Source organism: Populus trichocarpa, chromosome 3 (genome assembly GCF_000002775.5).
Source record: "Populus trichocarpa isolate Nisqually-1 chromosome 3, P.trichocarpa_v4.1, whole genome shotgun sequence".
Taxonomy (NCBI): Eukaryota; Viridiplantae; Streptophyta; class Magnoliopsida; order Malpighiales; family Salicaceae; genus Populus; species Populus trichocarpa.
The window spans coordinates 19,664,416-19,732,865 of NC_037287.2; the positions used below are offsets into that span (position 1 = coordinate 19,664,416).

Below are 68,450 nucleotides of genomic sequence, written 5' to 3' on the forward strand. Positions count from 1 at the left end.
TTATTCCAGCAACAAGCAGAGCTGAATTCTCTGGGTTACCAAAGACAACAGAGTAAAAGAAGTCATTCTCCATGAGTAATTAAAGTGGATGTATTCATCAACAAGAAATGAAAGAACCTAGTCAGTGATATTATTGATATACGGCAAAGAAAAGGAAAAAAAGAAAAGAAAAGATGTATTTCTAAATCCAAATCAACGAAGTCATACAACGCGAAGGGTTAAATTGTGCATATGCATGTATACCTACGATAAACCCCTATCTTCATCCAAGTCACAAGTATAGGCAACAGAACTTGAAGCAAAAGCGCTAGGGTCTTTGATAGTTGAAGACTTTCCAAAGCTTTAGTATAAGCCATGAATATTATTATGGGAAAATTATGAAAAAGACATGGTCAATCATTGATTAAAAGTTAACAAAAAGATGGAAAATCTCACCTCTGCCGGTGCCCAATCCTTTTGCTCTGAGTTGCATGGATTAAAGTGTGAAGCAGCAACTTCATCTTTCTCCCAACTAGCTGATGGAGAAAACGCATGTGTTTTGAGATACTTTGAGCTTCCCATGCCACGTGCATCATTCAAAATACTTTGCAAATCTAAAATCTTGTCAGTCAAGCGATTATCAGCGGATATCATGGCACATTCTGCTTCAGGAGAAAAGCAAAACGAGCCATGAAGATTTTCATTCGTAGGTTGGTCTTCGAGTAAGGAACTGCAACGAAGAGAAATGAGAACAGATGAGTACTGATTAACAAGGAAGCATCACCGTTATAAACAACTACATGTAGGGAGATATTGGGCACCCCATGGATATTGAATGGCTCTATTATGTCACAGGTAGCGCTGCAGGTTCAAGAGATGGCCATGTAATGAAGGTGGCACAAAGACAGGTGCCATCACCACAATAACTGGAGTAATCCACTTGTAGTAGCTATGAATTCTAACCATTTTGTCATGAAGGATAATAGTCTAACACGCAAGAATAAGGGAGCATTCTATTTCCATGGGGTGTCCGAGCATGCTGATAATCAATATGACAAGCTAAAGCACATCTGACTCTACATGATTTCCTACTGCCATTAAATTTAGCCCAGAAGTTACGCTTGTACAAGAAAATTTCATCCAATTGTTCGATTCCTGCAAGATCATCAAGCTGGTAATCTGACTGGTCGCATGACAGGGCATTCTGGGGAAAGGAGTCTTCAGAAAATCCTCTACTTGTTCTTGAACCACTAGACTGATCTTCACCATTGTAGAAACTTTCAACCTCATTGTTTAAAATTTCACCATTGAATTTGAGTTCTTCCTCAGTCAATTTTGAATCCATAGGAAGACTTTGGTTAGAAAACTCATGACTTTCTGATGCATCCGTACACCATTTCGACCAACTCTCTGGTGATGGAAGCCTATCATATACTTCTTGATCCTTGGGAACCTCAAAATCATCAATACAATCGTCAGAATACCATTCCATGTCTGCGGAGACAAAAGAAAATCCCTATTTAGCAAGAAACAATATCATAAAGATCAAGAAACATCTAGTAGATGTAGAAAAGCCAAGCAAAAACAATCCATATTTAATTCACAGGAAACACCTTATTCTATTACAAGTAGCTGAGGCAGCCAAGATCTTGAACAAAATGAAAATTGCCAAAAGCTTGATATATCATACAACACAAGCCTGAATCTTTTTAACTTCATCATCAGTTAAATGGAGCTACAGGATCCACTTTAAAAGTATGGATAAACAAGTAAAACTGCAATTGATGGTTTTGACTATTTCAGTTCCTTTTCCTTTCTCGCCAACCAAAAACTCATCAAGCAGAACAACGCAAAGACCTCGAAAAATAATCATATATCCACCAACAAATTGAAGAGGCTAGCTTAAAGTTATTATACAAAAGAATTCCAAGTTTCAAATCATGGTATAAGAACCATCTAAACACAATCAAACCGCAATCACACACATATTCATCATAACATATCATATCTCACAAGCCAAAGATTCAAACTTTAACACTACCTAAAACCCAGCAAAATAAACACAATAAGCATCAACGAATAAAGAAGAAAAAAGACCTTCTGGTGGGTGGGTTTGATTAAGAGAATGGACAAGACCCCGTTGCTAATATAGAGAAATGAAGCTACCAAGATGACAAGAATTGCAGAGAACTGATAAAAAAGTTGCGAACTTTGATGAAGGTTTTGTTACTTTGTAAGAAGTGCGATGCTATAGCTGTAAACTGGAGGCGGCCCTGGTTTCCTTTATAGTAATATAGTCGATTCTTGATAGGGTGGAGAGAAAGGGAGAGGCAGGTGTCAAAGTGGAACAACTAGTGCAGTGAGAGAAAGTGATTTGTGGCTAAGAATTGAGATCGAGATTAGTGGTTGACAACCTCCATCAAAATCTGCATCCCCATTGGTCCAGGTGCTAGAATCTGGACCCACAAAATTAGAATTCATGGCCCTGATTTTGCTTATGGTGCCCATGGAAGTCAAGCCAGCAAGCTCATGACTTTTTCCATTCCTAAACAAGTAGCATGTACCGACAATGGTGCACGTGGCTAATTTGGTCATTTTGCTGGACAGGAGGGCTGTTCAAGGGGCCACGTATTACTTGTCTGCATATGGGGTGGCGAGATTACACACGACGGCAAGCAACGTTTGTTAGACTAACACGTGGCTTTCAGACAGGGAATCTAGGACAGTGTTAGTTGCCAGATCAAGGGCAAGCAAGGGAAGTAGCCAAAAAAGTAGCCATTTGGTTTCCTTGGGGTTATACCGTATAGTTAAAGCTGCCTTTGCTACCCGTTTCAGCACAGGTAGATGAGAACCACGTAGTTTCTGCCGTTTACGGTGGAAAAATTGAGATAGATTTTTGGACATGCTTGTCTACGGCGTGTTTGGTATATTGTTTGTTTTAAGAGTATTTTTTATTTAAAAATATATTAAAATAATATTATTATATTTAAATTATTGAAAGTTATGAAAAAAAATATTAATGTAATATATTTTTAAATGAAATGCATTTTCACAACACTTCAAAAAACAATATATATAACCATCTAGGTGGTGATCCAGTGGTAAGAGCTTGGGACCAAGAGATTTGCTCCCTCTGTGATCTCAGGTTCGAGCCCTGTGGTTGCTCATATGATGGCCACTAGAGGCTTACATGGTCGTTAACTTCAGAGGCTCCGTGGGATTAGTCGAGGTGCGCGCAAGCTGGCCCGGACACCCACGTTAAACTAAAAAAAAAAACAATATATATAATTGACATTACCAAATTGAGAGGTTATCATTCCTGGATTGGGATTAAAAAGGGAGTTGGAAATTTATTTTCCATTTACATTGCCAAATTGTACTTTTATTTCATAGTTAATGATTTTATTTATATAAAATTTAATAGTTTTCGTTAAATAATTCTAACAGAAGCATAATTGAAATATCTAAACAATTTAAAAATAAAGGTTGATATAGAATTTAAAATTAATACCACCCTCCCAGTAATTTGAGGATATACATAATATTTTTCTTTTATATTAATTCTGGTTTGCCATACTTACTCGGTATAAATTCTAACTCCATCTATCTCGCAAGGACAAGGGGGGGAAATCTTATTCGTCGAGAAATATTGCTGTGCTTGTAAAAATAAAAGAAGAGGAAACGTGGCAGTTTAATTCTTTTTATATTAATTTGGTAGGGTGCTACATAGTATTTTTTTAAAGTAATTCTTTTAAAAATATATCAAAATAATTTTTTAGTTTTTAATATTGACATATTAAAACCATTAATAAAACAATAAAAACTTAAATTTTATGTTTTTTAAATGAAATATATTTTTAAAACGCGCTAGAAAACATAAGCTCCTGCACTTACTCTTTAACTTTTTAATACGGGGGTTTTGGAGAGCGTTTCAATCGGAGTTTTGTCATTTTTTTTATATTATTTTAATATAATAATATCAAAAATAAATTTTAAAAGATACAAAAAATATTATTTTAATATATTTCTAAACAATAAAATCATTTTAAAAAACAAATAACCATCATCACCGTTAGCGTACAAGATACCCGCCTAATTTAATTAGCTGCGAGTTGTAAATCAAGATCAACATCCAGCTTTTTCCGATAAGCCATGCAGCGAAGAGAAAAAAATCATATCGACAGAATCATCTCCAATCCCTATGGACTATGGTGGAAGAATTCAAAGGCTTTAAAAAAGTGACAGTGATTGATTTGTCTTTATCTAGAAATTAAAACCATATCCCAAATCTGGAGAGAAAAACACAGAGATGAGCATCACGTCCTCTTCGTTGCTGAGGTAGTGCTGTTTGCTTCCTTTTTTAGTGAATGTCTGAGGACATTTTTTTCTTCCTTATCAGGCAATGTTTGGCAGCACGGGTAGCCTTTTTTTTAACGTGTTTTAAAAATGTATTTTATTAATAAAATATTAAATCAATAGTTTTTTATAGTTTTAATATAATAATATTAAAAATCAAATAATTATTTTGACGTGTTATCAAACAAAAAAAATACCTAACACTACTATACAAAGACACAATAAATGATACACAGTAGAAAAAAATATAAAGAAGGCGACCATAGTTTTTAGACCCGGCCCGGTTCAAGACCCGGGTTCCAGGTTTTGACAGGATCGCCTAGGTCATTCTTTTTAAAAAAATCAAAACGACGTCGTTTTAGTTAAAAAAATCAACGGGTTGTAACCGGGTTTTTGAAATGGTCTTCCCGGATTAACCCGCCGGGTCACACCGGGTTTTTTCTTCAACCCGGCCCGTTCCAGCCCCAGGTCGGCCGGGTCCCGGGTCTACCCACTGGGCTGGGCCGGATTTTAAAACTATGATGGCGACAATAAAAACAAGGGTAGGTCTTTCTTTTTTTTTTTTGGTTATAAAAGTATAAAAAACTTATCTTAAAACTATTATAAAGAGATTTTATTTTATATCTGTGTTTTGTTTTTTTTTCTTTATATTTATCATGTTGGTTTTAAAACTCTGACCAGACATGAGCTTAAAGTCCACTTCAAACAAGAAAAAATAAATAAAAATTAATGGATGGTTGTGTTGCCTTTTTTGTCCTTAATGTGAAAGCGGATGCAATTTTGAGCCAGACAAATCATCGTAAACTGTGAGCTGGACTTGCGTGATAATCTCTCAAGCAAGCTCTTATTTCTTGAACCCACTTGGAATTTAAGTTTATTTTTTTCCGGTAAATTTAAAAACATAATATTGAAACTTTCAGGGGAGAAAGACAAAAGTACTTTTAATCCTGTCACCAAAACACATACAAGTACTTTACATCTGTATTATCTTGAAATATAAAAGATTAAAAAATAATGAGGAAATAGACTTGTTTTTATGATATTTTTGAGACGAATCTCTATTCTCTTAAAATAAAAGGTGGAAGGAGATATATATTCTCTTTGTATCCATTATCCTCATTTTTTTATTATTTTGAAACCATAATTAAGCACTATGATTATAAAATTTAATATAAATTAAAAAGAACAAGTCTTCGAGGGCCTGCATAATCTATTGGGCCGAATAACAGTCCATTTCTTAAGGCCTTCAGGCTTCACCTAAACCCATATCGGGCCCATAGATGGATCTCTACACAGAACCCAAAGTTAGCACACCACAACAACGACAATACATTAATCGAGACAAAGTGAGGGGAAAAAAAAAGTTTCCCCAGAATCCTCAAAGGTCGAGTCTTCCAGAGAAGCAAAGGACCTGGAATTTCTTTTCCCGCGGCAAAATAATTTTCTCGAGAAACAAACTGGCTGGTACCTTCTTATGTCTTTTATTTCATGATCATCCAACTCTAGGGCAGCTAAATTTTCCTGGGTTTTGAGTTACTTTTATTGTATTAATGGTCTTTAAAACTTAAAAAGTGGTGGGGTTTCTTGTTTTTTGAAAACAAAATAAACCCACTTCTCGTTCTTGCTTTGTGTCATTATTGTTAGCAAGATACTAACTTTATGAGTTATTATTAATGGGTTTTAGTTGGTTTTGATATTCCATTGCAGGTTGAGTTTGTTTAGTGATCTGTTGAAGATGTTTAAAAACACGTTTCAGTCTGGATTTTTGTCGATCCTATACAGTCTTGGGTATGTTGTAGATTTTGGTTTTAAGCATTTTGTTGTTATATGTCTGATTGACTGTTGGATTTGTGGATATGGATATTGATGTTATGTATTGATTCTCTGTGTTGATTGGATTTTTGTAGGAGCAAACCTTTGCAGATATGGGATAAAGAAGGTGAGTGGCAGGATTTATTGGTGATAGTGTTGTGAATTTCTCTTAATTAGCTACTTTTGATTTTGGTTCTAGTAAAAGATAGAACTCATTCAGCAATTTTGCTTTCTTTGTTCTGGAAGGTCATCACTTATAGCTCATTCTATTGTTTGAAATTATAAGTGATCTTTGCTTCTGATATGGACCCTGAAAGACTATGGTTGTCTATTGTATATATAAATTATCGTACCAAAGCCTGAAACAAATATATATTCTCTGTTGCTTTATATTCCAAGGGCAAGCTGGGGTATATATTATGGTAGCGGGAGACATTTCTTTATAGCAACTCTTCTGAGATTTTTCTTCTTATGCTGGGGATATGTTACAAATCACTGGCAATCTTATTTCTCAATCCACTGATAGATTTTTTTATTTTTTGTTGAAAATGCATATGACTGATGTCAATATGTATAGGAGGCATATATACCTTTTATTTTCTGTGAGGCACCAAAATGCATGCAGGTGATGTCAAAAGGATATGAGGCATGTTTAGGTTGTGCTCCGACTACAAGTATGAGAGGTTATATATACATGATATATCTCTTGTTTTTTTCCCATTTCGGTCTTTTGTGTAGAACTTAAACCGTAATACTGTGAAGAATGAGATGCGATTATGAAACCACCAGTCGCAAAATGATTGGGCTTCTTAAATCCTGTTGATATTTTTAAGTAACATTTACGATATTGAGAAGCAAATGTTGAAAGAGATGATGTTAAAATCTGTATTCAACATGGCTAATGGAGATAATTATTGAAAACTTTCTTGAATTCTCAGTTCAATGTGTTAGCAAGCATCTTAGAATTGCTGATCCTAGAGACAAGGGAAAATGTCTGATGGTGTTTTTTCAAGCATAGTTGCTCTCACTATGAAGCAATTCTAGTTACCACTTCAAATTCCATGTGATAGATGCAAACATTATGTATTCATTTATATGGTGTAGTTGTTATTCTGAAATTGATTTCTTCATTTAACATGATGACAGCATTACAGTTTAGTTCTCCAGAATCGAGTGTGCTGGCTCTAACTTCTTTTTTGAGTCTTTAACAGTTTCCAATGGCCATATAAAACGACTGCATGATGAAGACATACAATCCAATGTGCTTGAAATTGTTGGATCGAATATCCAGTCCACATATATCACATGCCCTGCTGACCCTGGAGCGACTCTTGGTATAAAACTTCCATTTTTGGTTATGATTGTGAAGAATGTGAAGAAATATTTCACATTTGAGATTCAGGTGCTGGATGATAAGAATGTCAGGCGGCGCTTCCGAGCTTCCAACTTTCAAGTGTGTAAGTTTGCCCTTATTTGTGATGTTTGTCATTTTCCTGACCTCTTTTCTTATTTTCTTGTTTCTTTTCCCAGAGAAGTTGTGGGTTATGTATTACAGGTCTATTTAGTTCATTGTTGTGATAAAAGAAACTACATATTGAATTTTTCATCAAGTCAAAGGAATAATAAGGAAATTTGATCCGAATTCAAAAACCTACTGCTCGTTATATGATCTGCTGGCATTGTGGGGTTTATAAATATGGCTGCTAGATCTTGCACTTGACCATGTGGCTACAGTTTCAGTCTAATAAATCATTGAACTGGTGAAGGAATTGTGTAGCTGTGTGTCTGGATGAGTGGTTCACTTTTCGAGAGAGAGATGGGGTGTGGTGGGGGTCTTTCTCTGTTACAGATTTTAGTTTTCTAGAGGAAATTATTGGTCTTACAAGTTGGTATCAGAGTGATGCCAAACTTAGGGTTAAGTTGAAATTGACAATCGATTCAGCTGTCATAAGATGGTTGGATGATTAATGGAAAACTGGATAGTGACTATTAAAATTTCAAATTGTACATTTTAAGTTTTCATGTAAGATTGTCGTTTGAGTTGAATTATTTTGAAAAGGTATGCTTGCTTTAGGATAAATTGATGTAGTTCGATAGTCCTTGTACCTCAAGTGGTTTGATTTTTGGATTGGACATGCAAGCTTATTGATGCACAGTACCCTTTTTTGTAATGAATTATAGACATTAAATTTGATATGATTCTTTGAATCTTGCAGACTGTCACTAGGGTGAAACCATACATCTGCACCATGCCACTGAAGTTGGATGAAGGCTGGAATCAAATCCAATTGAATCTCGCTGATTTTACTAGGAGGGCGTATGGAACCAACTATGTTGAGACTTTAAGAGTTCAGGTTCATGCAAACTGCCGTCTGAGAAGGATATATTTCTCTGATCGCCTATACTCAGAAGAGGAACTTCCACCAGAATTTAAACTCTACCTTCCAGTACAGCAGGTAAGGATACCATGCACCGCACCCTTAGTGCTAGCTTCAAGCTGGCTTCTCTATCTTGGTGTTTGCTTCTCACTTTTCATTTGATATATTAATTGCAGAAAGCATGAGAAGGTCGTGGCTTCGGAATTACTGCTGCTCAATGAGGATTTCTTGATCCTTTGTCATTCTTCAACATCCACTCAGTTTTATCGTTTTTTTTTTTTTTTGCTTTGTTATAATACTAGTGGAAAGCTACCAGAACTTTAGAACATATTTGCCAGGTGATCTGTGACATTTAAGTGGCTTGGCTTGGCTTGGCTACGCGAGCTTTTGCCAGGTGATCACGTCCAAAAGTAGCGTGCTAGAACAGAAGCTATTTTCACTCTTTAGGTCAACATTTGTTTATCTTTAGCAGCTTCTCATCTGCAGTGCTAGAATACGAATGTTATGAGTGAGTTGCAATCAAAATTATGAAACCCAACTAGCGAAGCAAGGGTTAGGCCCGATTGAGTGTGGTTAACTTGGATCAATTTATTTTATTTAAAGAAAAAACTAAAACAATGTGGTTTTGAACAAAAAACAAAAAAAAACTGGTATCATTCAGATTTCAGATCAACTCACTAAAACCAATCAATGTTGTTCTGATAAATAATAATGTCCTCCATTTAGAAAGCTTGTGAAGTGAAAAAAGAAAGGCGAAATGGAAGTTACCTCCACAGGCTTCAGAAACATTAATATTTGATTAATTCACTGGGAAAATATAAAATGAAAAGAAAAAAACAACAAACGAGAGGACTCGGCCTTTTTGGACGTCTCATATAAAATTTATAATATAACTAATCCCATCCTTCTCATTTCCAGAAAGAAAAGGAAGCTCAAGAGGAATAAAAGAGAGCTGTAGCATACTGATAGGCAATAGAGGGTAATGATCTAACATTCATAAAATGCCCACTGTATTTTAATCGAAGTCTAGTGATACATTCTTTTGCACAAGCAACTTAGACGCCCAGCATCAGGGGTATGAAAAGTGGTTCCAAAATCAGCCAACTGCTTCTAAATCTACCTCCGCATCAGTCTCTCCGTCTATCATCCCTGCCTCTGCTTCAGCGTCTGCTTCTATGTGGCCTGCCTCTTGACCACCATCTGTGTCGGGGCTCTGCTTTTGATGTTCATCTGGTGTAGGAGTGCTGCTCTGTGAAATATTGCTGGTCGTGGCCATGGCATCAGAGTCCATTGGTGTAACAGAGGCTTCAAGATCAGTTCTGATTCCTTCACCATCAATCTCGCTTGCAGGTGTTGCAATCTAGCAAAACACATTTACTTGAGACCAGAAAACAGTGTCCTAAAGCATCTGTAAAGATTACCAATATATAAAGCACCTAGCATCCTAATACACCAAATCTCAAGAGTTGACATCGATTGGTCATCCTTTACATCATGAACATCTCAGGGTTTGATCAAAATGCGAAAAACAATTGATGAGTGAGACTGCCAGTATCTTTCTGCATATATTGGACCTTCTACTGTCCTGGCTGTTGCAAAAACCTCATCTCGTTTGCACCAAGAATAGGCTAAGTAGCAGAACTTGATTTAGATTTCCTTGCAAGATGAAACATCTACTGTAATAGTAAGCATATTAAAAACTACAACAGTCAACCCATTTCTGTCAATCACCACATGTTCGATGTCCATGGTAATTTATGAACGAATCGTATTTTTAATCAGATGAAAAATATCGAGCTGGTCCAGTTTCCAGAAAGTCAGCCTATTGACGTTAACTAGAAATCTGTAATTTCATCAGGAAGCTGCAAATTTTTACATGGACAAACACTCAAAGCTTCAAGCAGTTAAAAAAATCTATTCAGAACCCCTACAAATAATTAAAATTAATTCTCTTCAAACAATAACAGGAACAAAAAATCCCCTTTTATTTCTAATAAGGGCATCAGGTTCAAATAAATCATTAGAAATTCAAATTACCACATGGAACTAGAGAGCTTATGTTAATACAGATACCTGATTATCTTCCACTTGATGTGAAGCACCCTTTGGCTCATCCTTTTTGGCACGTTTAGACCTGTCATTGGGTTTAGCTTGGTGTTTGGACCGGACATCTGGTGGCAATAGTTCTAAAGGAACAACTCCTTCAATACCATGGTCAGTAAACTGCAACAAAATCCCCATAGATTCTGTTAGCCAGCAGATATCATGAAAAAAAAAATGATGAATATATTGGCTGTAATCATACTCGAGAGAAACCATCCAAATCCTGCCTAGCAGAGACACGGAGACCTTTCCAGCAATAAACCTGGGAAAACAGAGGTAATTATAACTTTTGCAGCCAGCAATCCACATGACTTATCATAACAATTCAACTTTCAGCAACAAAGCTCACCTTCAGAGCTAAAATGAGGAGTCACCTGTGTGCTTATTGACTAGCAGATCACATTAAGTTCATACTTTGACACAGCATTCAACCCATCACAACTTTGTGCGAATATAAGAATTTGGGGTCATTCATTACCTTATCCTATCATCCCAGTCCCTATCTCAAGAAATAGAGATCATATGATTCATTAATGTGGTTTGCCTTTAATATCTAGGGAGCCACATGCAACTCTACTCACCATAAAACTAAGAGCAGATGTAGATGATCCAATCATGCAGAATCCACGCAAAACCAAGTGAATGTCCTAACCATTATTAAAGCTGGATGATTGATACCAATAAAACAGTTCACTTCATTAGATTATTGGGACATTTATACTTGAGTCCATGTATTCACTTATTAACTTTGACGAGGAACTAAAAGACATGTTAGTCACAAGAACATGCGTGTTAGCATATCCTGATAGTCAGGTGTAACAAACCAGACATTGATCATAATATCACCCATTAGATCTACAAAATTGTCCTTAGTACCATGGGAAAATGTCCCTCCAAGATCTGAATTAACTAACCATAATCAGATTAGGTTCAAGCAATACATTGCAATGCTTTTATACAAGACATGCCTCTTTTCCCCCCTGTTTTTTAATCCATGATACACCTCTCTAGCTACCCATTATTTTCTTCTAGTTTAGGTGGTCAGTATTCCTCAAAGAACATCCCTCTAACATCCTGATACCCTTATTTATATCCATTATGCAATTTATGTTTGTGTTTTTCATGTTCCCAAACATTTATAGAATAGTGTGTTTTTGAAGTGTTTCCAAAATTCTAAACTTACACATCGATTACCTTATCTTCAACAAATATAATCTTTTAGCCCCAACAACAATATATTCCAGAATTAATTACCACATTAGAAATGATATCAGATAGTAATATCTAATATTATTACTTGTAGTTAACTGAAATGGTAGAAAAGTAAATGATTCAATAGCACCATAACCATGGAATATAAAGTCATGTTTTAACCAAAAATGAAATGTGATGTTCGAACATCAATTTTAATAACTAAAACTTACCCGGTTATTCTTGTGGTGATAATCAGCTTCTATGCTAGCTGATGGATCCATCTATAAATTCAGTAAATAAAGGAACTTATTCAGATAGCTAACACATCAAGATAAGTACAAAAAAAAAAAAACACAAATATAAAGAAATTTATTTGACTTGGACGAGCATATTAGGGTGGGTGCTTACATCTTCTGCCAATGGTTTCCAGTAATCTGTGATGGCAGGAGTTCGAACACGTTGAGGATCAGTCAAGGCATTCTGGACATGTAAATAAAATCATTCGTACTAGCTTGATGAGCTAGAAGTATTAAACTAACACGACATGAAACAACTTCACAAATGAACAACAGGAAAGAAAAACCATAGATTGCTTGGGCTATCACACTATTATGAGCTTCTTTTGGCATTTTGACTGCATATATCCTTATAATTTAAGTTACCATGCCTCAAAGATGCCATGAATAAAAATATTCAGCAATGCAAAATAACAAGAACACAAAGGAATAAGATTTGCTGTTGAATGAAAAATGAAAAGACAAGGAGAATATGACTTGTATGCATATTGTAATCATCAACTCAATTGGTGAATTAGACCAACCGGATTCTGATCTGCCCACTTCCACAATTGTGAGAGCTCTTTATTTCCTAGCCTCCACCTTGGCCTACTGGAGGATTAAGAAGAGAGCACATATTTCAGAAGAATAGATGAAAACTTTAAACAGAAATGTGAAATAGTCAAATAGCCATCAGTGGTAAAAATGTATGCAAAATATATATATAAAAAAAAAGATAACAAAAAGATGCCTAAATATGATTTGCAGATAATGAGTTGGAGGGCCATCGATGTAATTGATCCAGTTGCAAGGATCAATGTAATTGACCATGAATAGTTTTCCACTAATTTTCTTGGTCAAAAGACAAACTTTTGGTTGAGATTATTAGGCATTTAAAAACCATATCTTCCATTGTTTTTTTTTTTTTTTCAAAAAGGACACTGTAGTCTGCAAAAGAAAGCTGGGTGTAAATAAGAAAGTGGGATAGAGGTGTTTTCAACTTCATCATCTACACAAAACTTCAATGTAGACCACTAACTTTCATATTGAACCACATACCAGAGCTTGTGAAATCATATTAGCTGTTAAGTTTTCAAAGCTATAAGCTTCAGCAACTTATTTCACTATTGATGCAAACATGGTTTTATGAACTATTATCTGTATCCAGTAAAAAAGAACCCATTATATATAACCACTGAATATTCTGAAGGGCAGCAAAATCAAATCAAGTGATGCTATCCTACTATCTCCAACATCATTCTCAAAGCACATATTCCTAAAAGGGTATAGTGTCATGAATGTAAGCATGAAAGGAAAACATGAAGCAATCAACTTGCATACCGTTTTTTACCCCCATCTTGGACTGTCTTGTTCTCTATTGGCTGCTTTTCAAATGGAGGGCAACCATCACGTTTCCACCACAGCTAAAAGCATGAAAACTGGGAACTTATTATTCTATAAAAAGGTCATCTCATGACACAGGCTATAGACATGCATATCTACTATCAATAGAGAGAGAGGGCAAGCATATTCTTACCCAATTCTTTTCACGTTCTAGTATATGCTCAACCTTGTGAAGAAAATCTTTTCCTTTAGGTGGAGTCATTTCAAGCAACTTCTTTACATGCTCCTCGCGAGATTTTATTTCTTCTTTCTAGAGTAAAGAGAAAGTATACTGTCATAGCAAATCATGTCAGTATATCCATCACATATATGCATAATTCACACGTCAACAAGAATATATAATCCAAGTCAAGCAGACAAGATTACGAATGAAATAACATTGTACAGGAGGGATGGTGTTCTTGACAAAGCAGTTTCTTTTTTCCCAAAGGGGAAATAGAGGGCGAAAGGTGAAGTGGGACAGAAAGCAGGATGCTCTTACAGTCAGGCTGCAGACCAATGAGATTGTCACAATAAGATTGTTACGGTCACACCAATCATTCTTTTTGTTTGGTCCTGAATGTCCAAGCAATGCACTTGGAGGGGATGTGTGTTTTTTATGCAGATTTCAATCTATCAAAGTGCATAATGGACGTAAAGAAACACACAAGCAGGAATTTAACGCTGATAATATCCTTTTGCTTCTCTAAGAAAAGGTTGAAAGAAAGACATTCACATTTCACCTTAAGTCTCCCTAACTGCCTGTTTTATCAATATAGTAGACTAGTACATAAATGTTGCAATACCTTCGCACATCTAGATTGTGCCATGTGTAAAATCTTCAAACTTCACAAAAGTAAAGGTAAAGAATAACTAGATACTTTCCGCAATTTCATCCTTGTCCACCAGTTCAAACATTTGCCATGAGAAAAGTAACACATTCGTGAGGTCTCAATATTTCAATTTTTTCAGATGTTGATGCTAGAAATCTCAAGAGAATTTCATGAAATACAGCATCAAATTCATTGCTTTCAGAATGTTCTGGCAACAAAATATTCAGAAACATGAGCATATATCAGAACTCCAATGATGAAAAGAAATAGTAGGTGTGCACAAGCATGAATCAATTTTGCATGTGTGAGCCCCAAGTGTCCAATCCATGTGCATGTGTGCAAATAATTTGCAGATTGTAATATAACTTACAAAATCAATAATGGAACAGCACTAACCATGCTTTCAGATGTTAAATCTTTGTCATTCTTTCCTGGAGCCTGCAAAAAAATCCATAGAGTCAATCAATTACGACAGACCAAAAGAGATGTAGAACAAGAAGACAACAAAATAAATAAAGAAATGAGAAGCACACAAAAGGCTTTAATTTGAAAATTCAGCAATCATTACCTTAAGGTAGTCAAACAGTATGAGACACTGCACAAGAACATGGCGTCGAAAACTTGGATCTTTTAACTGGAAAATTTAAAAACAAAAAAATTTATAAGCTAAACATTAGATCAAGATGTTCTTCCTATATTGTTCAACAACAGTTTCAAACACCAGTCACCTCTAAACCCATCAGTTTACTGCTTGTGAGATACTTTATGTTAAATGATGCCGCCTCTTCCTCCAAATTGTTAGCACTTCCTTCTTCCTCACTCAAAGGCTGAGCTTCAAAGGCATTCAAGATGACCTATATATCTCAAAAAAAATTTAAAAAAAATGTCATTATAATGATAACATAGAAGTACAACAAAAACATGGTAGAATAAAATACAAAGAAAATTTTAATTTAATATCAAGTAAAAAGATATAAAACTTATTTAATACAAAGATAAATGTTCACCATCAAACTCAATGAGAATTTTTGCCACTTGATTGGAGAAAGAGTAAGGGAAGGGTCACAAAAGTACTCCTGAAAAAGCAAGCAAACAAGTTTGTCAGAGTACATACAGCAAGTAGCTGCAAAACAGAAGAAAACATCCCTTAGAAAGTTAAGAGAAAGTATACTCTAGGCAGCAACTCTCAAACTAAACCAAAATACTGAACAATTCCACTATCAAAGTCCTACAGATAACATAGAATAAGTGATCCTCTTACGGGCACCAAAATCCTAATAGTGCTAAGCAAGAGAAGAAAAAGAAAGCCAAAATAAGAAAAGCAAAACACACATAGTAGAGAACTCCTAATTAATTTCCTAGTTTCCTCAATATACCATGTCTTTAATAGTATTAAGATTCCTAGGTAAGAAAATTCTTAAATAGATTAGGTTTATAAGAAAAACTAAGATATACGGAATATAAAGTCAAAATAAAATAATTTGAAGTTATCTTTTTTCCTTGCATCTTTTATTTCTTTCACCATAAGAAGATGGAACTAAATGCATGATTGTGCTTCCTCTTTGAATCGATTACCATGGATATGTAGTTTCTCACGTAACTAACCCCAGGTTAGTTAAGAGAGAGTTTTTGTCAGAGTATGATAAGCACATGTTTGGGTAAAGAGAATGGAATCCTTATCTAAACTAACAGTGATTGTAGAGGCAAGGTTTACCTGTAAACTCCACATGGTTTTATAGAAGTTGAAGTCAAGAGAAATGGCTGAAAAGAAGCGACAAAGATCAGCACATACAATCCCGCAATAAAGTTAAGTGGTACTAGACAAGTCAATACAAAGTTTACTGAAGTTTTCTGTAGCTAAGACGAACCAGCTGGTGGCTCTTTCTCATATTTAGTCTCATTTGATGTGTTGAAAACTCCTTTAATGTTTACAGCTGCAGCCATTAAGCAAAACAAAGTGACATATTAATCCAATGACAGCACTCGCTGTCGAAATACAAGAGCTGAAAATAAATACATACCTGAGCGTTCAGATAGTGGAAAAAAGTGTGCTAGAAACATCAGAATTCGTCCGCAAAACACGACATCATTTGCCTGTAAAGTTAAAATATTAGAGCCAATGGTTAAGGAAACAGGAGGTAGTAGCCCCTCATATGTTGGAACCAAAGGTTAAGGAAAAAAATAAACAGTAGGGAGTAGCCCCTGTCAAATTTTCCTTTATTTTGGAAACAAAAGAAAAGAGAAGAGGAGAAGGTAAAGCAATTAAAAGGAGTTATAACTGTATTATTGTACTTCAAACAAAAGCAAATCTGACTTTGTTGTTCTGATTGCCGCAGATGAGCACTCTTATATTTTATTCATTATAAAATCACAATCTAAAAAGATCATTGAATGCCAAAGATAAAGAACTAATTAACTAAATCAAGAGCTATATCCACATTCAGCATTACCCAGAAATCACTGTTGGACAGATTCTTCCTAACAAGAGAAAGAGGAGACAAGTCATAGGTCTTCATTCAAGACTCATAAAGTTCCATCATAATAAAGAGCTTTTACTCCCTAATGTGAAATAGTCAAGACAAAGCAAATACAAATTCTTTTGTTGACACAGGTTAGCATACAAGAAATTATGCTTATGTATGCACCACATATATCAATACATTAAACTACCTTTGAAAGGCGTCGGAGAAGTTGATTACATGTTCTCAACATCACAAGTTTTCCACGAGCAAAAAGTTCTTGCTGTATGAAAAGCAATCATCAAAATAAACACAGTGGTTAGTTGCAATTGAATATGCAGGACTGGTGTTGGAGAGTCTAATCAAAATCATGAACATGGATAAAAATATAAACAAAAAACTTGGAACAACCTGAAAGCATGTACCTTTCCAAGTATATCTTGCTTACTCTCTATGTAACCAAAAATATCCTTGCAATTTCTCATTGTAGACATTTCTGTCAAATCTTCCAACAACTGGAATATCATACCACCCTCAACAAAATCTCTCTCACAGAGATACAGAACAACATCTGGTAGCCCAAAAAGTAGTTAAAAATTTGAAAAGCAATGATAAAATAATAAGATATATGCAAAAAATAAACTTGGTGCTGCCAAAAGATCCAGTAAAAAGTAATGAAACAGCCCTTGAGATTGATGTTATAATATAAAATCATAAATAAGAAGAATAAGACATCGCCAAGCATGCTAATTGGTCACTCGCTACAAAAATATCAGTTAGAAAATTCAGACAACTTCTAGGAGTCTTGTCAAGTCTTGTCCCAGAGAAAGAACAGTTTGCTAAAGAGGGGTTTTCAACAGTATTTATACTTCTGGAATCTATAGCTCTTGCACCAACCCCTCAACAATCCATGCAATAATTAGAGCACTGCATGACACAAGCAAATTTAACTCAAAGTTGAAATGAACATCACAAAGATGACAGTTCCAAGGATTTGCGGAACTCTTTCAAGCTCCATCCACCAGAACATAGTGCGTGGGAGCACTTTAGGTCTAGTTTTGTCTGAACAAATTACATTTTAAAATCATTAAATTTCTGTAAAGAAAAGGCAAAAAAATGTCCGTGAACCACCACTTCTATAGTTTCACACATTTGTATACTGTGTCAATAAGTATTAAAATATAGTCTACTCTTGTTTGGTTTAGCTGTTAAAAAATAAACCAAGATGAAACACAAAATTTGTAATCCATCTGGACATTAATCATTTTTTTCCGTAGACCCAATTCACAATTTATCGCAAGCCTGTGTGGAAAAGAACTGGTAAAAGTAAATAGCCTCTTGCAAAACTAAGCAATTCTATTTTGCATGGATTCTCTCGATCATAAAAACCAGATGAAGCCAACACAATAAACCAGCTCTCACAGAACCAATTTGCAGGTCCTATTTTATGCAACATTCTGCATCTATAGGGGAATGCTTAAATCAAACCAACTCAAAAATATTTTTCACTAGTCACTAATGAAAAAATTAAAACCAAACGAAGAAATCAAATTATATCACTTTTTATTTATTTAATCTTGTAGAACACTACATCACAATTTAACACAACTTAATTCAGAATCCTGGGCACGAGCACAGGAACTAAATAACAATTACAAGCATATACCTAGCAGACGAGGAATTTGACCCTGTGAGTCTTCACCATCCTCAATGGACTTCCCATACAACATTATTTCCTCCCTCGACTGAGCAGAAGATGACTGCATACAAAACAAATGTAAAATCTCTCAGCTCACACAAAATGAACAAGAAAAGAAAATCCACAATTATCCATATTAACTATAACATAAAATGCTCCTTCAATATGCACCACAAAAAAAAAAAAAAAACATACCACGAGCTCCTGAAGCAATGTCCGGAGCATATTTTCCAACAATTGATTCTCATCTTGCACTAATTTAGTTTGCTTCTGTGATCATCATTCAATTATACAGCAGCAAATCAGCAAGCACTCCATGCGCAAAAAAAATTGAATAAAGAAAAAAAATTAATCACCTGAGGTTTAATAAATTCTTGAACGGTCTGGAGAGCAAAAGATTCAATTGGACCAGACTGCAATATAGCCCTCCTGAATTCTTCCTGAAAAAAAAAAAAACCAACATAAATAAATTATTATTCAAATAAAAAGTAAAAATGAAATGGAAGCATGTAATTTATTAAGAATCACCAGATATGCAAAAAAAAAAAACCTATAATTAAAACTAACACCAAAAATAAAAATTAGGTTAGCAATTAATCTCTATTTGACCATTTAAATTGCGATAAATAGGTGATTAAATTCAAAATAAAATAAAAAAACAAATGTGCAAATAAAACCTCAAAAATCCGAAAATGAAAACCTGTGACTAAAATTAACAACTAAAATCACAATTAGGTTAGCAATTATTCTCTGCTTGCCCATTTAAATTGCAATAAATAGACGATTAAAATTCAAAAAATTATTAAGCTGAAACCCAACAAAAATTTCGAAAACTTCACCGAAACAGCAAAAATTAAAACTGTAGAAAATTGAGCTGTAGGGGAAAAAAAGGAATCGTTACCATGTTGAAGAATTTAACTACACTGCAAGCCTAAAACTCACGACCCGCACTGTACTTGTTAGTACTGTTAAGTGATTATGGTGCTGTTAGCGCAGTTGAAGGAAAGAGAGGGAAGCAGCTGTGTAAAGGGAGCTGCAGCCCGAGAGCAAAGAAGATGGAATTCTCCTGATTTTTTTTAACAAAAAAGTTCGTAGAAAGAGAGGCATGCTCGTAACTAGAGGTTTTCGAGCATGGGCTTGAAATTGTCCTCTAAGCCCGGCCCGTGTTTTTGTACTTACCCGTTAAGCATAGTTTGCAAGATCGATAAGGACAGGCCTGGGTCATAAAACGAGAAAATTGACTTTTCAATTTCTTTTAAAAAGTTTAAAATAATATTTTTTTAATAAAACAAAATCGGTAAGTTGATAGTCGAGTTTTTAGCCACGTTTTTTTTTTCCTTTTATTGAAATTGGTTTAGATCTGAGTTGATTTGATTTTGATTTTAAGTTTAAGTTTATTTGTCATTCAAAAATAATGTTGTTAAGTAATGTTAGTTTTTTATAATATATTATATATTTTTTATGTATGTTTTGGTTCTTTGTTTTTTAAAAAAACTTTGTCTTCAAATTTGTATTTTTTTTCCAAGATAAGTCCTTGATGAAGTTTTTTTTATTTCTTTTATTTTATAATAAAATATACACAGATAAAGAGTGAAGTACAGGTGAGCAAAAAACTGATTAAACCGAGAAAACCAGAAAAAAAATAATCGAAAAACCGAACTGTGAAAAAAAACTGATTAAAATTTTGAAAAAATCAACCAGTTCGGTTTCGATTTTATAACCCTGAAACCGAAAAAACCGAACCCAAACGGAAAAAAACCGAGCCAAACCAAAAAAACCAAACCAAACCGAAAAAAACTGAGCCAAACCGATTTGAACTAGTTTTTGTTCTAAAAAACCGAACCGAACCGAAACCAGTTGGCTTGAACCGGTTTTGGTTTTTTTAAAAAAAATTAGTTTAGATAAAATTTGAACCGAACCGAAAATAATCACCCATGAAGTGAAGTGTCAAAAGCAATCCATGAAAACTCCACATTTATGCCTTCTTGATGATTTAGGGCAAGTTATTGACTCTCTCTCCTTAGACTTTCGTTTTACCGCAAGCTTGGTATAACAACAACAAAAATAATTTATTTATTTATAAAAGATTTTGTTTTCTATAATATCATATTAATATCACAAGAATATTTTTCCATATTTTATTTTTATAACTTATTTTCTTATGTTTTATCTTGATTTTTTAAGTTAAGATTTTGTTTTCTAAGATATCATATATCTACTTTTACAATTTTGACCAACATTAAGATTTGACATGTAGAGATTGAATTAAAAAAAATTACTAAGGTATAAATTGTATTTATTGTAAAATATAAGGACTAAAAAAACTTCAATTAAGAACTTACTCGTAAGAAAAATAAAATACAGGGACCAAATTAAATTTTTAAAAAGAATCAAAATATATATTAGCGAGATACTTTATATTTTTAGCGGCTGATAGATGTCAGATATATTCTCAAATCTTATGTCAGATATATTCTCAAATCTTATTTAGTGTTGTGTTTCATGTTGAGATAATGATTATTTTTTAAAGTAATTTTTGTTTGAAAATAATTAAAATAATATTACAATAAAATTACTTTTAACATATGCATATAAAAAACAATCTAAAAATATAAAATTTTAATTTAAAACAAATTAAAATTAAAATAAAAAAAAGGGGGTAGACTGCGAAAACAAATAACCATTACATCATGTAAATCATGTAAAGAAATACAAAGACTCTTATATAGTCTTCAGTAGACGCAGCTTCGACTAGATTTCCAATTGACAAGAAGTGGCTCCTGACCAGATTGGAAGGTGTCTGGATCAAGAACCAGAACAAAAGGAAGTTCATAGACAATAGGATAAATCCTGAAATGGACAGCCAATCCATACCAAAACGCAGCTCGGACAACATTACCTGCACGGCAGAATATAGCCACTGTAGCAAAAGAATGTGTTCAGAACATGGAAAGTCTTGCGTGCTTGCCATGGATGCTTAATTTGAAGGGCAATAATCATCAATGAGTTATCAGAGCTGAGATTTGAACATGGCTCTCCTTTCCTAATTTGGTAAAGTCACATGAGAAAGTTTATCCAAATACACCCTTAATTTGGACACCTGAAAGTAGTTAAATACTGAGCACCTGGTGAAAAGTTATATTACCCTAATCGACTCCATTAAGTAGACTGGTCAGTTTCCTGATTGTATAGTTGAGGGCCTTGAGGCCCTTTACCTCTCCTGAAGCTGTAAACCTAGTGAAGGGTTTACAAACTCAGTCGCATGACATTGTATGAAATCCTGTGTGAATGGAAACTATAGACAATAATTACCCGATGATCCATATACAATATACATACATTAACATACGTGCGCATAAGATCTCTGATAATCCCTAGTTAAGGTCATTTCTCGAATGCCGATATTGTTGAATGACCAAAACCGAACTGTTGGTGTTAAGTTCTGAAGAAGCCAGAAGGTCCCCGACTGTCCCCAGCTCTGGACACTCTTCCCAGTCGCTCATACCAGTTGTCATAGGTGAGTGTCCTCTACCACCCTTTCCTACAATGAGCAATGAATAGGTATCATGTATGTCTCTTAGAGCCTCTGCTGTTTGAGTCCCATTCTCAACATACTTCTCTACATATCCAACTTGACCTGGCGTCACATATCTGAAAGCAAAAGAAGAATGCAGTTCTTATTGTAACAAGAGCCAAGACGCAATGAAATTACTCTTTCAGAAGGGAAAAAACATGTTTAGAGTAGAAAGAAGCAAAGATGTCAAGCATATATGTAATTTGCCAGTGGATACCTGTTATAGAAATCCTGCACAACAGCCCTGTCAATGTCAGCCTCAATGTCGTGACTTGACATATCCATCAGTAGCTCATCATCCCTGTGGGGTGTGCCATTATTGGACCCTGTCTGTTCGCTTGACGGTGAATGCTGGAAGTGGATGAGTGTCAAATGAATGTGAGGATGGTTTGAAATCATTTTGCAACACGCCAATGCCTCGCGATCGTCAGAGCCTCCAAAAAATAATGCTGCTATATTTTGCACAGATTGGGAACTAGGTTGTTGAAATCCTGTCTGCCCTCGATCCACGAAGATCCCTACCGAGCATGGCGCATGGCGCAGAATCTTATGGTTGGTGATTCTCATTCCGACTTTTCCGCTCTCCATTTTCCCATCAAGGCGCTGGTGCTTGTGAAAAGTCAGAAATATGATCGAAACACGCAAGTCCTCAATGGAATCACACACATCCTCGTACATTCTCTCAAAGGAAGACACAACTTTCCTTTGGTGGATCAAAACTTTGGTCTCCATGGTATATGCATCCACGGCATCATTGATCTCCACAACATCATTTCCGCCATAGTCCTCCTCGTCACTGTATCGATCACCATCTTGTAGCTGGTGGTACATCAAATTCTTCTTGGTACGTTTCTTTGGGAGCTCAACTAGGTGCATCAGGTAAGCTGTGACCGGTGTTTTGAGAGATTCACTAAAAGCAGAGATTAACCCAATTTTCGATGATATATGCCGAGATCCGTAGACACAAGCCAGCATTCGAAGTTCACTCTCATGTTCACCTAATTCAAGGGAGGTATGGCTGTGAGAAAAATACTCTTCCTTTTTCCTTAATATATGAGCCACTACCACTCCTGCTATCACAGTGTTCATCACCACGACAGATACCACCAGATTTTGAACATTCTCTTGATCCATTGGATTCAACTACAGGAAAAGCATAAAACAACATTACTAAAAGAAAGAAGACAATTTTTATTGAGGTAAGTATCTATGTCAATGCAAGTACCAAATGCTACGCAAAGAAAAACACAAGGGTACTGATAATTCCTGGAAAGGTCTTCAGAAAACTTACAGTATCCTTTGGCAGATTTCGCATGATATGAAATTCGGCATTTCCCTTCAAATCGAGTAAAAAGCCAAGTACAATGCCCTCGTCTGTTGGGATCTTGAGGTAATGGCAAGCAAATAATGTGCCGATAATTTTACTTGCAATGGACATGAAAATCATCATTATAACCATGATGAAACTATTGAAACTTCCCATATAAGAGACATCAAACTGAAAACCTATGCAGCCAAAGTAAACTGGAAGTATGAAGTTGTACGTAGCGTAACTGAGTTTATGCAACAATGACCGAGTAGTTTTGCCTTCCCTAGGGAACATCAAGCCGAATAAAAAGCTAGATGCTGTACTGATGTAGCCATACTTTTCAATAACAAGTGCCGCCGTTACTAAAAGGGACAAGAAGACCAAGAACTCTGCATGTGTCACATATTTTTGGTTCCGGGTTCTCTGGTTGCACCAAAAGGCCAAATATTTGTTTACAACTATTAGTGCTATGGTCAGTAAAAGCAAAAGAATCCCTTTTCCAAAATATTCCCAGCTAGCTGAATGAACTATAGACCCCAATAGCACGCAAGACATTTCGGAGATTAAAGAAGCACAGACTGCCATTCTTCCTGTATCCGAAGTCAGAAACTTCAGTTCAGCTGCCAGTCGAAAAACTACAGGAGATGCCGAGTTCGCTAGGACTATTATGATGGAACTGGCATAATCAAAACTGGCTTTTATTCTTAATAAAATGATGAGGGAAATAAATGCAACAATACCAAACAAGACACCTATAATCAATCCACCAGATGCAATAATGCTTGCTTTGCGCAAGTTACGCCTCATGTATGGAATATCCATCTCTAGACCTAACAAGAACATAAAAATTGTGCGGAAAATGAATTGCAAAACTTTATAATAGTCTTCAGTAGACGACTGAATAAAGAATTGATTGACTTTGGTGATGCGGGACAACAACGAGGGACCTAGCACAATTCCAGCCTGATAGAACAAGAAACTATCAACACATTAAAATTTATTCGAGTTCGCTTATATACCAGAAAAAAGATCAAGATTCATGAACGTATATTGAAAAGAGAAAGAAGGATTACCAAGATTTGTGCAACAGGTCCAGGCTGACCGAATTGTTTCAAGAAGAGGTGGAAGCAATGAGAGATGACAAGAATACCAGCAGCCTGCGTGGAGGTTGTAATGAGCGGATTAAATGGATCCCTTGCGCACAGAGCTCTTCCTGCAGCTTCCATTTTTAATATCACAAAGGAACAAGATAGATTCTAGTAAGATTTTGATTGCTGGAAGTAATAAATTGAAAGAAAAAAAAAGTGATTGTGGGATGAAACAAATTGTTCAGTGCTCATCACGGCATGTGTCGTTCCATTTTTTTTTCTTTTCGTTGCATTGGTGTAATAGATTCACTGAAAATGTGAACAGTTTTGTGGCAGGAAACTATGGAAGGTGGCTTGAAGGCATTAAAAATAGGGAGTGAAGGCTGATGATGCCCTGGCTTGAAAATCTCTTTGGAGACCGTGTCTGAAGCTGAGCGGCTGGGTTTCATTTGCCCTGTTTACACATGTCGTCAAAGTAATAGAGGACATGACACTTGAAAATACTGACCAAGAGGAAAATCTATTAGGTGGGAGATGGCTTGTTTATTTAACTACTGATTTGCCTTTGATCCTATTTTTAGTGCCAAGATCATTAACTTCTTAGAACAAGCTTAAGATATTGCATAGATTTAAGTTATGTAATTATGAACACTGATACAGTTCATTACTAAAAACACCATATTTTATCCCAATAACAGCCATTGCAATTTACATGAAAAGAGTTTCTGTACTATTTCATTCCATCTCTTTTTTGCACTATTTATTTCCTGTGAAATGAATATAATATTTATAATATTTCCCATTTTTCTTTCGGAGGAAAATCATCTGAAAATTAATTATTCACAAGATATATCTCAGATTCAGAAACCTTTCAAGTCGAGACAGAATTAATTATTCACTTTGACTTCCAAAGTATATTTAGAAAAAGAAAAAATAAAGAAGCAAAAGTCCCTGAGATGAAAATATATGTAGTTTGGAACCCATCGAACCAGTTACAATGGAAAGTATAATCATATAAAGCTGAAAGACATAGCTCTATGCTCCTCTTTCCAGATTACCAGTTTGCTGATAACAAGATGTTTCAGAGAAACTAAAGCAAGTTAACCTAGTCCATTTGATCTGTATTTGAGTAACAGACTTCCATCTCAAACGATTGGATGATTACTGCGACATTCCGAGCAGTCAGACACTAACTTCTGATGTCCTTTGTTTTTTTAATGTTCCTAACACTAAGTTCCCCTGCTATTAGCACCTGAAACAAAAAGGAAGGAATGGGACAAAAAAAATTTATGAGATCCTGAATCAGGAAATTGAGGAAAAGCGAGTAAGGCAGATGTTTGTTGGGTTTGAATAGGACAGATGGTGAAAGGAGGGGTATATGAACCTGCGGAAACCGAATGAGGTTCCTCTTCTCCACTGCCATTTCCACTTACAGCTCCTCTAACAACTCCGGGAAATCTGAAATCTGGCGACAATTTTGACTGCTATTGGGCTTCTTTTTGATGAGCTGGAAAAACTTGACTATCAGTGTCACTGTTGACAATGTTTCTCCCCTTCTCCCATTTCTGAGAGCATGAGACTCCGAAGTCTAAGATCTTCTAAGGATCCAGATAACTTTTGACTGCCATAAAGTTGCTCCAACAGCATCATAGAACACCGATCATAGCCCTCGTCTACCACCCCTTCAAACTTGGATGTTTAAAGAGCCTGATTTTACCTTTTATTTTATTTTATTTTATTTTATCGATAGAACTGACTTTTGCCATTTGGGAATGGGAAAATGTTATGTTGAAAGCAGAACTTGATGCAAAGATTATCAAAATCAGTCAGTCAACATTGTGAGGTTTTAGGATCTTATGACTTGTAGAAATTGAACGAGTGTAATGTTGAAGCTCACCTATATAAACACCACTTTGAAACCTTCTGTTGGTAGATGATGACGGTTCCACAGGTTTTCCATCACATGCCATAATCATTGGAGAAATCCTAACCTCTTGCTCTGAAGTTCCTTATTCCTTTGCATTTTTCCAAGAAGCTAGGACAATTGATAATTTCCAGTTCATGTAAAGAGACTAGGTTACAAACTCCTCGGGAAGTGACCGTAAGCTAGAGCAACCAGAAATTTCAAGCATTACCTGTCTTGGAACAGGCCCTTTACCTGTTCCAACGCCAGGAAGATCATTACCTCTCCTTAAGCAATAAGCTAAACAATGTGTCTAAAACTCATTCAAATTACATTGTAAGAAATCCTGTTCGAATGAAAACCATAGACAATAACTATCTAACAATTTCACATATATATGTACATTAATATATGTGCATATCAGATGTCTGATAATCCCTAATTAAGGTCATTTCTCGAATGTCGATATTGTTGAATGACCAAAACCGAACTGTTGGTGTTAAGTTCTGAAGAAGCCAGAAGGTCCCCGACTGTCCCCAGCTCTGGACACTCCTCCCAGTCACTCATACCAGTTGTCATAGGTGAGTTCCCTCTACCACCCTTTCCTACAATGAGCAATGAAAAGGTATCATGTATGTCTCTTAGAGCCTCTGCGGTTTGAGTCCCATTCTCAACATACTTCTCTACATATCCAACTTGACCCGACGTCACATATCTGAAAGAAAAAGAAAAATGCAGTTCTTATATGTAACAAGAGCCAACAGAGGCAATGCAATTACTCTATCAGAAGGAAAAGACATGTTTAGAGCAATAAAGAAACAAAGATATCAAATATATATAGTTTACTTGTGGAAACCTGTTATAGAAATCCTGCGTATATGCCCTGTCAATGTCAGCCTCAATCTCGTGATTTGACATTTCCATCAGCAACTCATCATTCCTGTGGAGTATTTCATTGGTGTACTCTGTCTGTTTGCTTGATGGTAAATTCTGGAAGTGTATGAGTGTCAAATGAATGTGAGGATGGTTTGAAATCATTTTGCTACACGCCAATGCCTCGCGATCATCAGGGCCTCCGAAAAATAATGTTGCTATATTTTGCACAGATTGTGAACTAGGTTGTTGAAATCCTGTCTGCCCTCGATCCACAAAGATCCCTACCGAGCATGGGGCATGACGCATAACCTTATGATTAGTGGTTCTCATTCCATCCTTTCCGCTCTCCATTTTCCCATCAAGGCGCTGGTGCTTGTGAAAAGTCAGAAATATGATCGAAACACGCAAGTCCTCAATGGAATCACACACATCCTCGTACATTCTCTCAAAGGAAGACACAACTTTCCTTTGGTGGATCAAAACTTTGGTCTCCATGGTATATGCATCCACGGCATCATTGATCTCCACAACATCATTTCCGCCATAGTCCTCCTCGTCACTGTATTGATCACCATCTTGTAGCTGGTGGTACATCAAATTCTTCTTGGTGCGTTTCTTTGGTAGCTCAACTAGGTGCATCAGGTAAGTGGTGACTGGTGTTTTGAGAGATTCACTAAAAGCAGAGATTAATCCAATTTTCGATGATATATTCCGAGATCCGTAGACACAAGCCAGCATTCGAAGTTCACTCTCATGTTCACCTAATTCAAGTGAGATATGGCTGTGAGAAAAGTACTCTTCTTTTTTCCTTAATATATGAGCCACTACCACTCCTGCTATCACAGTGTTAATCACCACAACAGTTAGCACCATACCGTGAACATCTGCTTCCTCCCACTGTTTCAACTATAGGAAAAGCATAAAATAATATCATTTGCGGAAAGAAGAGAACGATTTTTTTTTTCAGTATTCATATCAACGCATCCTGCCATAGAGTAATTCAAAAAAGCACGAGGGTACTGATAATTTTTCCAAAAACTTACAGTTTCCTTTGGCAGCTTTCCCAAGATCTGAAGTTCGGCATTTCCCTTCAAATCGAGTAAAAAGCCAAGTACAATACCCTCTTCTGTTGAGATCTTGAGGTAACGGCAAGCAACTAGCGTGCCAATAATTTTAGTTGCGATGGACATTACAATCATCACAATAACCGTGATCAAAGGTTTTAATCTACCCAAAATAGAAACATTAAGCTGAAAACCTATGTAGCCAAAGTACACTGGAAGTATGAAGTTGTATGTAGCGTAACTGAGTTTATGCAACAATGTCCGAGTAGTTTTGCCTTCCCTAGGGAACATCAAGCCTAATAAAAAGCACGATATTGCACTGTTGTAACCATATTCTTCAATAAAAAGTGCGGCCGCTATTAAAAGGAACAAGAAGACTACAAACTCTGTGTTCGTCACATATTTTTGGTTCCGAATCCTCTGGTTACACCACGAAGCCAAATACTTGTTTATACCTATAAGTGTCACGGTCATAAGAAGGAAAAGAATCCCTGTTCCTAAATTTTTCCATGGATCCACTGCGAGGCTAACAGACCTCCATAACACGCAAAACATTTCAGTGATCAAAGAAGCACAGACTGCCAATCTTCCTGTATCTGAAGTCAGAAACTTCAGTTCAGCTGCCAGTCGAAAAACTACAGGAGATGCCGAGTTCGTTAATGCTATTATGATGATAGTGGCAAAATCAAAAAGTTGGGATTTTATTTTCAACAAAATGATGAGGGAAATGGATACAGCAATACCAAACAAGACACCTACAATCACCCCACCAGATGCAATAATGCTCGCTTTTCGCAAGCTTCGCCTCATGTAAGGAATATCCATCTCTAGGCCTATCAAGAACATGAAAACTGTGCGGAAAATGGATTCAATTACTTCATAATAATCCGCGGTACTCGACTGAATAAAGAATCGATTAACTTTGGGGATGCGGGACAACAATGAGGGACCTAGAACAATTCCAGCCTGATGAAACAAAAGAGTATATAAGCTGGCATAAACGTTACATAAATTGATATTTAGGGATGTATATGGAAAGAGAAAGATTGATTACCAAGATTTGTGCAACAGGTCCAGGCTGTCCGAATTGTTTCAAGAAAAGGTGGAAGCAATGAGAGATGACAAGAATGCCAGCAGACTGCGCGAAGGTTGTAATGAGTGGGTTAAACGGATCGCTTACGCACAGAGCTCTTCTTGCAGCTTCCATTGTTTAACATCTCCAAGGAACAAGATAGAATCTAGGAAAGATTTTGTTTGCTGGAAGTAATTATTGAAAAACAAAATGATTGTGGGATGCAACAGCTTGTTCAGTGCTCATCATGGATGATGTGTAGTTTCATATTTTATTTTCATTGATGTAAAAGATTCACTGAAAATGTGATTGGTTTTGTGGCAGGAAACTATGGAAGGTGGCTTGAAGGCATTAAATATAGGGAGGGAATGGAAGGGTGATGATGGCCTTGGCTTGAAAATGTCTTTGTAGACCATGTCTGGAGCTTGGAGGCTGAGTTTTAGTTTCCTCCTTCACACATGTCGTCAAAGTAATAGAGGTCATGACACTTGTAAATACTGACCAAGAGGAATATGCTTGGAGGGAAGCTTTTCAAGCTTTATCTGCCTCAGTCAAGTGCCTCTAACGTTTTATTAACAGTGCATTGTTGTCTAACCAAAAAAAGGTTTGGATACCGAATAAATCATTTTTATTAAAATCATATCATTTTGTTTTTTAGGTTCGTCTGGATCAATCTCAAGTTTAGTTTAACTAGAAACCTGCTTGATGCATTGAAAATGAGCGCACCTTTTCTCATTCCATTTCATTATGTTTTGGAGCTGCATGCTTAATTACTCGCTAGAATAACAGTACATAATCAACAGACCTAATTAGACCATCAAAGCCCCAGACAAGACCCAAAGGAATTCAAGAAAACAAGGAAAAACAGAACAGATATGAGAAATTTGGGCAAGCAACTCTATCCACTCCCGTTAGAGATGCATAGGAAATCGAATTGTCCCTATCTCACGGGTTATTTATCATAACAATAACTTAGCATGTCCATGCACGTAAAAAGCATCATCCTAACTACCCATCAAACATTTACCAATTTGTTCTCCAGTCAACAAGTCAGCTTTACAGGTTGCAGCTCTCCTACCACTCTGATGTTTCCCAAACCCTCCACCAATTGAGCCAACTATTTATATTTTGTTCACTAGGAGACAACCTACTACATTACTTTCAATCTTCCATTTTTTTTGTCATTTTTTTCACAGTGCATCCTGACAGAATATAGGATGCGGAGTCCAAAGCTAAACAGGTTTTCCATAATCTTAGTCAAGGAGATGCCCATTCAAAGTAATGACAGCGGGCACCTCTAGTGGCAGTCCAGTTGCCACAGCCAAAGAACAGGCTACCTTGCTTCGGTCCAGGCTTTCGAACCATTCCCTTGCTGCTTTTCACCCCACAGAAACAAAAGGGGTGATACGGGAAAACAGGAATACGCATTTCCTTCAGCTTTTGGGGTTGATGTGGTGAAAAGGACAGGTTCTCGGGGGACTGCTTGCATGGCAATGAACTGTCAGTTGTGTTCCACATCAGTGAGTTGGTGATGGAGAATCTGATACCCCTATGCATGAGTAGGGCAAGCAGCCGAGCAGTATTTTTGGCATCATCCAGTCCACAGTGAGCACGGCCCTGCCATTCTAGGCCTGCCATCTCAACAGCCTCCTTCAGACATCTTGCACCACCAAATATTTCACAGAACGGAACTTTTAAGTTGATCCATCTGACAAATGTAAGAAAAAGAAAAAAGAATATCATGTCAGAGGCACTTATGACATATCCACAAAAAAAAAAAAAAAAACAGAGTTGCAATTCATTCACAATGAAAAATAGTTTGCCCAGAAATTCAAATATATTTATAATGGAATGGTTCAAATCTACAAGTTTTTATCTGATCATTTACCGATTAAAATAAGGAGGCTTCCTGATCTTCTTGAATCGGCACTCAGATTCCAACATCACCCGACAATCCCAGTTTGACCATGTCACCACAGCAAAGCTAGTATTTTTTATCCCTTTATTCTCAAGCCATTTATCATGCCTGAGGAGTGCTTCACTAAGAGTAACACCTCTGTCCACCTGGAGCCACACAGAAATACAAGAATAAGATAGAGGCAACATGATGTTCATCAAAAAGTTTAGAAGAGAGATTAACGTAAAGAAAATTCTAAGAAACTAGTTGAAGTAAGCAACAGTTTAAAAAGTGTGGCCAGCTTGCAATTCAAAGTAATAAAATAATTCACGTCGCAAAACCTAAGAGATAGTGTTTAACGAGAAATTTTATATTCCTACAGGATTAACTAACAATACTCCATGAGGAGATAGAGAGTTACAAGGAAGAGACAAAAAGCAGATGGAGAAAGTGAAAAAACCTCTTTCATGCCAATGTTTCTCTCTCTTCCATTTGTCTCTCTCTCCTCATAAAGTAAATGTTGGTAATCACTCCCAGGGTAATATAAATTTCTAGTCACGCACTATCTGGTCTTTTAAAGGGACAGTCGACCTACCTAACCTAGTACAACGTAAATCGAACACTGTTGATAGACATTCCAAGAAACACATACACAGTACTCTTTTCTAAAAAGTAAAGGAATTCCAAACTAACCTGGATTTGCTGGATACCAGTCAGATCCTTGCAGAAATCACTGAGGTGCTGATTGCATGTTGGTCGCACATATGTCTGAAAACACGCTTCTAGTTGGCCAGTGACACTGCTCACAATGACAGATGGAAACTCAATTATCTCTTGTGGATGAGGATTTCTTTCCTTGTCACAAGTAGCCTCAAAGTCTATGACCACAAAATACTGAAAATCTTGTAACTGGATCTCACATGGATAACCTTGAGAAAACATATTGAAAGGAGCATACTGAAATCGAGTCTCCAAAGGAAAGGGATAAAATTGGCTTTCAAAACAATTCATTTGGCACGGCGGCATCTTTTGAGAGTCTGGATAAAAGGTAGACCATGAGCCAAAATCATGATGGTAGGCAGGTTTGTTCTGAAATTCACTTGGAAGTTCAAGAAACTCGCTGCTTAGTGAGTGAACTGGTTCAACAACATCCCTGCCTGGGTGAGCACCAATTTCTTCTTTGAACCGAAAGCTTTCAAAGGTATTCCCATAAGGGAATCCCTTGATTTGGAGGCATTTTAAGGAGGCCTCACAGCTCCTTTGCATAGTTTCTGTCAAGAAGAAATGAAAAACAGCAAACACTTGAGAAAATTTATTTTAATAATCTGTTATCATCACCCATATTTAACAGTTCTGATAAACAGTAAAACAAACAAGAAATACCAAGTGTGTGAATCCCGGGAAAGCCTCCAATACACATTTTTTGGAAAATAATAATGTATTGAGAAAACACAGCACATGCAAAAAAAGTGCCAAAGATGGAAAAAACAAGAAAAGAAAAAAAGAAAAGAGAAACAAAAACAAAATGCTGCTACATGGACAGACAACTGCATATACACAGAAAATGCTAAAGCAAAGCCTTTGTAGATAATACTAAAGGATGTGAGATAAGAAACAAGTAAAGGATAGCAACAATTGGCTGGATAATCTGGACCATAATATCTAGTGACATGAGTATTTACTGCTGCCTTTATCTTTCTTCTGGGATAGCCAAAAACTTTACCAGAGGACAACAGAATGGGTTCCAATCACAGAACTAAGAATTCCAGTTGCAAAAAATTAATCCACCAAATCTATGATGAAACTTCTATATACTAGATAAAAGTGCAGAGTTAAAACCAACCATCTAAAATAAGTCAGAAGTAACTCTTCCCCTCAACAACCCTCCTTGTACATCCCTTATACACTAGCCAGAAAATAAAAGAGTAAGAATATTTCCTCTTATCTGTACACAATAGTATAGCCATTCAAGTGAACACCTCACAATCTTCAGCATTCCAAGTATATGATACATCCCATGACATCTTCCTGAAGCAAAAGTCCAAATAATAGGTAACCAAAGCCTCCTTATCCCTAGACAACACAAAAAGAGAGAGAGATCCAGAAATTGCTCCTTTAAGTGGCGTGGTATCAATTAGCATCATCATCCAAACCACAATAATGCATCTAGATGCCAAAGCACTATCATATGAATTCAAAACACCAAGGTCTTTCCCTTCTACCAAACATAAATAACATACAACATGCACATTTTCAAGAGGCCACAACAAGTAGCTTCACAAAGTTGTTTCTTAAAAACAAGCCATTGATTTTGACAAAATTCTGGAGAAAGAAGGGTTTTTTAGGTAGATAATGAAGCAGATGGTTAAAGCATTAATTCTTATTTTCTTAGAGAGAACATTGTCACAAAAGGAATGACTTGTGTTTAGGATGGACCTAATTAATTAAAATTTGTTGGACCTTCCCAACCAGTTTCACGTCACTATCTTGTTTTGATGAATTCAATGACACTCCATTTGGTTTGAAAATATGTGGATTTCTTACCTTCTTTCAGATATAAGGTAAGGAAATGGAGAAGTAAGTTTCCAGCTGCAGATGGAGATGTACAGGCTTGAAGGTCTGAAGTGGTTTTTCATCTCTCACAAAATGAGTAAGGCCCCTTGTTTGGCTGATTTTACCAGGATTCTTGGATTATTGTCGAGGATGAACAAATTAAGGTTTTTAACTGGATTCTACCTTGAATGAGATTGCGTGAGGGGAACTAATCTATGCTCATTACAATAATTCCCAAAAAATATCCTTTTGTCAAAGGTTTATTAGTTTGCTAATGAGCTTGCACAAGATTTTCACTTAAGTGCCAATCAAATTGACAAGGTATTCACATTCTACACATGCTCCTGTAGTTGGATACCTAAAATGTACTTTAGTAGCTAATCGAGTAGGTCAATGACACTAGAAGAAGTAAACTGCACCGATTGTACACACTTAAATCAGCAGATGATAGGATCACGATTAAACTGGTATAGGACCATGCCAGGGCCAGCATTGAAACTGTTTTATTCAACTTTCTCCAAAACCTTTTCTGAACCTAGGCTCTAGATGTGGAAAGCTACATTGCACATCAACTCAACATGCAATAAATTTCAAATCACACACATGCATAGAATGCCACCACTTGAACACTTCGTGCAATTTCTATCTACCAAAAACCTAAATATCCAAATCACACAATTCCTCACTAATATCCAAATCTCTGCAAAACATAAAATCACACATCCTCCACTCCACAAGAATTTATAAACATTCAAGTAGCAATTACCTCACCAGCTACCAAATCACGCAACAACACCACAAAACATTCACCAACCATGTTATATCACAAAACTAAACTGCAGTGCAGTGTGATCAACCAGTAACCAGCACTCAAAATATCCCTCAAGTCTCCAACTTTACAATTCAATTCTCCATTGTAAGCAAAACCCATTATAGAAAATCGATCAAATAACATTATCACAAAAAAAAAAAAAAACAGATTACACTACCACTCATATAATTGAAATAACACTCGAAACAGATCAAAAGTTTTCAAAATTCAGAAAAACAAACAAAACCCAGAAGAGAAAACACAACAAAACAGAGCATAAGCATAAGCATACCTTTATTTTCAAGGGCCATCATGATCTTGTGTATAATTAAGATCCACCAGCAAGTACATCAGATCTTCCTCTATTCAGCCCACCTATACACACCAATAACAGTAATTAATCACTTATACGTATAAATACACGGTTCTTAATACACCAGTTATATCTCTTTTGACATCAGCAAAGAAATAAATGCTAGAGAAAGAAGGAGAATAAACCTGGTGTGATTTGGAAATGTGAGAGAGCGAGGGAGGTTATGCTTATAAGAGACTCTGTTTTTTTTTTTTTTTTTAACATAGTTTTCATTTAATATTAATTATATTACAGTAATATATAATTAGATTAATGATATTCTATTTTTTATCCAGAAAAATTATCAAATCAATTTTCCAAATAATTAATGAGTTTGCTTTATATTATCATTTAAAGATTACAAATTTTAACTATCTAGGTGGTGGTTCAGTGGTAAAAGCTTGGGATCAAGAGATTTGTTCCCTCTATAATCTCAGGTTCGAGAGCCATGTGGTTGCTCATATAATGGCCACTGAAGGCTTACATGGTCGTTAACTTTAGGGCCCGTGGGATTAGTCGAGGTGCATGCAAGCCGGCCCGAACACCCACGTTAAACTAAAAAAAAACATTACAAATTTTAGAAAAAAAATATAAGTTCTTGTAATTATTCCAATTCAAGTTTAAATTATTTATTTAAAATATGATATAGAAAATTAATATTAGAAAAAAATGATCGTACTAACTAATTCCAAATAAAATATTGGCTATGAGATTTTTTGAAACACTTATTTGGAATAAGTTTTGAAAGCAAACAAAATAATATGCATACAATTATTTGTTTCCTCATTAAGATACTTTTTATTAGTGTTTTTTAATTTCTTGAAAATGAATTTGAGTGGGGCCCAAGTAAAAAAGGAAGAAAAAATTGCGTGGACACGTGTCCGAATTGGAATGGTTTAACATTGTCAGTTGATGTCAGGGAGTTCAGATATTTGATGTTTTGTTTGTGTGATAGAATTTTGTATGGCGACAACAATTGGAGAGTTCTTTCTTAATTTCTTTATTTTTTTTGTGCTTTTTTTTTATTTCTATAAGTTTATATTTGGTGAGGCCAATATAAAAAAATATTTTATTAAAAAAATAAAGATAAAAATATAAAATAAATTAATTTTTATTATAATTTTTTATCAGAATTTTGTATTTTCAAAATAAAAATATAAAAAAACAAGTTTTTAAGTTAATGAAAGAATTGATCAGTTGGATATTTGTGTGTTGTATTGATGGGGCCTATGGAAGATTTTATTTGCTTGGCATGAATTGATTCCTGTTTTCTGTCTTGCTTGGCACTTTTCTTTTTGGCTTGTTTGAGAAATTAAGTGGAGAGTATTTGAGATTTTTTTCTAATTATTTAATTGTTGCCCTTACAATTGCATACATAGAAATTAATAATAATAAATTTAGAAGGTTGTTAGTGATTTAGTTTTTAGGTTTTACATTTGTGATTTAAGACATTGTTTGTTTTATGTTTGAAATTGCGTTTTAAAATTATTTTTGGTTTGAAAAAATATTAAAGTGATATTTTTAATGATTTTAATGTGCTAATATTAAAAATAAAAATATATATATAAATAATTATTCTAATACAATTTCAAGTAAAAACAATTTTAAAAAATACTTTACATTATAATACTAAACTCATTTTATTTTTTTATTAACGTAGATGTCCGGGGACCAGCTTGCGCGTATCTCAACTAATCTCACGGGCCCTGAAGTTAACGACTATATAAGTCTCTAGTGACCCTGAAGTTTGTGGAACTCGAACTAGTGACCTCTAGGGAGCAAACTTAGAGTCTAACCAGTTGAGCCACACCTTTCATATCACTAAACTCATTTTTATTTGTACAAGTTGCTAGGCTGCTTAGATCTAAAATTTGATTAAACCATGTTGATTGGAATAGTTGAAGTCATCAAAATCCTTCTAGAAAAAAAATGAAAAACGAAAATTGATTGTTTTATTTCTTACTTGAAAATAAAAATAAAAATTGTATATTAATATGATGTCTCCATATTAATCTAGTAAACAATAAATATAACACTTAACTGGATCATCTTTTCAACGAATTTAACCATTATGATTGCCAGTAGATTTGTGATAGTTGGAGATATTATGTAAGAAATAAAATCTGATCATAGGTTGACGTAATAACCTAATGTTTGAATTTCTAGGTTTATGATTTAATTGCACAAGTTACTGGACTGTTTAGAGTCAAGTTTTGATCAAACCATCTTGACTTAATCGTTGAAATAGTCGAATTCTTATTAGGTAAGAAATTAAAAAGAGACATTGATTGTTTTATTTCTTCCTTAAAAATGAAAAATAAATAAATTTGTGGGTCAATCTCATGACTCACAAGTTAATTTAGGGAGTGATAACTAGGAAATTTATTTCGATTATGTATTTAATTTTTTTTTGTGTTTCAAAAGTATTTTAAAAAATTAAATTTTTTTATTTTTTTAAATCGTTTTTATGTACTAATATTAAAAATAATTTTTAAAAAATAAAAAATATATTATTTTGATACATTTCCAAACAAAAAAATACTCTGAAAAATAACCATTTTCAAACCCACAAACACCATCTTCATTAAATTTAATAATCATGACTGCTAATAAATTTGTTATGACTGGAGATATTGTATTAGAAGTTCATACATTCATACATATATACATACATACATGCGTGTGAGAGAGAGAGAGAGAGAGAGAGAGAGAACAACAAGTGTATACGAAATAGAAATGTGAAAGAATTGAATACTAGAGGGGACGTCGACATCAAGTGATGGACGAATTGTGCTTGTATAATGTTAAATGTCCATGACAGGTTGCATCTACCTTGGAAGGTCTGCAGGGATTGCGACAGCCATGCCCCAATTGACTTCCATCGTTATTTGCCAATAATGGCACTGTCTACATGAAATGAACTGAGAATCATTTTTTTCACATGGTGTTTAGAGATCATCCTCGATGGCGATTATGTACAGCAATTCTGAACTTAGTTTCGAATGCAAGCATGTCCTCAGAACTTAGTTTCCTATGCAAGCATGTCCTCGAATGCAATTGATTAATCTGGTGCTCGACCCGTCACTCGAGTCTTGTGTCAATTCGAATCCCAAGTTGAGTCTAATTAGTATGATTTGAGGTAACAAAAAATAATCAAATATATCAGCAAATGAAGAATAATCTGATGTACTGGGGAAATCTGAAATACAGTGTTGAACTTCATTAAGATCTCCTGGTTTTTTCACTGTAATCTGAAATACAGTGTTGAGCTTGGCATCTGCCATGTTCGATTTTTCACTCCCCCTTTCTATTTTTCTGGCTCTCCCTCTTTCTAAATCAATTGGCATCTGCTCAAAATTTCCCCTTCCTATGTCTTGAGTCTTTGATGAACTAGCCTCGATATCCATCTCACTTTCATTTCGATTGGATTCTTCTCTGACAATCGAATAGATGGGGTTTTCAGAAAGGAGATCGGTATATAGAGGGCGTACCTCAGGGTTGGAACAACTCATATGAGCAACAAAGTAGCAACCTTCACAATAATAGGCCCAATCCCCCTTGTTCACTTTCTCCTCGCACAGCAGGAAACCGCTGTACAATTCATCCGAAACCCTGATATCCAATGGAGATGTTAGATAGAAGGGATGGTCATGGCCATGATGTTGAACCTCACGTGGCAATAATCCACACCTGACATGAAGGTAGATGCCAAGCTCCTCACATTTCAGAGCAGGGCCTTTGAAGTATCACCACAAGCATCGCACCGACAATCAATAGACTGGGTGGCAGTGAACATTAAATGCTGTATTTGGTGATCGCCTAATTAATTTGTTGCTGGATAGGCTCGTGGTTCTTGACAGATTGATCTGAGAAACCTGCGAAACTTGATTGATTGACTTCAGACTCTTTTCCTAGTCAATTCCCAGGTGGAGTCTGATAACTATGGATACACTAGGAGTGCACTAGGATCATGTCACTGATTGTGTTTGATAAATCCATTGAGTTGAATCAAGTGTTCTCGATTTGACAAACATGACTTGCCATGTTCTGTACCAGTAAAAAGGGCAAATGTTCATTTTAAAAATTGATTGCTGGAGTTGATTATCATGGAGCATTTTACGTATAAGAGGAGGATATTTCCATTAATGTCATAGCCTTGTGCGATTGGATAGCTGCAGACCCCGGATGGCAAAAACACATCCTAAGTAAACAAAACTGAGTATTACACAAATCTAGAAGCACATTGATAAGCAAATCGTTTTGATTTTTCAAAAACAAAGACAAATGCAAGCATTCTATGATGTTTCAACTACAAGAAATTTCAATCATTTTCCTGTTAGTATTGAGCACACATTTCTAAATGGTATAGAAAATTCTCAAATCCATCTTCTAATGCTTTCAGAATATGCTTCTGACGGCTTCATCTTAATTGGAATCTGCTCAACCAGACCTGTCACCTTCCCTATACAAGGATACACCCAACTGAGATGCACAGGAATTAAGCATTCAGCACAATAATAGACCCATTGATTGGGGTCTCTTTTAGTCTCACAAAGATCACAGTGCCATTCATCAGACTTCAAATCGTCTTCTAATGAATATTCAAGGGTTAGAGGATCATGGTGGCATTCATGCTTAATAGTATGAAACGCAGGTGAAAATCGCATTCGTCACATTCCAATGTAAGGCCTGCACAAGGATGGCAACAAGCATTACAAATGGGAATATCTTCAGTATTTATTCTGACCTATGGTGACCTCTCATAATAACCTTCTAGTTTAACAGATGCACGATATTCAATGGCCGAAAAATGTTCGTGACCCTCGTGCTTGTACTTTTTTGCATCAGGACCTTCATGTTTGTGAAGGCCGCTTATGGAACCACATCGCAAGTGGACCTCAAATTTGCAGGTACCGCAATGGTAGGAGAAGGCAAAATTATCTAGTTTACATGCAAAACAAATAGAATCATGTTGTTTTGACAGTAAGATGAGAAGGTTTTTATGGATTTCTTCAGGAAACTCAACGCAGATCTTGTGAAGGAACGAGTCGCAAGATGTGCAAGCATAGGTTATGCCCACAACAGGTCCATGGCAAGCTAGACAGGCAACGCAACAGCTCTTTTCCTCATCAAAGAGGAAGGGGTGGTCATGGTTGAAAAATCTGAACTCTACCATGTTTATTTCTTCACTCTCCCTCTATTCTTCTGGCTCTCTCGTTCAAAATCTTTTGCTATCATCAGGTCCATAGGTGAACGGACCATAACCGTGTTTTCTGATGTAGTTGCCTCGTCCCTCCTCGCACTTCCCTTCATATCACATTTCTCATTGACAAGAGAATAAATGGGGTTTTCAGAGAGCAAATCAGTACAAGGAACTCGTACCTTAGAGCTGGCACAACTCACATGAGCAACAAAGTAGCGACCTTCACAATAGCAGACCCAATCCCGCTGTTTACTTTCTCCTCACACTGGAAAATCGCTAATAGTTCATCCGAATCTTTTACATCCATGGGTGATGCAAGTTTCTCAAGAAAGTAGAAAGCTCTTATGACCCATAGCAAAGAGACCCGTAACAAAATCTGTCAGTTAAAATTACACGACTGGAGAGGAAATCAATACACTCCAACAGGCATTTTATACTCTCCCCTGCATTTTACAGATTAGTTTATCACAGCTTACTAGCATGCTAAAAGATAATGTAATTGCAGTGAGGCGTTTCAAATATAATGGATCAATGAAACAAACATGATAATAATTTATAATCAATCTGAGCTGCGCAGATGAAGCAAAACGATCAAAATTTGTCAAGATGAATTGCTCTGATGCTGAACAACAATTTTCTCAAATTTACAAATCCTCTTTCACTACAGCACACTCATCCTACCCCTGGAAGAGAAGGAAAAACACAACTCCATGTATACTTAGGTTTCCAATGACAGTGTCACCCCTTCCTTTTTGTCATCGATGTGCGGCGTTCAGCTTCTCTCTCTGCTACCAAAACATGGAACTCTGGCCCAAGCATCTCATCTATTCCAAGATTCAGTGTGCTGCTCAAGTCAATAGTCTCCAGTATCACTTCTAAAGTTACATTAAAGCCCAAAATTGACAAGACACGGATAGCATTTGCTATCTGACATATGCTCCGCCTCGTCTCTAGTGGCATTTCTTTGGTTGTATTGGATTTGGTGAATTGTTGTTCCGTATTGTTTAGTTGATCCTCTACAATACAGTCCCTGGCCTCTACATGCTCACCAACCCAAATGAACCCATTACATCCTAGTATCAGGTCAACTCCATACTGTTCCAAATGATGGAAATGATGTTTTTGTCTTTTCACTAGATATGGTGGAATCGTGAGCAACTGACCCTTCTCAAGCTGTCATGCATAAAAATATCACTATGAACAAGAATGATAAAAATGGCATAAAATAAAACGAAAGACTACGCTGAATATTGACTTCAACTGAAGTACCAATCAGAGATAATAGATAAGAACTATGTGCAGATCAATTAATCAGTAGCATTTGTAACTACATTTTCAGAAGAAAAAAAAAAGACAAGGCAGGCAATAACATTAGCATGTTAAATTAATACCCAAAAACTCCCAAAGTGCCAATTTTATTTTTTTCTCTTTTCCATTAATTTTCCTTATATCCTGTTAATATCATCCCACTTATAGATGGATATGCCAGATATCCTCATGGGGATTAAAAATATTATTAATATGAATTTTCTCTTTAGGGTCGACATTGATATCATTTTCACTATCTTTTTCCTGCCTCAACCTTGTGGGGAGTTGTCCAGCTTAGTGGTCAATTTCTATGTGAAGGACTAGTTTAAGTGGACATTTTAAAGGACACAATTATAGTACCCTTCAATTTGTGATTCTTTGTAATAGAGTAATAGACAAAAACGGAAAAGTTTGCCAACCCATAAAAGCACAATAGAAAAGCACTTTGGATGTAAATCAAACCTTTCCATACTTCTGACTTCTTGCTTGCAATTGTATGCCACCATCATTCTGAAAATTACGCACCTCACCCTGAAAATGAGAAAAAAAGATAGTTGCTTATAACATTTACCTATGCATTTGCTTTACTTTTTGGTAAAACATTGGTCGATCACGCAGGAAAATCAACAATGCATGACAACAGACTTACACACACAACATCATTCTCCTCAAAAATACTGCGCATGTTGAGTTCATCCAATGCAGTTCGCCGCCTCTAGCAATCAAACATATTGAATGCGCGCATATTAGCAAAGCAAGAAAAAAAGCCCATTTCAGATCCTAAATATGAACAGATAGAACATATATTCCCAGCTTCTCAAACACATTTCATCTAGAATTCCAAATAAAATATTTTAGGATCAAAGACGTGTAGATATGGAAGGGCCATAGGATAGTGCAATAGAAAGCGGCTTGGGCATGTAAACAAGAGGTTGCAGGTTTAAGCCATTGTGCGTAAGTAGCCATTTCATGCCAAACAAAAGTGCTAAATGGTAGGACCATTCTTGAAATTTTATTTCCAGGGATCCCATAAATGGGACATCACGTTACAAAACAAAGTTCTATAGTACAATTCTCATAGAATACCTCTCCTCCTCATCAAAACTCAAGAAGCAGGAGTATACTGTGACAGAATCACATGAGACTATAAATCATTTTAAGCCTGCGGTCCTTCAAATTTTAAAGCAAGCTTTGACAAAATCAACGTAGGCAGTCGGTGAGGAATTTGCTAGTGTTTCAACACAAACCATTATCGCAATTGAACAAAAGATACGCAGAGGAAGCTGCGGTTCTTCTTTCAGTTTGCCAAATATTCAGGAAAAGCAAACCAATTTACACAAGAACTCCTTTCCTCTCCATTTCAATCATCCAAAGATGTTATTACGATGGACCTTTCTCTTATGTTTCCAACATGGTCTTTAAATAACGAATGACTTCGTAAATCAAGATACAAAATCAGCACCAAAGATATGCATCTAAAAGAAGCATAATAAAGAGAGGGTTGATACCTGAAGCCCATCAGGTAAATTCATAGAAGAAAGCATCAAAACAGCATCTTGGCTGAAATTAATTTCCAATTTCCACCGCTTTTGCGCTACCTGGAAAACATTGATATATTCATGATAATTAAAAAAAAAATAAAACCCATAAGACCCATGAACGAATGAAAATCATTTTCAATCTTCCAAATTCCAATGATACCTCAACAACACGCCCCACTATGATATCTCCAATCTCTGGCTTGTACCTAACAGTCAATAATAAGTAATTAATTTTATTTTATTTTATTTTACCATTATAAAACAATGATGAATGGAAGTAATGTGATTATACCTGGCACGCAACGTGCGAACATACACTAATTTGTTAACACGCTCCACCACACCACAGAGCGTCGCCACCACTTCTCCGTCGCGCTCAGAGGTGCCATGACCCCTTCATTTAAACACAAGAAAGTTAGATACTTTAACAAAACATAAAATAAGAAGTTCAAGGGAAAAAAAGAGAGAGAGAAGCGCATACTTGAGGATGGTGTCTTCGTTGCTAACGGGGATGGTATCGGCGACAGTTACAGAAGCATTGAAGTTGGCTCTCAAATACAAAGATTCTAGCTGTTTCAGAGCTCTCTGCAACCTTATCTTTTGGGTTTGATTCAATGATATCTCTATCCCTCTCATTTCTCTGTCTCAACCCCACTAATCAATCGGATTTGGGGGCCGCCGCAGCTTCTGTTTCCGGGAAACAGAGGGGCTTTGATAGGATGAAGAGAGAGTTGCGGCAAGGGTAGGGTGCTTCTCTCACTGTTTCTTTAGGAAAGGTTGGTTCTTTCGCGATATAACAGGAAGTGAAAGCAACGGCGCTGGTGCTGGTGCTGGCTAATTTCCTCTGAAGTGAAAGCAACACTCCGCCGGACGTTGTCAGGTTGGCCGCCGACTGCCGGGGAGAAGGGGAGAGGGTCTGAGAGCTAGCTTTGAAGAGGTGAGAGTGAAGGGGGCGGCGAGCTATAAAGACCAAGTTTTTGTAAATTTAGTTATGGGTAGTCCCTACTTTTGTATACAATTATGAATTGGCTCTTTATTTATGACAATTACATGTTAATCCCTCGACTCAAATAAATTAGGGGTTTCAATCATGAAGGATTAAGTTGTAATTGCATTAAAACCCTATGGACTAAAGAATAATATAGGAAAAACCTCAAAAAAGTCTCCAGTCTATAGAGATGGTTTCAATTAGGTCCCTAATTTCTCCTTTTTTCTTACCAGAATTAGGACTCCTACATGTCTTTTGGATGCTCAATTAGACTATTTTGCTACTTCAAGTTAACAAAATAATTAAATAGTCATGTTAAAAATGTTTTTTTATTCAATTTAAAACTCTACTTAGATTAGAGTTCGGGTAGTGGGTTTTACGTTGAAATTGAACAAATTCATGCGTGGTCCCTCAAATGTTAATAATTAGTAATCAATCTCTTTTGAATTGAGATTGCATTTTATCAAATCAAATCTCATAGTTCAAAATCTAATTGATTGAGTCCTTGTATCCAGCCTTTGCTGTTATTCCCGTTAGATGAATGCTACTTGTACGCATGTACAAGTGGATTGAAAAATTCAATCATTGGTAAAATTAAAGGATTAGTTTGACCAAAAGTAAAGTAGAGGACTTGATTTGACAAACTTTCCATACTACAGGAATCGAATGTGATTTTACCCGACTAGAATACTCTAAATCGACAATTAACAACCATTTGGTTTCCTAACGGACCAATCAGCTTGGAACACGTACACCCACAAAACCCTTCATCAAAAAACACACTCAGTCAGAGAGAGAGAGAGAAGCAGAGAAAGCGAAACAGCGAGAGCGAGAGCAGTTCAGTGCTTCAATGGCGTCAGGAGGAGGAGGAGGGAGTGTAGAGTGGCACTTGAGACCACCAAACCCTAAAAACCCAATCGTCTTCTTCGATGTTACAATCGGTACCATCCCTGCTGGTCGTATCAAAATGGAGCTCTTCGCTGATATTGCCCCTAAAACCGCCGAAAATTTCAGGTTTTTCCACTCTCCTGTCTCACTTCCTTGCATCAAAATTAATTCTCGTTTTCATTTTTATTAAATTCTTGAATTATTTTTTTTTATAAATCTTGCAGGCAGTTTTGCACAGGCGAGTACAGGTAAAAAAAAATCACTCTCTTTTTTTATATAAGTTTTTAAATATTTTTTGGGTAATTGGAATAGTTAATCACATATCATGTAATTAATTTATTTGATTTTGAATAAAAAAAATTGGCAGAAAAGCTGGATTACCTGTTGGTTACAAAGTATGTCAATTTCATAGAGTGATTAAGGATTTTATGATTCAAGCTGGTGATTTTCTCAAGGTTTGTTTTTTCTTTTTTTCAGTTTTATATAATTATTTAATATTTTCTGTTTACTTGATTAGTTACTTACTATTGGAATTTTTTACTTGCAGGGTGATGGTAGTGGTTGTGTTTCTATTTATGGGCTTAAGTTTGAGGATGAAAATTTTGTTGCCAAACATACCGGCCCTGGTCTACTTTCAATGGTATCCATTTTTCTTGGTATATAAATGTGTCCCATCTTGTTCTTACTATTGGGTGATTTTTGCTTTTCTTGTTGTTATTAGAAGATAATGCATTTATATGGCTTGTATCATTTCTTCGATTCTCCTCTTAGATTTTTCTCTGCTAATCATCACAAATAATTTGACGCTTTAATAACTTGTGAGATCCTGTGGTGTATAACCAGTAAGTCTGTTTTGGAAACTTAGTTTTATTGACTTGAAATTTTGTCGTTAAGATAGATAAGATATGGGGTTCATTCTTTTTTGCGTTAGTAGTAGTTTTTTCTTAACTTCCTTTGGATAATTCTTGTGTATAGGAGGTGGAGTTTCTTAATGGGTATCTCGCTTAGCATATTTCTGTTTTACTGCTAAAAGAATAGATGGAATGGCTTGATTTAAATCTAATCGTAGGGGAAAAACTTAAGAGGGGATAGTACCCATGTGATTCGACTACTTGTTGCCAGCTTCATAAAAGCTCACAAGATTAAAGTCCTTATTAGAGTTGTATATTGCTTAGAATCTATGAGGTCAATATGAGTGAAGGTGCAAGAGCCAAGAATACCTCTGAGATGTCTCAAATTTCGTCATGCATGCTTTTCATATTATGTTTATTTGGAGAACACCATGGGTAGAAATACTAACTTTGATGGGGTAACTTGAAGAATCATGACCAGATTTTTTGTTGTGACAAGGATTTCATCTTCATCAGTGTCCAGTCTCTAAATGACTTCAAATGAAAATCCTCAAATTCTCTGAACACAAGCTCCCAAAATATCTATGCAAGCCTTTGTAGATTTATTATCAACTATCATTACCATTTGAATTTGAAGATTGTGCTTTATCACTAAAAATGAAGGCCTCATTGTTCCATTTGCAGGCAAATAGTGGGCCAAATACCAATGGTTGTCAGGTACTCTCTTTCTCTTGGCTGTTAGATGTTCTGAAAGTATGAAATAAATTGGTGTATGTGAAGAAGTGTCAAGCCTTGAATGGACCCTTTTCTGGTATTTCAAGTTTTCCAGTTTGGTGGATTGGAAATTTTAGTAAGCATGGCGGTGTGTATGTGAAGAAGTGTCAGGCCTTGAATGGACCCTTTTCTGGTATTTCAAGTTTTCCAGTTTGGTGGATTGGAAATTTTAGTAAGCATGGCGGTGAATAAATTAACTTCATATTGCTCCATTAAGCTAGCTGCTTGTGCGTCATATCTTTAAATTTGCACTTAGTTGTTTCCCCCCTTAGCTGCCTACATTTACTCCCAGATATGATTACACTTGGAAAGCTAAGCATGCAGTTTCTGTGCTTTAATTCCCCCCATTTAGCTCCGCTAACTACTTCAGACATGTTTGGTTTACTCAAGAATTGGGAATGGAATGGGAATCCTCATATAAAATATCTCATTTCTTATGAAATCCTAATCTTTATTATTGACGAACCAATTGACAGAGCTCATGGAACAGAAATGCCCCCCATTCTATTCCTAATTTCAGGCAAATTAAACATGGCTTAGGATTTAGCAGCATTGCTCTGAATGAGAGTTCTCAAGAAGTTCCCTATACATTCTGCTGTTTTATCCCTAAGTTAACACACACAGCACTCACGATTATATTGATTTGAACCTTCTTTCCTTGCAGTTTTTCATCACTTGTGCAAAATGCGACTGGCTTGACAATAAGCATGTTGTATTTGGGGTACGTCTTCAGATTTTCATTTAACATTCTTTTTTGCTTCTCTTTGCCCTTGTAATTGATCAGTCGAAAACTTCAATATTCTACCGGCATCTGAGATTCCTGTGTGTCTTCCACCTCACTATGATTTCGTTATATAGAGGGTGCTTGGAGATGGTCTTTTGGTTATTCGAAAGATAGAGAATGTGGCAACAGGACCCAACAACCGACCAAAACTGCCATGTGTTATTGCAGAATGCGGAGAAATGTAGAGGTTGAGTTCAAGAGGAACATTTCTTTAGGACAATATCATCATCTTAATTGACTACTGACCTTTGACCTCCCTAATGGATGGGTTTTTGTATTCCTTCTCAAAATGGTGGCGGGGAGGGAAGAACTGACTCTCTGAATGCATTAACTACAAGTAAAAAAAAAAGAGTAGTTATCATGTTTTCTGCTTCAGTTTCTGAAGTGAGTGCTAGAATGGATAATTTTTGGGTTGGATAGGATAGATGTGAGATGCTTTAGATTTTTGTATTTTAGGGTATGGTTTTGATTGTAATTTCTGAAAAAAACTTGTGATTGGATAAATCTCGAGCACAGATCATTTTTATTTGGAAAAGTGCATTTTAGTCCGTACATTTCCCCAATATTTCCACTTCCACTCCCATTTTTATATCTTCTCTTTCTTGTACGTACCTCATTTTCTAAATATTACTAAAATCTTAAAATGTCAATGAGAAAATAAACTCTTAAAAAATTATTAAATGATATAGTAACGTATATTTTTAGTTTTGAAAGTAATGTATATAGTTAAATCAAAAGTAATAATTAAAATAACTTTATTCCCTATTCATATTTTAAATGGACATCTCAAGTGTAATATGAATTTCCAACATTTTTGCATGCCTAAGTTTTATATAATACCATTACTATTTTGAGATTGCAATACTATACACAAATCCAATGTAATTAAAATCTGAATAATTGATGTTTTTGGAAAGTAATGTATGAAATTTCCTTAAAGTGTATTTATATTGGCCAATGCAAAAAGGATTTTTCTACAACGGCATACATATCAATGATAGATATTTTTATAACTCAGTTTTTACCCCCAATTGTTTTTAATTTTTTTTAAAAAAAAAAGAGTTCAAAATCATTTAAAAAAACATGTTCAAAGAAACAAAAAATTAAAAATCATTTTTAAAAAAAACTCAAAAAAAAATACAATTTAAGGTTGTATTTTTAATTGTTTTGTTTAATGATTATAAGCTCTTTCTATAAAGTAATATCAATTACATATTGAACGCTTAAATCTTTAAATTGAAATAATTTTTGATATGATATTAAAGTATAAAACGATCGCTGAGTTCAAATCTTATTATTCTCATTTTAAATAATAAAATTAAATATAATATAATATAGACATGTACAAGTTTAAAGTCTAAAAAAATTTTATTTTAAAAACTGTATTAAAAAATACTATAAATTATATTTTAAAGTATCACTAAACACTTAAATCGTTTAAGCAATTGATACTTCTTTTACTTACCAAAAGACTTCTTGTAAAACCTTGTCACCCCAGTTACTCAAATTTCCTCTGGATTCTTCTCAAAGTGCAAAACTTGAAGGCATAAATTGGACAAGAACGGCTGTGACTGTAAGTAGATTTGATGCAAAATCTGCTTAGCACCAAACCCATCAATTAGAAGATCAAAGAGCGATTTAGGGGGACAGGGATTTATTGAATAGGAGAGATGTTTAGAGGCTGGGCATGTTGTTTCAGACAGAGCGGGCGATGGTGCTAGCCATAGTGGCGGGTCAGTAGATTTTAGGCGGTTTAACACACAAACATCAACTGAAAAGCTCAGCAACAAGAGAAATTGACTTTTATTCATGGTATTGCCATGGGCGGCAGAATGCGATCGGTTCCTGTGCCTCTGGAAGTGTTTGGTGGAAGCTAGTTATGGTTTTTCTGATCACTGATGGACTTCTTGTTAAGCTCCAAGGTCAGATTCGAGCGCCATGGCAGAGTCCTTTGATATACTTGCTATATTGACATCTTCAGCTCTTAGGCTGCTAAACGCAATGAGATCATGGAATGGCTTGATGATCAGCCTGAAAATTCCCTTGATCTACAATATTGAATTATGAATTACGATGTCACTTCATTCTAATACTGATTTTTTTTATTTCATGGTTAAGAGATATCATCAAATGTATATAACTTTTTTAAAAAAAATCACTTAAATATTTACTTCTGCCTCAACCACAAATTCATTTTTTTTTTTTTTTGTTAATAAAACAATTGGATAGTTTTGCCCAGATCCCATTGAAAACTCTCTTGAACCTTAATTAAAACAAATTATAATTTATAATTTTCATTAAATTTATCATTAAAACTATCAGTGTCAAATACATGCTTAATGTCCTTTAAGATAGCATTTGGTACATGGTGCTGGATCCATATTAGGTATACACATGATGAAAATAATTTTTTGTTCAATATCCCGATTTCTATCCCTCCATCTTTAAAGAATAATCTTGTTATGTTCAGTTCTATTTACTCGCCACACAAACCCTAAATATTTTTAGATTACAAATATAAACATTGAACAAGCATATACAATGGGCCATGAAAAACTTAATAAATTTCACTGATTGTTTCGTGTGACAGGTTCAAGAGTAGGCTGTCAAATTTTTAGAACTAAAGGTGAAGGATTGCAAGGGTCAAGATGAAGTTTGCCGGGCTAGATTTGTTGCTGAAGTTGCATGCATAACAAAATAAAAATTATGTTGTTAAGGCAAAATATACAGGCTTCAACGAAAGAAAGTAGGCTAACCAAGATAAATAAATTAACTCAAAATGAAAGTGTCCCAACTTTCAAATTCATTTTGAAATTCTCAAGTACTGGGGATAACGAAAACAGGAGGAGGATGAGGAGGATGAGACTATAAATAATTAACATCGATGCATACTGTACTTGAAAGATTCAAATTCTATGCTCTAAGATGATTAGTATGACAGAAAGAACAGTACCATGATACATCTGAAACTACAACAGGAGAGATGCAGAAAAGAAAAGGTATTTTGAACACTAGAAACATGAAGCCCTGCTGGATGTGGAATGTGGCTTTTAGGGTTTTCCTGCGCAACTTGTATTCAGATGCAATGCGTATTCACTCTTTAGGTCGCGCGAGCCAGAGGGAACTAAGAGCACGTAAACGGGAAAAGTAATCGTGTATTGCAAGGAGAGCACGAGCAGACTGACGGGTGGTTAATATTCGGTGCATTTGTTGTAAGGTTTGCTGCCTCAAATTGTCAGCCTGGTTTTATAAAACCCCATTAAAAGAGAAGTGCTTTTGAGACATGATACTAGGAATATAGGGGCAAAGAACAGAAAGAAATGGCAAACCAGAAAGACTCGAAACTGTAGCTGATTTATGAACTCTTGACCATTATACAAATTTCAAGGTTTTATGGAATCTCTATGTTATAGATGACAAATATAAAAACAATTAGAAGCATACCTGGCGAATAAATCCCTCAAGGGTACCTAGCTTTCCCATGGCCATGGCCATCTGACCCATGTAATTTGCCACATTTCCAGATGGCCCTGAGGAGCCAAGAGATCCGCTGGACAAAGTCTCAGAGAGGGACTGCTGCAATGCCTCCATCCCTTGAGATAATGCATCTTCCGCCTGTTGGGAGGACTGCTGTAAGTTGCCAATGCCCACCAACTGCTGCTCTGTTAAAGGCTCCAATTGATTCATAAGAAGCTGCAACCATGATCACCAAATTTTATCATGTTCTCAAACGAAAAAAGAATATAGGAGGTATTGTGCTCTGAAAGGAGCAGAGGGCACCACCCTAAGAAAAGAATTGTAAAAAATAAATCAATCCATCAAACTAACAAGAGAATGAAATCTGACATACACATGGTATATGCCAGTCAACAGGTTTAACCAGGAGAAAGGCTGTGCGCTTTCCCTTTTAAAATGCACAAACCAGTGCAAACAAATGGTTTAAACTCAAACAATTATGCCTGCTTGCAAAAGCAGGCATACATGCACATGAAAAAGGAAGCAGGTACAGTAAGAAAATTCCCTCCTTCGCTCTGCACAAAGGAAAGCCATCCATACATCCAGGGTTAAATGATGCCACCCTCCAGCGGCCTTCATTCCCAACCTTGTCTTCTAAGATTAATTTCATGCTAAACAGATATATATATATATATATATATGTTCACTCAAATAAACATGCCCGTGTACATGTCTGAATAATATAATGTTACTGAAACACTTTTTTCCACCAAACGAAATTACAATACAAACAAAACATTTACAAACAGCCTTGCTAGGGAAACACAAATGGTACAAATGAAATAAACAGCCTTAACAGCATGCTCGGAAGATAGGCAACAAGATACCAAAACTTGATGATAACATCCTTCAATATCTGAGAACAGAAAACTTCAATCTCAGAGCTGAGAACAAGGGAGGCCTATGTGAGCCTATAAGTTATAATAACTTGCAGTTCACCTTAGAACATCTATGATATAAAGTGTTGGTTCATCATTTCTTTTTCCAAATATCAAGTAGTTCATAACCTCATACAAATTTCCAAATCTTCTTTCTTTTCTTTTGTTTCCTGCACTTTTTTAATTCTAAATAGATTTGATGCCAAGAACAAACCGAGTCATACTGATCTGGGCTTCAGATCAGAGTTTAACAAGTGAAATAGAAACGGGATGAATCCTATATCAGAACTTACTGTTAGGGATAAGTCAAAGAACCCCTCAACTAAGTGAAGCTCCATGAATGCTTTTACATTATATTTCTCTAACAGATTAAACGTTATGCTGTCAAGTACAGCATCCTGTGAACCAAAGAACTTTTTAACTACCAGCAAATGGATTTAGCGGTACAGTATGAGACTCATCTACAATCCCAAGCCCTCTCCCATGAAATTCCCAACTAATTTGTTTTTTTTACATACAAATTTGCAGTTTTACACCTTCACCCTGCTAGCTAGTGCATTGATAATATCGAATCTTTATTAATGAATTAAATGAAGAAGAACAAAAAATACATTGTTCTTGCGATTCTTTTGTTCTGTGCAAGATTATGATACTGACTTTAATACTCTTGTAATGCCACCTCTCCTAGAACTGGACTAACCCTAGCAGGTGGAAAACATTGAAAGCACAATAAACTCACCTTGAGGAGCTCAGATGAACGGAAGCCACCAAGCCACAAGAAACACCTCTCTGCAGGTGTCTTCCACATGCCAGACAGCAAATGGAAAACATCAGCCTTGGCTGCGTTGCTCTTCAGCTTGAAAACTTCATCATAGTGAGCCATTATACCATCAGTGATAATACGAAGTTCTGCATCACCAGCATGAGAATTGACAGCTGATCTCAACTCATTAATTTGTCGATTTTGCTCCTCCAGCCATCGTGCATATTCTACATCAAATGCCATGGCCCCTGCAAAAAGATACAATTAACCATCTAATTTGCCAACATGCAAATGTGTGTGAGCTTAAACCCTAGAAATGAAAATAACCAATGAAATTTGAGGTCATTTCAATGTATAAATGTAGAGCTCGCAGCATGATCATTGGTTCAGTCAAGCAGCCATGACAATGTGGAACTCATCCAACAATTCCAAGATATCAAACATCTAGTTGATTCCCAAAAATGCACACATTTCAAACATTGAATCTTGCATAGGGAAGAAACTTTGGCATTACCATTTCCACTCATTGAATGAGTTTGGTCTCCTGAGCTTGATATGAAGATTCCCTATTAGAGAGAAATTCATTGAAATGACACACCTCAAAAAAGGATGCTTAATGAACAAACTGAGATCATTACACGATGTACAAAATAGGATTAGCCAAACCTAACCTGCTGCCGTGCCCGTTGGAGCTCCTGTTCCAGTTGGCTGAGCTTCAAGCGGCTACTCTCCAGCTGCTGGACATATGCCTATGGAGACACAACAAAAGATGAAAGTAAGATTATTAGAAGAAATGTTACTAGGCACTTATGCAATGTGTAATAGACAAATCAGAAGATTGCATGAAAAAAAATCTTGCATGGTTGCATCATAAAAAAGTCCATTCAAAGGATGCACTCCCCCCCTATATGCTGTAACAGGCTGTCGCTGAAAAGGTTCGTCAGAAATGAAAACAAGTATAAGAAAAAGATGAAAAACATACTTTCTTCCTCAAACGGCTTTTTCTTGCAGCTTCTCTATTTTGAGCAAGCCTGCGAAGAGTCTGCGAAGTGTAATCAAACAATCGATCATCAACTACAACTAGATAGAGTAGCATGCAGTGAATGCAATTAACATATAATATTTTCACCTTCTGGTCCATTTTGTCCCTTGTTCTGTCACTGGAATCAGATGCCACGAGAGCGGTAGATTGACCTCTATCATACTGCACACATATGATTTTTAAGTGTTAGAATGGAATTGATTTGGTAAGTTTTCTAATGAGCAGAATGAACAATGCCATTGCCTTCATCAAGCAAAAGAAGAAATGAATGTTGGGATCCAAAAGGAATGGTAAACCAGGATTCTTGATTACAGGTACTTGTTAAAAAAACAAAATAAAATAAAACTATTGAAAACAGGGTGGCACCTATGCAAATTTATAGTTTCACAGAACTGACTCCACACTATCATTTCACAGGAGTATAGGGCAAGAAAAAACAGCACCCTTTGGTTTTTATCGTCTGTGTCTGCATCCGTTGAGATATCAGTCCTTGGACTAGCATCAGCCATATTGGCCTCCCCCCAGTTCTCTGTATTAACACTTGGTATAGAAACCCGGTTGGACTGTTGAACCTTTTCTAATGGCAACCTCCGATTCTCCCCCCAGTTTTCTGTATCAACAATTGGTATAGAAACCTGGTTTGACTGTTGAACTTTTTCTAAGGGTAATCTATGAGACTCCACTTGAGAAGCAGATGACTTAATGTTAAATGTAGTAGTAGACTGTTTCTGCAAAGTCAGAGAACAGGAAAAAATGAGCGGAAGCAACTAAACAGGCAAAATATCATGTATCTGAGAAATTCACCTTCTCGAAAGTGCCACTATGGAGGCGGTCAGAAGGGATTGCTTGAGTACTTTCTTTTGCTGAATTGAACACAGTACCTGTAGTGACACATCAGGTTATCACTTTTAATTCTAGCTGGTTGAACTTTTCAAAAAATCTAATTGTTTTTTTCTTCTTACAACATATGCAGAGTTATTCATTTCAATGGATTACAAATTTTCTTTTTGTTTATTATAGACTTATTTTTTCATTGTGGCTCCCATGGGGATCGCTCATGGCATTTGAAATACTTGTCAAATGCCAACAACCGTGGTAGAAAAAGTAGTAGCTCCATAATCGTTTTCTATACACTGGAATCAGTATTGTCTGGATTTATTTCTCCCACTCTCTTTCCATAAAAAACTATTGGACCTGATTTTTCTTGTGATGACTTTCAAAGCATTACTAAATTGACCACTCCTGGGAATTGTTTCAATTAGATCGATATGGCCCTTGGTTCTAAAATATATTGCACCCTAGCAGTGCTTTTACACAAAATAACTTGCCTAGACCACCCCTAAAATTTTAAGGTTAGCAGGTCATTTTGCGATAAGTCAATATGAAGTACACTAGACACTTCAAATTAAGATCAAAGGATGGTGACGGTTGGTTAATGAAATTTACCCCCGTACAAAAACAGTAGATTGTATTTTTCTTCAAAATAACAATGTTCCAATGAATTTCTTTCAGCGCGATTAAAAAAAAATTAATGAAAAATTTAGATCACCAAAAAGTTATGGGCAGATAAAATTTAATTATATAATGTAATAGATGAAAGAGCATGACAAACCAGTTTTAGATTAGCCCATTACAAGTTGGATTACTCAACACTTACCTGCACTCAGGTCAATAGCATCGTCTTCTAAGAACACCCCAAAATCAGTAACACGGTAAGGATGAACTGTGCTTCTCTCTACACTGATGAAATCCATAATTGTCAACAAATAAGTACCAAGAATTTGTTGAGTAATACAATTTTACAGCCAAACAGCATCAAGCATGAAGTAATACCATCAGTTCAAACAAGCAAATATTTTGTTGCATTTTCCTCTTCAAACCAGTAAACGCGTACATCTAAACCAAAAATCTTACAATGACCTTCCAGATTTAACAATAGAGAGTATACTACAGTTACTGGACCCATAAAGGAGAGAGAAGTAAAGGAAAGGGATAAGCGCAGACAGGTTTATCAATTGAACTACTTGAGAGCATTTCTATCTTCAACCCTAGAACTAAGGAAAAATGCAAAACAGCCTCCAGAAATAATGTAGTTTGTTTGATTTATATGTCAAGGTACTTAACCCTTCCCAGCCCCACCTGCCCTTCTCTCTCGCAATCAAGTTCCTCTTTAACACTTGCAAGAACATTTAGCAAATTACAAAGGCAATTAAACTTAGAAGTTAGAATAGTGTGCAAGCTACATAACTTGGCAGAGTGATGGAGCATGAAAATCATTCATTTGTAACTAATGCAAGAAAAGCTTTTATGAGAATAAACAAATTACATTGCATACTCAATATCTGGAAAGCACATTTTCAAATAAACAAATTACATTGCATACTCAATATCTGGAAAGCACATTTTCAAAATCATTCGATCCCAATTTTTTGAAGCTACCAATCAAACAAAGAAACTCCTGGTTATTGCACCCTGGACTACCAATTTTTGACAATAAGTTCGCAATGTAGTACCAAACCACTAGAAATGATTTCTGATGTGAGTACAAGACACCCTAAACATGTTCAAGTTCTTGAACCTACTATTGGTTATATACATATTAGTAGACAAAAACACAAGAACAGCAGATTAGGCACAAAAAAATCCAGTGTTGAAAGATGAATAATGAATGAAAAGTTAAATTGAAACCTTATACAAAAAGTGATAGAAGGAGAACTGTACATTGCATTTGAGATTGGCAACTGAGGATCAAAGCTCGGCATCCCGACAGCCTTCTTCTCATCTTCTGCATCAGTTCTACTCCCCATAAATCGCCGTCATTTTAACCTCCTTAGTCCCCTTCAAACAAATTGGCACCCCAAATCACTAACTAGAACAAAAGGCAAGATGTATCACTAACTTCTTTTAGTAAAAACAATCGAAGAGACAAAAAAAAAAGATAATAAAAACTAAAAATATATTGAGAAACAAATATACAGAATAGGCTGAATTTTCCCTTTTAACAGAATGCAACATCTAACAATATTAGTGCATATACAGCAATAAATAACACAAAACTAACTTGAAAATCCATTCTGCCAAACTCAGCAAACTCTACATTATCCGTCATCCAAAATAACAGAGTATGCCTCTAAAGCTCCAATTTAATTCAGAGCTGTGCTACACATTACCATGAAATATTTAGTTAACAGAATCTTGAGGATTGTTTGGCTAATGTTAATAGATTTTAGAACAAATCAGCATCAGGCTAACAACAAAGTGAAGAAAAAAGAAAAGGTGGTGCTCGTGCTCACAGATACTCTTACCCGCATCAACCAAAGTTGGTTATCGCACCAGCTAAGTTTGTGAGACCAGACAATAATTCCATACATCGAATTCAACAAGAACAAGCAAAAGAAAAAGGGAGAGGAGAAGCAAAACAAAGTCAAAGAAATCTAATCAGATAACTAATCAAATGTACATATATGGGTCATCCATTCACAAATCATACTATCCAACCTTGTCCATCATCTCACATGACACACAGAAGAGAAATCGAAGAGAGTCGCTTCAAAACCCTAACAACATAACTTTCAACCCAAAATTGAACTTTAGTATCTACCTAAGCTTGGCCACTCTGTAGCAATACCAGATGCCAATATCAACCCAATAGAACAGTAAGATCCCCAGATACAGAAGTTACTTAAAATTAAACTCATCTATTCAGCAAGCAGCACACAATTTGCACCAACTCAATATGCAGCAACAGTGGAGAAGAACATTACAAAACCCAGAATTCAAAATCCACAAAATGCTCTAAAAAAGAGTAGGGAGCAATTCAACAATACCCTGAAGCCAAAACTTGATGTACAAGAGACATAAAACCCCTGATAATGAACAACTTGTAGAGATCAAAATTGTACCCTAAGATGTAAAGTTCCAAACTTTCACCAATCCCCGAGTCAAAATCAAGCTGAAACACTGTAAAACCCCTAAATTCATCACCTTCAAATATCAAGGAGACTTTTAACACATTAAGCATAAATTTCACACCAAACTAAAAATACCCAGAGAACCAAAACCAACAAAAACCTCAGAAAACCTCCAATTCAAGCTTAAAAAAGAAACAACACAAATTCACCTACTTTACTATCAAGCAGCAAACTGTCACTTCATAAATAATAATTCTCTAGTCAAAATCACAGCAAAGTATGAACAACAAAGCTTAAGAAGGTCAAAATTCCACCTACTTCGCTAACAAGAAGTAAACTTTCACTTCATAACATGATTTTTTTCTAGTCAAAACCACAAGAAAATTTGAACCAAACCAAATCCACCTGGGATTTTGTTGTTGCTGATGATATAAAGCTTTCAACTTCGCGAAACTGTATGTATTGGATTATTAGATGTGAGAGAAGAGTGATGAGTGGATCACTCGAATCTCTAGACGTCCTCTTCTGCGAGAAATCTTCCACTTTCCAAGGACTAAAGATTTTTTAATCACTTTAATAATGCTTTAGTGCTTTGACATCAATTGTTTTTTAGTGTTTATTAAAAAATTTTGCTGTTTACTGTGTCAGTACACTGTAACAATACAGCCAATCTTGCTCACTGATTAGTGACCAAAGCCTTGGATCCCTATCTGGTTAATGTTAAGACAAGGTCAGTGCCAGCTAATCACTCTAATTCTGCCACGTGTAAAATCCAGAGATTTTTGCAGTAATTGGAAATGTTTCTGTCTTTGCCAATTGAGAATTTTGGCTGACACGGATTGGTAATGATGAAAATTAGTGATTTCTTAGTTTAATATTAATTTTTCACTTTTGTAAATTACATAGGCGCTAGAAACATAAGTTATTAAACTAAATCAAAGTCACGGTTTCTGAAATAAGATAAGTTAATGAAGTTGATTTAAAATTAATCAAAATAATATTATTTTAAAAATTAATTAAATTAAATCAAGTTTTAATTGAATTAATTACTTTCAAGTTGACTCAAATTAATTTTTTTATAAAATATAACTTATTTTAATAATAAAATTTTGTATTAATTTATCAAATTAATCAGATTAAACTCACCAAATATAATAAATATTTTAAAAACGTGGGTTCAAGTTAGACTCTCAGGTTTGACTTAGTTTAAGACTCGAGTTATTGGTCCTGTTTTTAATTTATGAGTTGCTAGTTAACTCTAATTTATCCGAAAACATATTATTTTGGACAATTTTTCTCAAAAACAAAGGCTACAACCACAATATTTTGAACAAAACAATAAAAAAATTCTTGAATTGATATGGTTAGATATCTAAACAATTTATAATTTAGTTCTTCGAAAATTTGATTAGATTAACATTTAAAATGATTCAAGATAAAATTATAGGTCAGATTTATTATCTATCAACTCATAATACCATACCATGATTAACAATGTCCATACTTTATCAGCATCCAATTTTCTTTCATGGGAAGACTATATAGCGTGTCAAAGGAAACCTAAAATAAATATATTTGATCTGGGATTTTGGATAAGTCCACGGAGGCTTTCCATAATTGGCTGGTTACTTGTTGAGATAGAAACTTGTTGTCCACACCTGAAGAAAGAAGCTTGGATACTGAATTATACTTTCACTTTAATCAATCTCTCGTCTTCACCATCACTGGATCTAACCGCACCATGTTTTTGTTGACATCGAACCGAGGCTGCATGCAGAGGTGGATACGAGGCTAGCATGTTTCTTACTCAATTCGTGCTTTGTTTTACTTTTTAAATCATTTGTTAACATATCGTTTTCTCATGCATCTGCATTTTGTACCAGGGATATAAAAACCCGTCTCGGGTTAATTCAGGGCAAACCTTGGATTACAAACCAAAAGGATTAACTCGGTTGACCTAATTTAAGAAAATAACAATATAGTTTCAATGAAAAATCAATAGTTTTTAAATGAATATTATAAAATAATATAAATCATTATCGGGTTGAGATGGTTCTTTGATATGGTATCAGAGTTTTAATGACCAAACGGTAACGAGTTCGAATCTTATCATTCCTATTTATCTGATAAAAAGTAAAGACAAGATAATGTAAGCACATACAAGTTTCACGTTTAAAAAACTTTTACTTGAGGAAATATATTAAAAAATAATATAAATTATATCTTGAGATCTTACCTAATAATTTTCATATAAATTTATTGATTTTTGTGTTTTAATTTTTTTAATATAAGACTTTATGTTGTATACGAAGATGATTTAAACAAACAATGGACCGAGTCGAGATGGGCTTTCGAGGGAATGACAGAATTCTCTATCCAATTGAGTGCGGAATCGAAAAGGATGATCATTCGTAGGAATTCCCGATTTTATGCAAGTGTCCGAAAATTGCTGTCCCGACTCAATCCAACATCATTCCAACAACTATCAAAGACTTGCATGCAACTAGGAACTGTTAGGTTAAGAAGACAATAATCCTATTCAATAACATAGAAATGCGAACTATTGATTTCAAAATTATCTGTTTGATCTTATCTGGCATAATGTATATGTATAGTTGTAAAATCTGATTCTAAGCAAAGCTGGAATCATATGCCGAGAAGACCAACTAAAAAATAATCAAAACAATATTATTTTAATTAAAAATTTATTCTTAAAAATAAATCAACAAATTAAGATTTGATCGAATCAATAGAAAAAATTAAATTTTTAACCAAAATAATTAGGTTTTATTTTTCTTCAACTTGAACTAATTAGGTCTCGGATTGACTTACTTGACCGATTTGAATTTTACCGTTATATATCATGTTATCTTTAACTTTATACAAATCAGATCCTCTAATATTATATATTTATAAACCTAACAAATATCAAGGTCATGCTGTGCCCCATCCTCCAACTTTGGGCATGTCAGTTGATTAGCACAACATTAACCCTCATAGAAAAATACACAATCTAGATTGAAAAGAAAAGCCATCGCTAAATTTAATCTTTAGAAGAGGGACAAACTCTTCCCTTTTCTAGAAAGAAAAAAAAAAGAAAAAAAGTCTTGCTTTCCGGGAACACAAAGCTAATTTGACAAGTTCCAACAAAAGCTTGAACTAGGGGAGTAAAAAATTAAAAAACTAATTAAATAAAAAATTTTTGAAAAAACTAAATCATGAAAAAAAATTGATCAAACAAATTAAAATATTTTAAAAAATATTTACTTCGGTTTGATTTTGATTTCATAACTCTAAAACTAAAAAACCTCAACCAAACCAAACCAATTTGGTTAAAAATAAACCGAACCAAACCAAATTTTTTTAAAAAAAAACGAACCAAAACCAAGCCCGTCAAAACCAAAAAAAAAAACAATATAGTTTTTTATTTTTAATATAAATAATTGAACCGAACAGAACCAAAACCGAAACTGGTCTGTCGAAACCGATTTCAATTTCAATTTTTATATTTTATAAAATTTTAATTTAATTACTTTTATAAATAAAAATCAAACCAAATAAAAAATAATCACCCATACCCCCAACGCATGCTTAACAATAATTGCCATGACCGTCTTCTCAAAGTGCCAAACTATTTTAACGTCGAGGAATAATTTTTTTCTCGTAATTTCTCTCTTCATGAATTTCAGCTAAACATTCAATGGATGCTTAAATGTTTCAGTATCAGCCTAATCATTCCAGGAGTCTCGAAATCATCGAGTTTTTATTTTTTATTTTTTAGGGATGCATTGCCAGATAGTGGTTGTGAAAAGAGCATTTAACTTTAGCTGTTTGCTTGAGGAAAAAAAAAAACAGCTGGGCTCATCCCCATAGCCATCATGGAGTATCGACTGCATGCTTTTTTGTTTTTTTTTCCTTCTGGGAGGTGTGATGGTCCACTGAATTGTGCAAAAAATTGTTGTTCTAACCACTGTTCTTAAAGTTGGTGTGGCTTGGTTGATTGATTTGAGACTGGCTGTCTTGTTTCCTGATTTATATTACTTGATTTAAAAGAAAAGGAATTGTTGATTTAGATCATCTCGTGCAATTCATAACTCGAGCTTTGTAACTGGTGGTGAAGAGGTTGTTTGTTTTGTAGTTTATTTATATATTTTTTAAAAGAATTATTTTTTATTTTAAATTAATTTTTTGTGTGTAATTTTGATTGTTTTGATGGGTTAGTATTACAAATTAAAAAAAAAAATACTATTTGAATGTATTTTATATAAATTAAGTTTAATAACTATGGATATAATATGTACTATTATGAAGTTTACAAGTAAATAAATACATGAACACGGATGAATGTGTGGAAAAAAAAGCGTGGAAGAAGCTTCCTGGGCTATATTTAAGTATTGACTCAACCATGAACATTAATCCAACAACATGTTATTGACTTAAATGTGATATGTTATGATAAATAATAATAATAAGGAAAATTATATTTATTTATCTTTATATTTTATATTAAGTTTTCTACATTTTCATCTAAATATAATTATTTCTTATTTATCCATATGTTTTTATATCAATTTTCAATCTATTTCACGGTAAACAGAAAAAAATACCAGCGTCTAGAAAACTTAAATTCCATCTGATTTATAATTAAAAAAGAATATTCAAGAAACAAAAAACAAATTCATGTGCAGCTAGAATTCAAGTTGTTTTTATACCTGTTTGTTTTTTTAATAAACCATTTGTAACTTGAAATTTTCAGGTAAGTAGAAATATTTCTATTAGTTTGGATTAGAAACTTTAATAAAAAGATATATTGAGAAATATTCTTATATTAAAAACAATTAATTTGTAATAACCAAAAAAAAGAGACATACAGAAAAAATTGAACTAATTCTTCGAACAAAAAAAATACTTTAAATTTTCTTCACTTGTGCTAGCATTCGGTGTTAGGTTCCCATCTCAGCAACACGATTATTGGATGGGAGTTCCTGGGAAAGTTTGTCGTTGTTAATCCTGATTTTGAAGATTTTTTATTTTTTAAGTTTTAAATTAATATTTTTTTATTTTAATTTATTGATGTTAAAAATAAAATAAAAATAATATTTTAATATACTTTTAAATAAAAATTAATTTAAAAAACAATCTCTGCCGTAGTGGTCCCTTTGAATACAAAATTGAAGCCCTGCTATAAACAAAGTCTTCATGTTTGACCACGTTTCTCAGCCAGAAAAAAGTTTGACCATTTTTTTGTTAGACTATTTTTCCACGAAGAATAAGAACTGTGGGGCTTTATATATATATATATATATATATATATATATATATATATATATATATATATATATATATATATATCATAAACCATGGATTATAATCTAATTTCAACTCTGTGAATATAGATATGAACTGCCACCGATAAACAAGTTTCATAGTTATTTTATTTTTTTTATTTTTAAATTAAATTTTTTTATCGTTTTGATATGCTGATATTAAAAATAAATTTTAAAAAATAAAAAAAATATTAATTTAATATATTAAAAAAATATATAAAAAACAATATTTATTACATTCTCGAACAAGTTCTTATTAAATAAATAATAAATAGAGTATAAATGTTATCAAATTCAACTTAAAACTGGGTGTAAATTTAACCTGAAACATATGTATTTATATTATATACATACATGTAAATCATTTATATTTATTATAATTCATATAATATATACAAAGATTTATAATATTTATCACGCACTCACCTCAAATTGAAGCCTGTTAAAACTAAAGTCTTGTTGTTTGACCACGTTTCTCAACAAAAAAAAAAAGTAAGAAGAACAGTAGATGAATTGTTTTTTTTTTAAGTCTGATCTTTGAGATTTTTATTTCTTTTCATCTTGAATACTAAACTTTATTTATTTTTAATTAAATCATTATAAATTAGGCTAACAGTGTTTTATTTGTTATTATCTTATTCAACTTGGATGTTCTGGCGTGTTTGATATATCATTAAATATCCTAATATTAAATTTTACAAAACTTAATTTTATGTTGTTTTAAAAAAATAAAAAAAAATCAAAGTACCAAAATTAACATTAAAAAAAATAACCAAAAAATTTGTAGAGTACAAGCCAACTGCTATATAAATAATCCAAAATAATTTTTTTTTAAAAAAGAAAAATTTTGGTCCAATCCGGCTAGAGGATGATGACAGCAGACGTTGGATTCCAACGTCAGAAAGATGACAAGGTCAAAAGCGCACAGCATCTTTGAATGACCACTCGGCTCCAGTGATGCCACGTATTAATACCTAGAACCACATGGACGTCACCAGTAGCCTTTGGATTTTATTTTTTTCACCAGAATTTAACAATGAAGGGGACATTTGCAAGTGGTATGCTATGATTTTCAATCATCCTTGAAATAGGAGCCCCCATGGACATAACATTTGTGTAAAAAAATAATCATTTGCGGGGTACTTAGAGGTTAAGGAAAAAAATAATGATAAGGTATAGTTTAATGTAAGAGAATATTACAAATTATATATTGTGTCTTTTGATAGTGTGATATAAGATATTGTTTGTTGTTTTTACGGGGTAGAAATGCTTTTGAAAAAACTTATTTTTTAATTTTAATTTTTTTGTATTTTTAAATTGTTTTGATGTACTGATGTTAAAATTGAATTTTTAAAAATTAAAAAAATATTATTTTGATATATTTTCAAGCGAGAAACACTTTAAAAGATAATTACTACTACAATATCAAACGAGCTCTAAAATGTATTTGTAAAAGTATTTTTTAATTGAAAATGTATTAAAATAATTATTTTTGTACTAAAATCATCAAAAAAACATATATATATATATATATAATTAATTTAATGTTTTTTTTCATATGAAAAAAAAATTAAAAATAGATTGTATCGCAAAAACAAACACACATGATTTAGAGTTTGAATTTCTCTGCCTAGTTCCATCTTAAATTAATAAATTAAGTATAAGATATCAATATACCCATGTAAATTTCAAGTTTAAAAAGTATTTTTTAGTTCAAATATTTTTCTAATAATCAGTGTTATTGAAAGTGTTTTTTTTAAATAAATTTTAAAATGTCAAAAATATAAAAATAATTTATGTGAGAACCTTTTTAATGATTCTGATATTAAGATATCAAGTAAGAAGGTATTAAAAAGAAACGGAAAAAGATAATCCTATAAATTCTGAATAAAAAAATATTTAAAAAGTCATTCTTAATTACATTATTAAAAACACACCTAGGATATACAAGCCTGTAATATAATGGTGTTATCAATTGTGGGATACGTATTAGTATGATGTCATCATCGATCAGCAGGATATTTCATAGATAGATATGAGAAATTGAAAATTTGCAGCAGTCAGCATTAATGATTAAAAAAAAACGGAGGACCTCTTTGCAAAAACATGTATTCCAGAGTGAGTGAGATCTGGCAGGGCACATTTGCAATGTTTATCTTCTAGAGGCAGGCAACGTGCGGGCAACCAAAACCCAGACGACGACCGTTTTCATCCTCTTGTCCTTGCCGCCTTTCGGTTTTCCTTTTGTACGCACCAAGAAAAGAAATTACAACACAGGTAAAGTCATTCAAAAGTTATAATCTTATAGATTTAACTTATCATCCTCTTATTAATTAGGAATGGTGAAATTTGTTAACTCGATGATTCATCAACCTAGTATTTAATTTGAGTTGGGTTTTATATTAAATTTAATTAAAAACTGATTTAATTAATTTGAGAAGTTACTCGCGAAACAATTAAAACTCAAGTGAAATCTAGTTTAATTTAGTTTTTTTTAAAAAAATAATGTTTCAACTTTTTTTTATATATAAAATGAAACTGTTTTGGATTGATCCGGGAAACTCGAAGTTGACCACTTCAATCCATGACCCGAATCTTAAGCTAGATCATGGACAAGCTAGGGTTTCTAACTTTGATTTGAACCCAAACAACAACATTTTTCATTTTCATCCTATTAGTTTTGCAGTTTTTCCTTTTGTGAAAAGAAATTACAATCCAAGTAAAAACAGTAGGAATTTTATCTTGCTTGCATGGTGGCTTTCATTTCTTATTTGTTTACACAAGGAGAGGCGATGTTTAGAATACAGTAGCTGTCTAATTGAAGAACAGGACGGGGTTAATCATTTAGTTGTCTAAAGTATCATTTCTTTTTGCATTTTACAGACACGAGCAAGTTATACATAATCATTTCCCCCATGAAATAATTTAAAGGGACTCTACAAGGTTAAGTCAACATGTCGTGCACAACATTTTCGCATTATATATTGTCACACGAAAGGTATTGTCTTGATTATACAATTTTCAATGAACTTAACGATGAAACATGTCTCAACAATGAAATGACGTCGAGAGATTACAAAAGAGGTTTTCTGTAATGGTTTGTAAATTGATTCTGTGGGCTGATTTGAAAAACCTCAAATCTAGAGGATGGTCCATGTTAGTTTTTAATTAAATTGAATAAAATATTCACAGAATAAAATTTGATTATTCATTTTAAATGATTTAGTTAATAAAATCAAATCAAATCGGGTTAACATTAAAAAATACATGAAATGCTACTATTTTAATAAAAAAACGATTAACCTAACCTAAATTAATTCAATGATACACACACCAGTTAACTTATGATTCATATATATTTCAACTTGTTACCCAATCAAGTACGAAACCCGTGGGGAATCGTAAGAAGGTACCCCCACTAGCTACTTGTAAAAAAAAATAAAAAAAAATGAAGAACAAGTGGGTGATGTCCTTGGAAGGCTATGCCAACTAACTTAATTCGGTTGGTGTTATTGTAGTCGGCATGTCCGCTTCAAAAGAAGAAAAAAAGAAGAGAAAAAACGATATTGCCCCCTTAAAATCTACATAATTTCATCATAGGCCTTGTTAATTAATTCGGAAGCTTAATGTATTAAACAGGACTCAATCTCTGAAAAGCATGGTTAGTGGTGTTAGCCAGTAAGTTAAACAGGATCAAAGCATTCAACAATAACATTTAATCCAATCCAAGTATATAATTGATCTGGGATACTCATGATCATAATCTTTTATATAATTCTCTTCTTTTTCTTGATGCCCGTAATTGAATCTCGCGCAGTACTTACTGTATAGCAACTTAGCAAGGTAGTTTGCATCCCACTGATGTGGGGCTCTAAGGAGAAGAACAGCATGTCTCAGATCATAGACTGCAATATAGAATTTCTAAATCTCAAGTACTAAATAATAAAGAATTTACATAGAGATTTGAGCATATGAGGATCTCAAAAGCTAGCACCAAAAAGAAGAACTCATACAAAGTACGCTCAACTGGCCATAAATTAACTAGTTAATTAAGCACATCTAACTGAAAAGATTCATGAAAAAGGCTTGGCTGAAGCATGCCCATGAAGCTGCCTTCCATGGACGGGAAAAACTCTCCGTCAAGTGACCCAAGAAAAGACTCGGAGCTTGTTGTTGATGGTGACTGATCATTACACGAGTTCGTCAAAGGAAACACCGATGGATGATGATCATATTCAGCCGTTTGGTGAGGGATTTCAAGAGAGTCACGAGCACCATTAATGTCCATGAACCGTTCGGCATCGGAGTCTTTGCCGGTGAGTTCCTGAACAAGAGCTCTAAACTTTGAGGCACTAGTCTTGACCTTCATAGGGCTAGATATGTAGACAACTTTGATAGCCTTTTTACCTCTCTTGGTATGTGATCTCTTGCCGCTCTTCATGTTAGCCCCAAGTACATCCATGGCGTAATTAAAAGAGAGATTCTACGTGTTTGTATGTAGATAAAAGTTCTGATGATTTCACGTCATGCACTGAACATCTTATATAAGGTTTTTTAGACAAGGTACGGACTGCTGGCACAACTAGGAGTTTCCCAGAAGGTGGTTAATTTGTCTTGGAAAATAAGGAAAAGGGAGGTAAAGAAAAATTGACATGGATCGATATTGGACCCAAAGGAAAGGTGAAAGGAGGCTGTGTGATTAATTAAATGCAAGATTTTTGCCTTGTTCGATGGCCCACAATTAACAACAAGTATATGATACGAGGGCCGTGATTTCCTAGAAGGTGATAAGCTTAGAAAAAAGATTTCAAGACAATAAGTTAAGCTAATACTAGTTGGTGGTGCTGCTCATAACCCTATGGTCAATGGAAGATTCTGTAAAGCTGCTTGGATGACCCGTAATTTTATGGGATGTTTGTGACACCTAGAGTAGGATAAGATAGTGAGGCTTCCGTTCAATGTAACTAGAGGGGGAAACGGATAGAAGCACGTGCGCAGCCTCATGAGACTATGGAAAAGCTAGCCCTTTGAAATCATGACCTGAGACTTGGCTGGAGATTACAAAAACCCTAGGGACCCCATGTAGAAATTAAGAATTCTATCTGCTTACGCAGACTAATTCAAGGTACTCTAGCTAAGTTGGGTCAATCCAAGATATTTATGGTCAATTAACACAGTATTAAGACCTGAAAGAATTCATTAATGGGGTTGATAATTCGTTATTAAGATGGTCACGGCTCGTGGTTATTGAGATTAAAAAATAAAAATAAACAGTAAGGTTGAATTTATGAATTTACTTCAATCAAATTACGGATCGATAAAACCTTTTCATCTTCGATAATATTCATTAGAAACTTATACATGGTCAAGAAATTAAATTTTATATAAATAATAAAAGCTTCAATTATGCTGAAAATGCTATGAGGTGCTCGGAAATGGTTGGGGTGGATGTCCTGTTCATCCAATGGTGTCCCTATCACCATCCCTCTCAACTTTTGTTCATAGCACATCCATTTTTTCCAAGAGGATTTAATTAGATTGCATGCTTGTCAACTTGTGTTATTGAAAATGGCAGATACCTTAACGTAGTCTTCCTTGTAGCCTCTGTGCTGATGTAAATATATCTGGGTTGGCTGAGCTAAAATACTGAAAATGGTCAAGAATAAATTAGAAATATGACTATACAATATATTTATATTACGACAA

General features: G+C 34.8%; 9 protein-coding genes across 28 annotated transcripts in view; 2 read left to right on the forward strand and 7 right to left on the reverse strand.

The window, feature by feature from the left end:
• Window positions 1-2,280, reverse strand: part of LOC7462803 (protein LNK3) — a 4,046-nt gene extending 1,766 nt beyond the window's left edge. The window contains exons 1-3 of one of the 4 annotated variants that reach the window (XM_024597968.2): window positions 2,077-2,280; window positions 1,107-1,423; window positions 436-709 (exon numbers count right to left, since the gene is read on the reverse strand). In XM_024597968.2, coding sequence (XP_024453736.1) covers window positions 436-709; window positions 1,107-1,324 — 492 coding nt within the window. In that variant the 5' untranslated portion in view covers window positions 1,325-1,423; window positions 2,077-2,280. Of the gene's footprint in view, window positions 1-435; window positions 710-800; window positions 953-1,106; window positions 1,496-2,076 lie in introns of those variants that run through there. The other 3 variants (XM_024597966.2, XM_024597967.2, XM_024597969.2) reach the window with 3 other exon arrangements.
• A 3,381-nt stretch (window positions 2,281-5,661) lies between these two features.
• Window positions 5,662-8,993, forward strand: LOC7460258 (uncharacterized). The gene is made up of 6 exons (XM_024597152.2): window positions 5,662-5,799; window positions 6,043-6,123; window positions 6,243-6,274; window positions 7,359-7,600; window positions 8,364-8,603; window positions 8,702-8,993. Exons 2-6 carry the CDS (start codon window positions 6,071-6,073, stop codon window positions 8,708-8,710), a joined length of 576 nt encoding a protein of 191 aa, XP_024452920.1. The 5' UTR covers window positions 5,662-5,799; window positions 6,043-6,070; the 3' UTR covers window positions 8,711-8,993.
• A 367-nt stretch (window positions 8,994-9,360) lies between these two features.
• On the reverse strand, window positions 9,361-19,561 carry LOC7460257 (THO complex subunit 1). The gene is made up of 21 exons (XM_024597150.2): window positions 19,373-19,561; window positions 18,828-18,911; window positions 18,667-18,741; window positions 18,439-18,532; window positions 17,198-17,343; window positions 16,984-17,055; window positions 16,335-16,407; window positions 16,182-16,247; window positions 16,028-16,074; window positions 15,321-15,389; window positions 15,042-15,167; window positions 14,882-14,947; window positions 14,710-14,751; window positions 13,635-13,751; window positions 13,439-13,521; window positions 12,643-12,709; window positions 12,231-12,302; window positions 12,053-12,103; window positions 10,831-10,890; window positions 10,599-10,748; window positions 9,361-9,885 (listed from the first exon to the last, which is right to left on the reverse strand). The coding sequence occupies exons 1-21, from the start codon at window positions 19,373-19,375 to the stop codon at window positions 9,622-9,624; spliced, it is 1,827 nt and encodes a 608-aa protein (XP_024452918.1). The 5' UTR covers window positions 19,376-19,561; the 3' UTR covers window positions 9,361-9,621.
• A 1,572-nt stretch (window positions 19,562-21,133) lies between these two features.
• On the reverse strand, window positions 21,134-29,950 carry LOC7460256 (cation/H(+) antiporter 2). 8 transcript variants are annotated; one of them, XR_008058751.1, is made up of 7 exons: window positions 29,340-29,945; window positions 28,265-29,251; window positions 27,202-28,127; window positions 26,793-27,060; window positions 21,811-21,854; window positions 21,617-21,705; window positions 21,134-21,514 (listed from the first exon to the last, which is right to left on the reverse strand). XR_008058751.1 is itself a non-coding variant. In XM_052451386.1 (6 exons), exons 1-5 carry the CDS (start codon window positions 29,490-29,492, stop codon window positions 21,846-21,848), a joined length of 2,343 nt encoding a protein of 780 aa, XP_052307346.1. In that variant the 5' UTR covers window positions 29,493-29,945; the 3' UTR covers window positions 21,134-21,705; window positions 21,811-21,845. The 8 variants fall into 8 exon arrangements, 5 of the variants coding, with proteins under 5 accessions (XP_052307346.1, XP_052307347.1, XP_052307345.1 ...); XR_008058752.1 differs by lacking the exon at window positions 26,793-27,060 and having other exon boundaries at window positions 21,811-22,122; window positions 29,340-29,946; XR_008058750.1 differs by having other exon boundaries at window positions 21,617-21,854; window positions 29,340-29,944.
• A 331-nt stretch (window positions 29,951-30,281) lies between these two features.
• LOC7460254 (uncharacterized) lies at window positions 30,282-35,232 on the reverse strand. 3 transcript variants are annotated; one of them, XM_024597683.2, is made up of 5 exons: window positions 35,117-35,232; window positions 34,911-34,993; window positions 31,948-32,525; window positions 31,246-31,421; window positions 30,282-31,065 (listed from the first exon to the last, which is right to left on the reverse strand). In XM_024597683.2, exons 2-5 carry the CDS (start codon window positions 34,930-34,932, stop codon window positions 30,615-30,617), a joined length of 1,227 nt encoding a protein of 408 aa, XP_024453451.1. In that variant the 5' UTR covers window positions 34,933-34,993; window positions 35,117-35,232; the 3' UTR covers window positions 30,282-30,614. The 3 variants fall into 3 exon arrangements, with proteins under 3 accessions (XP_024453451.1, XP_052307348.1, XP_024453452.1); XM_052451388.1 differs by lacking the exon at window positions 35,117-35,232 and adding an exon at window positions 33,098-33,327 and having other exon boundaries at window positions 34,911-34,999; XM_024597684.2 differs by lacking the exon at window positions 35,117-35,232 and adding an exon at window positions 33,098-33,282 and having other exon boundaries at window positions 34,911-34,975.
• Window positions 35,233-40,705: 5,473 nt separating this feature from the next.
• Window positions 40,706-43,966, reverse strand: LOC7462802 (exosome complex component RRP4 homolog). 2 transcript variants are annotated; one of them, XM_002303903.4, is made up of 7 exons: window positions 43,504-43,966; window positions 43,315-43,416; window positions 43,183-43,228; window positions 42,990-43,079; window positions 42,131-42,196; window positions 41,944-42,012; window positions 40,706-41,346 (listed from the first exon to the last, which is right to left on the reverse strand). In XM_002303903.4, the coding sequence occupies exons 1-7, from the start codon at window positions 43,656-43,658 to the stop codon at window positions 40,912-40,914; spliced, it is 963 nt and encodes a 320-aa protein (XP_002303939.3). In that variant the 5' UTR covers window positions 43,659-43,966; the 3' UTR covers window positions 40,706-40,911. The 2 variants fall into 2 exon arrangements, with proteins under 2 accessions (XP_002303939.3, XP_024453628.2); XM_024597860.2 differs by lacking the exon at window positions 42,131-42,196.
• Window positions 43,967-44,750: 784 nt separating this feature from the next.
• Window positions 44,751-47,842, forward strand: LOC7460252 (peptidyl-prolyl cis-trans isomerase CYP22). Of its 3 annotated transcripts, XM_052451510.1 has the most exons (8): window positions 44,751-45,024; window positions 45,123-45,146; window positions 45,266-45,353; window positions 45,446-45,538; window positions 46,434-46,466; window positions 47,000-47,100; window positions 47,186-47,244; window positions 47,382-47,474. In XM_052451510.1, exons 1-7 carry the CDS (start codon window positions 44,861-44,863, stop codon window positions 47,220-47,222), a joined length of 540 nt encoding a protein of 179 aa, XP_052307470.1. In that variant the 5' UTR covers window positions 44,751-44,860; the 3' UTR covers window positions 47,223-47,244; window positions 47,382-47,474. The 3 variants fall into 3 exon arrangements, with proteins under 3 accessions (XP_052307470.1, XP_052307471.1, XP_024453629.1); XM_024597861.2 differs by lacking the exon at window positions 47,000-47,100 and having other exon boundaries at window positions 44,758-45,024; window positions 47,188-47,244; window positions 47,382-47,842; XM_052451511.1 differs by lacking the exons at window positions 47,000-47,100; window positions 47,186-47,244 and having other exon boundaries at window positions 44,752-45,024; window positions 47,308-47,842.
• Window positions 47,843-50,076: 2,234 nt separating this feature from the next.
• LOC7460251 (transcription factor TGA2) lies at window positions 50,077-58,083 on the reverse strand. 5 transcript variants are annotated; one of them, XM_024597811.2, is made up of 12 exons: window positions 57,823-58,083; window positions 56,228-56,344; window positions 55,164-55,246; window positions 54,311-54,387; window positions 53,950-54,234; window positions 53,594-53,668; window positions 53,447-53,506; window positions 53,136-53,213; window positions 52,979-53,030; window positions 52,441-52,712; window positions 50,752-51,000; window positions 50,077-50,547 (listed from the first exon to the last, which is right to left on the reverse strand). In XM_024597811.2, exons 2-12 carry the CDS (start codon window positions 56,311-56,313, stop codon window positions 50,401-50,403), a joined length of 1,464 nt encoding a protein of 487 aa, XP_024453579.2. In that variant the 5' UTR covers window positions 56,314-56,344; window positions 57,823-58,083; the 3' UTR covers window positions 50,077-50,400. The 5 variants fall into 5 exon arrangements, with proteins under 5 accessions (XP_024453579.2, XP_024453583.2, XP_024453581.2 ...); XM_024597815.2 differs by having other exon boundaries at window positions 56,228-56,371; window positions 57,823-58,054; XM_024597813.2 differs by having other exon boundaries at window positions 56,228-56,375; window positions 57,823-58,045.
• An 8,574-nt stretch (window positions 58,084-66,657) lies between these two features.
• LOC127905054 (uncharacterized) lies at window positions 66,658-67,438 on the reverse strand. The gene has a single exon (XM_052451202.1). It carries the CDS (start codon window positions 67,204-67,206, stop codon window positions 66,790-66,792), a length of 417 nt encoding a protein of 138 aa, XP_052307162.1. The 5' UTR covers window positions 67,207-67,438; the 3' UTR covers window positions 66,658-66,789.
• Window positions 67,439-68,450: the final 1,012 nt, after the last annotated feature.

What these genes read in the sequence shown, in the direction of transcription:
- LOC7460258 (XM_024597152.2), top strand. Translation starts at nt 6,071, where the DNA reads ATGTTTAAAAACACGTTTCAGTCTGGATTTTTGTCGATCCTATACAGT. An exon ending in TCGATCCTATACAGTCTTGG is followed by an intron (nt 6,124 to 6,242) that starts GTATGTTGTAGA and finishes GGATTTTTGTAG; the next exon opens with GAGCAAACCTTTGCAGATAT. An exon ending in GCAGATATGGGATAAAGAAG is followed by an intron (nt 6,275 to 7,358) that starts GTGAGTGGCAGG and finishes AGTCTTTAACAG; the next exon opens with TTTCCAATGGCCATATAAAA.
- LOC7460257 (XM_024597150.2), bottom strand. An exon ending in TCAAATTCCTCGTCTGCTAG is followed by an intron (nt 17,344 to 18,438) that starts GTATATGCTTGT and finishes TTGGGCTACCAG; the next exon opens with ATGTTGTTCTGTATCTCTGT. An exon ending in ATCAAGTGGAAGATAATCAG is followed by an intron (nt 9,886 to 10,598) that starts GTATCTGTATTA and finishes GTGTTTTGCTAG; the next exon opens with ATTGCAACACCTGCAAGCGA.
- LOC7460256 (XM_052451387.1), bottom strand. Translation starts at nt 29,492, where the DNA reads ATGGAAGCTGCAAGAAGAGCTCTGTGCGTAAGCGATCCGTTTAACCCA. An exon ending in GAAAGCTGCCAAAGGAAACT is followed by an intron (nt 28,128 to 28,264) that starts GTAAGTTTTTGG and finishes CTTTTCCTATAG; the next exon opens with TTGAAACAGTGGGAGGAAGC. An exon ending in ACGCAGGATTTCTATAACAG is followed by an intron (nt 22,123 to 27,201) that starts GTTTCCACAAGT and finishes TTTTGCTTTCAG; the next exon opens with ATATGTGACGCCAGGTCAAG.
- LOC7460254 (XM_024597683.2), bottom strand. Translation starts at nt 34,932, where the DNA reads ATGATGGCCCTTGAAAATAAAG. An exon ending in GATGGCCCTTGAAAATAAAG is followed by an intron (nt 32,526 to 34,910) that starts GTATGCTTATGC and finishes TCTTCTTGACAG; the next exon opens with AAACTATGCAAAGGAGCTGT. An exon ending in CTGGTATCCAGCAAATCCAG is followed by an intron (nt 31,422 to 31,947) that starts GTTAGTTTGGAA and finishes GTGTGGCTCCAG; the next exon opens with GTGGACAGAGGTGTTACTCT.
- LOC7462802 (XM_002303903.4), bottom strand. Translation starts at nt 43,658, where the DNA reads ATGAGAGGGATAGAGATATCATTGAATCAAACCCAAAAGATAAGGTTG. An exon ending in ATTTACCTGATGGGCTTCAG is followed by an intron (nt 42,197 to 42,989) that starts GTATCAACCCTC and finishes TTTGATTGCTAG; the next exon opens with AGGCGGCGAACTGCATTGGA. An exon ending in AGGAGAATGATGTTGTGTGT is followed by an intron (nt 42,013 to 42,130) that starts GTAAGTCTGTTG and finishes TCTCATTTTCAG; the next exon opens with GGTGAGGTGCGTAATTTTCA.
- LOC7460252 (XM_024597861.2), top strand. Translation starts at nt 44,861, where the DNA reads ATGGCGTCAGGAGGAGGAGGAGGGAGTGTAGAGTGGCACTTGAGACCA. An exon ending in TTTTGCACAGGCGAGTACAG is followed by an intron (nt 45,147 to 45,265) that starts GTAAAAAAAAAT and finishes AAAAATTGGCAG; the next exon opens with AAAAGCTGGATTACCTGTTG. An exon ending in AAGCTGGTGATTTTCTCAAG is followed by an intron (nt 45,354 to 45,445) that starts GTTTGTTTTTTC and finishes TTTTACTTGCAG; the next exon opens with GGTGATGGTAGTGGTTGTGT.
- LOC7460251 (XM_024597811.2), bottom strand. Translation starts at nt 56,313, where the DNA reads ATGGGGAGTAGAACTGATGCAGAAGATGAGAAGAAGGCTGTCGGGATG. An exon ending in TCATTCAATGAGTGGAAATG is followed by an intron (nt 52,713 to 52,978) that starts GTAATGCCAAAG and finishes ATCTTTTTGCAG; the next exon opens with GGGCCATGGCATTTGATGTA. An exon ending in TTGAGGGATTTATTCGCCAG is followed by an intron (nt 50,548 to 50,751) that starts GTATGCTTCTAA and finishes TTATAAAACCAG; the next exon opens with GCTGACAATTTGAGGCAGCA.
- LOC127905054 (XM_052451202.1), bottom strand. Translation starts at nt 67,206, where the DNA reads ATGGATGTACTTGGGGCTAACATGAAGAGCGGCAAGAGATCACATACC.